The sequence below is a fragment of the Cimex lectularius genome, unplaced genomic scaffold (genome assembly GCF_000648675.2).
Source record: "Cimex lectularius strain Harlan isolate CLEC.00 unplaced genomic scaffold, Clec_2.1 scaffold186, whole genome shotgun sequence".
NCBI lineage: Eukaryota > Metazoa > Arthropoda > Insecta > Hemiptera > Cimicidae > Cimex > Cimex lectularius.
The window spans coordinates 1139969-1204274 of NW_019392979.1; the positions used below are offsets into that span (position 1 = coordinate 1139969).

At 33.1% G+C, this 64306-nt stretch overlaps 2 protein-coding genes across 6 annotated transcripts; one reads left to right on the forward strand and one right to left on the reverse strand.

Moving 5' to 3' along the window:
• The first annotated feature begins 2383 nt into the window (after window positions 1-2383).
• Window positions 2384-26015, forward strand: LOC106665241 (calmodulin). 2 transcript variants are annotated; one of them, XM_014391527.1, is made up of 4 exons: window positions 2384-2662; window positions 16034-16208; window positions 17320-17562; window positions 24636-24924. In XM_014391527.1, the coding sequence occupies exons 1-4, from the start codon at window positions 2660-2662 to the stop codon at window positions 24662-24664; spliced, it is 450 nt and encodes a 149-aa protein (XP_014247013.1). In that variant the 5' UTR covers window positions 2384-2659; the 3' UTR covers window positions 24665-24924. The 2 variants fall into 2 exon arrangements, with proteins under 2 accessions (XP_014247013.1, XP_014247012.1); XM_014391526.2 differs by lacking the exon at window positions 2384-2662 and adding an exon at window positions 15419-15568 and having other exon boundaries at window positions 24636-26015.
• A 4886-nt stretch (window positions 26016-30901) lies between these two features.
• Window positions 30902-46993, reverse strand: LOC106665163 (monocarboxylate transporter 9). Of its 4 annotated transcripts, none has more exons than XM_014391396.2 (9): window positions 46899-46993; window positions 34352-34630; window positions 34150-34293; window positions 33895-34080; window positions 32787-33469; window positions 32497-32719; window positions 31865-32104; window positions 31681-31806; window positions 30902-31617 (listed from the first exon to the last, which is right to left on the reverse strand). In XM_014391396.2, exons 2-9 carry the CDS (start codon window positions 34614-34616, stop codon window positions 31454-31456), a joined length of 2031 nt encoding a protein of 676 aa, XP_014246882.1. In that variant the 5' UTR covers window positions 34617-34630; window positions 46899-46993; the 3' UTR covers window positions 30902-31453. The 4 variants fall into 4 exon arrangements, with proteins under 4 accessions (XP_014246882.1, XP_014246883.1, XP_014246880.1 ...); XM_014391397.2 differs by lacking the exon at window positions 46899-46993 and adding an exon at window positions 42199-42356; XM_014391394.2 differs by lacking the exon at window positions 46899-46993 and adding an exon at window positions 34679-34818 and having other exon boundaries at window positions 34352-34623.
• Window positions 46994-64306: the final 17313 nt, after the last annotated feature.

Sequence of the window (64306 nt, forward strand, 5' to 3'; positions counted from 1 at the left end):
TATTTCTTTGTTTCTGGAAGAATAATGCAACAGTACTTTAAATAGGGACAGAAATTGGTGTGAATTAGAGTAGGCCGTTCGTCGGAATATTTCAGTACCTCGACGTCCTGTTTCTAGGATTAGTCTTATGTTATGAATGAAAAGAATTGTCATCGGCAGAATATCGAGTACCGCGGTTGCCCTCGAATTATTACTTCATCGTATATAATATGTCATGTGAGTAGACGAAAGAGTGTATTTATTAGCGCGTTGTTAGTAGTCATTGGGGAGTGAATGAATATCGATTGTGCTATCGGTTGTATACGAAAGGTGCAGATGTGTCCCCCATGTCATTGCAAACATAAGTGCCAAATGTACAAGAGAAAAATACAAAAATACTAAAAAAACTGTTGTGGCCCTAGCTGTTTTCAACATAAAAAATAATAAAGGGAAAAAAGAAAGAGAAGATACAATGCAGTGGGGCAGTTAGACTGTCAAACACTCAAACACACTCGAAAAAAGAAAAAATGATATAGCAAAAAAGTTGTTTGGTTGGAGAAAGAGAGAGTGAAAATAAAGGAGTNGAGAGGAGTGAAAGAGAGAAGTTGAAAAAAGACAAAAATATATCCAGAAATAGGGAGAAAAAGAGAAGAGGGAGAGAGAGAGAAGGAGAGATAAAGTGAAAGATTGATTAACTTTTTTATTATTAAATCGAGAGGGAGTGCGAAAGCGAAAATGTCAACAGGAAGAGGTTAGAAAGCGAGGTATCGACGCATTGATAGAGAGAGAGAGAGAGAGAGAGAGAGAGAGAGAGAGTGTGTGAGTGAGAGAGAGAGAGTGTGAGAAAGAGAGAGAGAGAGAGAGTGTGAGAAAGAGAGAGAGCGAGAGGAGTGAAAGAGAGAAGTTGAAAAAAGACAAAAATATATCCAGAAATAGGGAGAAAAAGAGAAAGAGAGAGACGGACAGAGAGAAAAAGAGGGAGAGAGAGAGAAGGAGAGATAAAGTGAAAGATTGATTAACTTTTTTATTATTAAATCGAGAGGGGGTGCGAAAGCGAAAATGTCAACGGGAAGAGGTTAGAAAGCGAGGTATCGACGCATTGAGAGAGAAAGAGAGAGAGGGAAAGAAAGAGAGAGAGAGAGAGAGAGAGAGAGAGAGAGTGAGAGAGAGAGAGAGAGAGAGATAATGATAACAATAATTCAAAATGGAATGACTGAAGTAGAACAATGTGATAATATATAATATACACAACATACACCATATATACCCAGAAACAGAGAAAAAAGAGAAAGAGACGGACAAAGGGAGAGAGAGGTTGGGAGAGAAATGTTTCTATCTGTTTCTGTAAAAAGTATTTAATATATTAATGTAGGTTTTGATTTAGGTTGATTTAGGCATAATTTTGTTGACAATAAAAACTTATTTTTGACGATTAAAAATGGAAAAAGCTTGTGGTAAAAAAATTCAGGATCACACCAATGAGTCATCTGATTACTTGACAGTTGACATTTTCTATATTTATCCAGTGTGCGATTCGGTTTGTATTTTTAGACCGGGCGAAACGTTGCAGCGTGGGCAATTTTTCTTATTTTCCCTTAAAAAAAAGAAAGAAAAAAAAATGTTAGATTAATTTAGGCCGTGGGTCCGCCCGCCTTCGCCTAGTCCCGTGTCTGTTGGGCCGGCGCGGCTCCTCACGAGGGAAAGGGTCGTCACGGACCGGCCACGAACTGCATTCAAGGGGATCGGCTGGACCGGCCCGGCCGATATCGATTTCATACTTTTTCTTTCTCCCAGTTTCAAAACCGTTCCAAAATTTTTTTTTTCCACCGGGTTTCTTATACCAAAACTCACACCCTTGCTGGAAATGTTTTTACAACGGAAAATGAATTTTTAAATCGATGGATTTTTTTGAGGATTTCACTGTTTGATGGTACTCGGGGACAAGACGGTTTTGTCGTTTGCCCGCCATGAGAGCGCGCATGCGTAGTAGAGATTGAGCGGTTTTCCCGCTCTTTTTTAAATCATCGGAACTTATGATTTTTGTATTTTTAAATTTTTTTTATTGTTTTTTTTTTATTATATGTAATAGATAATTTTTTATTGGTTTAAAATATTTCGGCTTTATAAAGCTTTTTTTTTTTTTTTTTTTTTTTTTTGGAATCGGATTTTTTTTTATTTTCAGGATTTCCGAGCTTTGTCGGGCTTTAGAGCTTCGTACGGCCGATCGGAAGCCCCGTTGTAAAATAAAAGGCCGGAGTTGATTCAGGAGCGGGTAGACGCCAAGGGTTGACGCATTGCAGGTTCGCGTCCGCCAATGGGAATCGAGTTCGGCACGGGTGTCGGGAAGCCGACTCTTGTAAACAAGACCGCACCCAGCGGCTATAAAGCTCTTTCCATCCGGCTTGGAAAGCTAATCCTCCACCCGAGCCCAGATCGTGAGCATCTTTCTCTCTCCTCGTCCAAAATCGTACAGTGCGGATAAACGCGGCGTCTTTTTTACGACACGACGTCGTCGAAACGGTTTTGAAAATAATCCCAGGTCGGGGACACGCGGAGGAATACACAGAGCCTCTGACGTCACGGTCGAGATCGACAAGTATTCCACTAGAGTCCGGTGCAGTGTGGCTTTTGTAGTTAAACCGGCAGTGTTTACTAGTCTTTAGTTGGATCAACCTTAAAAATGGTGAGTCTCATTTTTTGTCTATTTTTGGCCGGTGAGGGCGGGTTTTGAGGTTTGCCGTCGCCGCGGACGGGCTCCCGGGGCCCGCTTGACGAATCGAGAACGAAAAAATCCAACGAAACAAGTTTACAAGTTTGCGCCATCATGTCCGTTTCATCGAGGTTCATTTTCCTTCGACCCCGACCCGAAACCTTTTCCAAATCTCAAACAAATCATCTACAATTAACAAAACAAAATCAAACTACAAAAAAATATTTAAAACGAACCTATAAAAAAAAATCCCCAACCTAAAAAAAATTAACCCGATAGCCTCGAGGTCAATTCAAAAATGAAAAACCCCATTAAACCAATTCAACAAAACCCACAATTCAAACCAACTCCATAAAAAAACCCAACAAGTCACAATAAAAATTTGCATCCCCGGCCCTAGAATATTTTTAGTACGGCACCGGCCAGGACGGCGGGTTAACCTTAAAAAACGCTTTCAATCCCTTGTTCTTACAAATATTTGTAAATGAATTTTCATTTTTGTATTGGTGATGTGAAAGGGCTCGGTTCTGTGAGGTCGTTAGGTTAGGGCCGCCCTTGCGGCGAATGTGCCCGTTAACGGTCCCTGCCCAGGAAATGTTCGCATCTAGCCTACTTGGACCGGTTCACCGGTTTTCTTTAATGAAATCCGCATGAACCGTCTTGGATTTTCCACGCTGGCCTGTTACACAAACTTAATTTAAAAAAAAAAAAATCAACCCTTTTTATTACATTGTATAATTAAACTAAAGTATATAGGCTGTCGAACGGTTTAGAACATATTTTACAAGGAACATGAACAGAATTCGGACACCATTACATATTTTAAATTTCTTTTTCCAGTTCGTACAGAACGTTCTTATTCTATTATGCTATGCTGAATATTTTTTTAACATAAAGAATTATAATTTCATTCTCAGAATGGTTACTCCACCTTGCTACTTGGCATCGTTTTTTAAGTCGAATTTCTCTGTGACAATTTTTTCCTATTAACCTTTTCTCTTTTTCTTTCGCTCTCTCTCCTATTCCTCACTCCACACTCTCTTTCCCTTTCTTCTCGTTCTCATTATCTCTTTCTCTCTCGGGTCTTCCTTTTTTTCTTTCATCTCTCTTCTATCTCGTCTCTCTCCCATATTTCTTTTTTCTCTAATATTTCTCTTTTATCTGTTCTTTTACTCTCTCCCTCTCTTATCTTCCTTTTCTTTCTTACTATCACCTCTCTTCTATCTCGTCTCTTTCTCTTTTTTTTCTCACTAATATCTCTCTTTTACCTCTTCCTTTTCTTTCTTTCCCTCTCTTTTCTTCCTTTTCTTTCTTACTATCACCTCTTCTATCTCGTCTCTCTTCCTCTAACTCGCGTCTTTCTTTTCTCTCACTTCTTTCTTTCTCTCTCTCTCTCTCTTATTTTCCTTTTCTTTCTTCTATCACCTCTCTTCTGTCTCTCTCTTTATCTTTCTTTTCTCTCACTAATACCTCTCTTACCTCTTCCTTTTTCTCACTCTCCCTCCCTCTTCTCTCTCTCTCTCTCACTCTCTCTCTCACTCTCACTCTCTCTCTCTCTCTCTCTCTCTTATTTTCTTCTCTTTCTCACTATCATCTCCCTTCTACCTCTTCTCTCCTTTTCTCAGTACACCCTCTCATACCATAAAATTCTCTCGACATATTCATATTCTTTTTTAATTAATTAATTAATTTTTTGTTTTTAATTACAATTCTCCTTTTTTCCCCATCATGGGCATTATGTACGGTTTTTAGGTTTCAAGGCGTATTGATAATATGAAATCGTCACATAAATGTAATTTGCATTAATACACTTCGTAATATTTCGTTCCAATATTTTTTTTTTACCATCCATATTGTATTGATTCAAAAAATTTTATTATAATTTTTTTTAATACAAATAATTTAATACAAAATGGATTGGGATATTACATTATTAAAAAATTTAACATTAAACACTTAAGTCATAATACATTACTATTTCTTGCGCACTTGCACACATACACATGTAAAAAGATCAATAGTAACCAATGTATATATCAGCATGTATGAGTCAAATTTATTCACATTTAACACTTGTGAATCAATTTGAGTATAACGACATAAAAAATTTAAATCTATAAATTTATTGTTATGTTATGAGATATTAATCACACTACTTAAATCTTAAACATGGCCTATTTTAATTGTTAATTTACGATCTAAGGTCAAGCAGTGGGATTTATTATATATCAGTATGACTTATTAAATAATAATAATTATTATTATGTGTTATTTGAAATAAAGTAGTCTTTATTAGATAATAAAATCTGTTAGTTTATAATTAATTACCCCTCTCCATTAAAAAAAAGTTACCTCAATTTTATTCTGAGGCTATGGACACCTAGGCTATTTTAAATTAATATAATGAATAACATAATCATATTATCAGATTATATTAATCTCATTACTTAAAACCACTCCAATATTAATTAAAAAATTTTAGGACCAGTTTTAATAATCGTATTTTCAAAATTCATTACTAATACAAAATCAGACTTATTATAGAGATACGTATTTTGAAAAAATATGGATCATTGCTGCTGTTATACCAATAGAAACTATTTGTTTGATGCGCATTCTATTTGAAAATGCAAAAATTTTGTAGTAGACGACATAAGAAAAAATTTATTTGGGAATTAATCATTAATTGATATTTTTACATGATAATGCTCACTAATATAAAACATTTATATTCTGTTTCTTTCTTCTGGGTCAGTAGTGATCAAACTCTTCCTTTTTATTCTCCACGACCTAAAAGACCACTGTTGAATTTGACCCTTCTTTTTTTTCTAATCCTAGAAAAGTGCACTTTCCTGGGTTTCCTCTTTGCTTATTTCTTTAGTTTCTATTACATTAGTACCCCACAGTCCATCACTCTTCCATAAATAATCGAAATTTATATTTTATATAATTTTATGTATTATTTATTATATTGATTTGCTTCTTTATTATCTACCCCCTCGTACTTTTTTTTAAACCGTATATGCCGAGTTGAAACGAGGCTGGTGACGAAACAGCACGAGAACCGGCGGACCGGATGATTGATGTGCCAATGATGAACTAGCTAAAATTTTAAAACCAAAATAACAATAGATAAACGACATCAAGGCTGTACACTTTTTTTTTTTTTTTTTTTTTTTTTTAACGTCTATATATTTGCTGCGTTTCTTAAGTATATTTTCATTTGATCGAATTTCTGTTGCCCAAGGCAGAAAACAAATACATAAACGATATAATGAGAAACATTTTTGTAGTTTGGTTAATTTGGCAAAAAGACTTCGAATTGTATAAATGGTCGGCAGAAATAATTCTAACTTAACAAATCATAAAATTGGGTATAGACAAATAATTGTAGAATTGATTAAAGAAATGAATTTTCCCATTCAAAAACATTTTTCTCTCTACATATTGTTTCTGGGTACGCATAATGTCGTTTATTGGGTCCGGCGGGTCTCGCCTTTACCAGTGGCGCCGTTTTTTGTAAGGATCAACGTATTGAGATTTAGCTATTATTATTAAGGAAACTGATAATTATTATTCGAGGCCTAGAAAGAAAAACAGGCTAGGGTTGATGACCTATTTGATCACAAAATAAAACACATATTGGGTGTGTTGAAAAATATTTCATTAAAACATTAAGTCGGTCCGCTACAATAAAAAATTTACTGACGCCTTCCATCAAGTATTGTGATAGAATGATTGGTTAATAAAAGTACTAAAACGTCAGACTTTATAAAAAAAAAAAAATAATAAAGTAGTGCAACAAAATTGATACCTAATATAAAAGCTGTTGTAATTGTTAATTTTTTATATATTATATTTTTATGAAACAATTGTATTTATTTGGAATAATGCGCAAGCTCATGATAAAAGTAGTAGTTGGAAGCATTATGCGGCATAGCCTTAAGGTCGAGAAAACATTCAGATTTGCAATTTGGGACTCACAGATATAATTATTTTTATACTTCCTGCTTTCAACTAGAAAAAGAGTTAGTAATAAATTTAGTATACTGAGATTTTCTTAGAAGAGGACGTCTCGAATTGTGCGATTAGTCGACTCGGGGAGGTGCAAACAACACTCGGAAGCAGCCGATTACTGCAAAAACGTATGATAGGAAGCAGAAATAAATCGAAAACAGATTGGAAGTGCCAGGGATATTTTTAGAGAAAAAACACATCAAAATAGAACCTCGCTTCTCGATTTATACGGTGCTGTAATTGCTCACAAAAGCCGGGGTTAAAGGAAACCGGCAGACAAATTAAATAAAAAAATGTACAAGAAAGGAAAAGAAAATGGGCAAGTTACAATCTACCGAGAAGTATTTTTATAAACTAGCAAGCTGGCATTGAATTGTACTACATTTTTTATCCAATTATTCACACATAATATAGTTGCAATATATTTTATTTGTCCTATAGATAAATATTTTTTTAATTACAATGGTGAGTGCCACTAGATACCTCGCCCTTTGCTTTTATTGGTAATTGACAAGAAACACCGATTTGCATGTATTTGCATTACAATAGGTGTGAACCCAATTTGCTTATGCAAAAATCAAACTAGCACGGATTAAAATGGTTTCAACGCTATGGTTGATGTGGCATCTAAACTACAGACTTGCTGTATAATTATTTATTACTAGGGATAGGGATAAAAGAGATGGCCACAAGGCCTTCTGTACCTTAGCGGTAGTGGTCCTATTGTGCTCCTCTAATTACATAAATCACTATCTACCTTCAGGTTGTAACTCAACCTCTATAGCCTTGCTAGGTCCGTTAGTGTAAGATCTTGCTTGCGGCTTTAACTCTCGAGAGTTGTAAGAACCTATAACTACGCAGATCCTCACTAAAACATAAAACGAGTTCTGCGGTCTCTTTTTCTTGGCAGTATCTGCACAATGTTTCTTCTGTCAATACTTCTATACTTTGCATTCTCCTTAGGCGGCAGTTCCCCGGAACCCAACCAGAATCCTGGTTTTGTTGGCGTTACCCTCCAGCAGTTCCTTTGTCCGTCTTGCGGAATCTCTTCTCATGCCTCATTCCTGGGGTATAGTTCCATCAGGTTTTGGTCTCGTTAAGGATCCTTTTTTGTGGTAAGATGCTAGAGCCCACAATAGGATTCGGCTCCTTTTATGGCCAACATCAGTCTGATTGCCTCTATGTATCAAATCATATCGCCCAAGGGACACAAGATCATTGTTGTCACTGACGTTTGCTAGGGATTCTATACATTCCATACGCTTTGTAGCCTTTTTGTCCCTCTGGCGCAATGTTAAAGGAAAACTGTAGCATATTTGGCAAAGTTCAAAGTCAGTTCAGTCTTCGGAATCATCCCGATGACTAGTAATCGTGCATATGTCTGTTTTTGACATGTTTTATTACCATTCGGAATTGGCCGTCAGAGGTATTCCATTCGCCCACTCTTCCCTTTCTGGTATGAGGACTTGTACTCGTTGGGGGAAATTATACACTGACAAAATTATAAACAAGGTTGTGTATAATCATGGAATGACTTAGTGTCTCAATCGCCTTCTGAATGTGTTTCTTAACCCTTTAACAATGTATGTATGCTATATCTTAAATTTTTAGTTAATGTGATGACACGGTCTGTCAAAATTTTATCAAGGGGCAAAACTTGGTGCACTATTATACAAATGAGAGGTTTTAAGTACACAGGCCTATTACATCAGTAATGACGATAAACGCATATTTTTCTTAATTACTGTACATGCTAAATGGTGGAATGTTTGCACCATGTGTACATTGAATTTGTTTTAGCAAAACTTAATCTTAGAAGGATTTTTTATTTTTATTTGAATTTTTTAATAAATAATGCTCACCGATATTATTTATAAATACTAGCCGAACGAATATAAGGAAGTGTACACTCCTCGCTATGTTCATATTGAAACGGCTTGGAGTAGAAGACCAAAGCCAGCTAAGCTTGCCAAAATTGCAAAGAATGTAAACGCATATAAAAAAGAAAAACGCACAGCTCGCTACGTTTTTCAAGGCACGTTTTCGTTTTAGTTCGGTTTATAAAGAGGTTTCGATTTTTGTTCAACTCTTGTTACAAACGGCCCGATTATAGGCCGTGTCTATTTTTGATTATGTTGTACAACTTATTTATAGAAAACAACTAATCTGAACCGAACAAGAGTTCAGCGAGGTAGAAGGCGATGTGTCTTAATTTAAAATCGGTTTGTGCGACTTGCAATTTTTTAACTGTCGTCGGTACCAATCGAGTATACGAAATCCGAATTGGTGAATCTGTGCTATTTCCGGGGAACGGTTTTTTTTTCTCGATTTTCATCCATGTAGTGTCTTCACCATAACTGGTGGTGGACAAATATAAATTACTTGCCAAATTCTTTCTAAACAAATTGTAAGGTTTTTTTTGTGTTATTTCTTCCATGAACTCTTACACAGTTGACCTGCAGTAGTCCAGGTTGCAATTGAATAGAACACTTGTACAATCTGTACCAGTTTTTAAAAATATTCAAACATTACTAGATAAGACGTTTAAAAAGGCTGAGATTTGTGAAAAATGATATCAAATTTGTTATCCTTTCTAAAATAACAAGCCCTATAATTATTTTAACTACAAAACACAAACGCCAAAGACCATTGAAATAACCTTTTTGTATGTCACATCTTTACCAAAGAATTATGCTGCAGGACCTTTTGTATAAAAAAAGTAAAAAACTTTGTATTCCAGTTTTAGAAGGTAATGTTATATCCTCTAATATCCAACAATTTAATTTTTTTTAATTAACGATAAAGAACCCCTTCTGTATGTTATTAACGCAGAAATATTCTGTAAACGATAATAACTTCCCTGTGACCATGGTCAAGCACGGATATCCTTTAGGCAAGTGTAATCGTCATACTCAATGACAATTTTTGTCGCGCACATCAACATTTTGTGTATACGACAAAAATCACTTTCACTGTATTTCATAGAAGAAACGGAGAAAGTGAGAATGTTCTGCTTATACACAGAAAGAAAGTTATACGAGCCAAATTAAGTCGGAAAATACTTTCCTCGGCAAACAAACGAATAGTAAATATGTATCCAAACATACATATTTAAAGAAAAGAAAAAAAAATAAACATATGGCAGGAGTTCACATCTAAGAAAATCATTGCAGACGGAAACTGGCCTGGACCAAGGACAAAGAGCTAAATAGGCGAACTGACAGTTGATCGAATCAAAGTGCTGACAACAGATTTAATAGTGTCGTTAAACGGCATATTCATTTTGGTCAATCATCGATCAGAGGGCAACTAGCAGAGTCTGGTTCAGGTCGTAGGCCAAACATTGATTTTTCCTGATTTCTGAATTATTTACTGTTTTCAAATAGCCTGACATTTTACGCTAAATTAATTCACATGTTGATTGTTTTTCATCGTTGTAAATTTTAAATTTAGATTCACAAAGATATTAAGCACAATCATAATTTGCTACAACGTAACATGCATTTATAACAAATAATTCATATTTTTAACTATTTCATTACCTTTTTTATTACCTGAAAATTGTTTAAGCACTATTATAACGTATACCTTCAGGAGGAATAATTTTTCTAGTCTTTTACTCTTTTCTCTCATCTTCTTCATTCTGCTTTCATTTTCGGATAGATCGACCATCTTAGTTCTTTTAAACTGGTCAAAGTGACAAAATCATGATGAAACAATCATGCTACTTCAACAATTTTCATCCTGGAGTAATAAGCATTACAAGTACAATAATAGGATATCCTGAATAACTGTTTCTTATTTTCTTTCTCTCTATTGTCTTTTCTCCCTTCTCATTTTTCCCTTGTCGCTTTGATTTTCATAAATCGATCTTCATTTCTAACAGGCCAAAATTGTATAAATACGAGATAAAATAGTCCTGTAACTTAATACTGAAGAGTAAAATAGAATCAATCAATGCGTGTATTTGTGATAGTTTTGTTGGTTCACTTAAGAGCTATTGAGTTCTATTTGGGCTATTTGTGATCATTCTTGGACTAGTTGGTCAAGTAAAAAAGTCTTATTTTATAAGAAAGCATAATTGATAATGTAAAGACAGCCAAAGGGTCCTTAAATGTCCTTTATTATATTTATTTCTCCACAATTTTTTTTCCTTTCTTTCCTCCATTTTTACTATATATACTATACTTACATTTTTGTATTCCCCTTTTCATTTGGCCCTCGGCTTTTACTTCCTTCCTTTTTTGCCTGTGCTTTCTGTACTTTATTCCCTTTTTAAAAACTTTTTTTTGTCATTTCCCTTCTTGACCTTAAACCTTTTTGCCGTTAAACACGACGACCTTTTTTATTTTATTTCTTGTACTCACACCCTCCTTCCGTCCTTCCTTCTGGTCTTGCATATTTTCCTCTTTCTTCTTCCCTCCTTTGTTGAATTATTCGTTTTTCTTCAAAAATTCAAACACTAAGGCTTGATTTCTTTCACCCAATTTTACTGTTTCCACTTGCCCCCTCCTTCCGGTCTTGCATTTTTCTATTCTCCTTTGTTTTTCGATTTTCCTTAAAACTTGTTTGTTTCCTTTATTTTCTTATTGTTACTATTTCTACTTTCTTCAATTTTTGTTTTTCCCTTCCCATTGTTGCGTTTGTCTTTTGGCTCTCGGCTTTTACTTCTTTCTTCATTCTTCTTTTTCGTCCATGCTTTCTCTTCTTTACTCCCATCTTTTTGTTTGTTTTTACTTTTTTCCCTTCTTGTCTTCAACTTTTTGGTAGTTAATTCTTACATTCACCAATTTCGTGGTCCGCTCGACCAATTAATATATTACAATTAATTAAGGTTTTTAGATGAGATAAAAAAAGTCAATGGCACGAGCGGGATCCGAACCCACGATCTTCGGCTAGATACGCCGCTGCTCTACCACTTGAGCTGTCGTGACCTCAATCCGCTCGGACACCAACTTAATATCTCAATCCCCAAAAAGGAGGGAAAACTCAAAAAGGTGGGGTTGAGATAGGAAGTTGGTGTCCGAGTGGATCGAGGTCACGATAGCTCCAAGTGGTAGAGCAGCGGCGTATATAGCCGAAGATCTTGGGTTCGGATCCCGCTCTTGCCATTGACTTTTTTATCTCAACTAAAAACCTTATTAAGTAAATTCTTACAATTTCTTTCCATTCTTTTACCCTCCCTCCTTCTTTCCTTCCGGTTTTAATTTTTTCTTTCTTCTTCTCTTTTGTTTTTTCGTTTTGTATCTTTATTCGTTCTCAGTGTTTTACCTTCCATACTTCCTTCATTTTTTCTTCTTTCCTTCCGGTCTTGCATTTTTCCCTTTCTTCTTCCATTCTTTTGTTCATTCCTTTATTCTTTTTTTCTTTATCGTTCCGCTTTTATTCCTTCGAACGTTACTTCTTGCTTTATCTTATTTCGTTGCTGTACTCTCTTCTCATCGCTAACTTACCTTCATGATAAATTATAAGGCAAATTATAGTGAGTTCCAATCGTCTAAATAAACAAATCAACAATTGGGTTGGGCATTATTCCGATAATCCATTCAAAATGTGTTTAGACACAGGAAAACATCTGTATGGAAGTGTCATTGTGAACTATTTGAGATTTGTAAACTTGAAAACTATAATTTTATATTTTAAAAAATTGAAATCCTCAAGCCCTGCTTACTCGATTGTAGAATTACGCCGGATTTTGTCTGCCAGTCCGAAGAACGGTTGAAAGCAATTTGGTCAACGTTTACGCATCCTCCAGTTAGTTGAATTAAAATTGAACATTGAATGAATTGAATTAAATAATGTTTTCTAAATATGCTTCTAAACTTTTCGTACCGTCGATGGATTTTATCAATCTAACGTTTTGTTTGAATTAAATTCTGTTTTCTAATGGGCTAAATATTCTTCTAAACTCTTCGTACCGTCGATAATATGTTGGATTTTATCAATCTGACGTTTTGTGCCATCAAGCCGTAAGAAACTTGATTTTTGACCCGGTACTTGCCAAGAGATGCAAACCAGGAAGCATATAATTAAAAACGTGTTTTTTGGCATTAACGATCGAAGGCCAAGAGGAAGGAAATACAGGCAGTTTCGGGAAACGTTCACCACGTCTTGATGATGGGCGTCATTAACATTTTTTTTGCTTTTTTCGGATTTGAACATCAAGTTTAAAAAAAAGACCGTTTTAGTAGTCGGTGAGCGTGATTCTAATTGTATATCAAAATAAAATATTAATGCAAGAATAACGTCGAACTTGGAAAATTTTCATTAACCTTTTTATTTTTTACTTTTTTTCGGATTTGAACATCAAGTTAAAAAAAAAATACCGTTTTGCCGTCGATGAGCGTGAAGAACTAATTGTATATTGAAAAAAATATTAATGCAAGAATAACGTCGAAATTGAAAATTTTTTAAAGTTTTATACGAGAAATCGATTTTAAGAAACCATTAAATAAATTTCGATCTTGACTTTTGTTGTTATGATGATAATTGCAAAAACGTTTTTATGTATATGAACAAAAGCTATAGGTATATATGATTAAATAATTTATAATTAAATGCAAATTAAATCATTTATAATTAATTAAATTCCATCCCTAACAGTAATAAATAAATGCATTTTGTATATTAAATTTTAAAAACACCATTTGCTTAAAAAATGCGTTATTTTTCTCTTTTCATACATTTGTTTTGGCTTTAATTTTACACATTTTCTTTATTTAAAACTATATGTATTTTTAACATTATATTAATTACAACATTCTTATTTTAATATTAACCAAATTAAAGAAGATCAGAAATTCTTGAGTTTTAATAAAACTTATTTAATTATAATAGTTTGAAAGAAAATGCACCAAAACACCGGCGAATTCTGTGAAACTCCTTCTAATTGATCCGAGTCAATGAGGAAGATTTTACACAAAATAATAATAAAATTTGTGAATATAAAAATGTAGAGCCATTTTTAAAATATAATTTTAAAAAAATGTCAATTTTCCACATTTTATGTACCTTAAGTCCAGTCACATTCACTCCCCTAGAGTTGGAATATTCCTCAGGAACCCACTCCATTCCCACTAATAACCTACTTTTATTCTCCAGAAATCACATATTAAACATTCCGGGTAGGGCAATCACGCTAAAAAATTACATTTAAACCAATCAATTAACATAAACCCAACAAATGATACAGAAAGAAGGCTGGTTACATTACTTCTCTAGAGTACTCAATATAATAGTCTAAGAATCAAAATTAATAAATATGAAAATAGTCAAATGATTTTTGCTGTTACATTATGTAAATTTACAAAAATATATATTTGTATATTTATTTTGTATGAAATTCTCTACCAGGCTAAGTTGTCCGCATTATCATTTGTATGACTCAGTGTCCACCTCTTTATCTTTGCTATATTGGTGTTTAATCAAATCCCTTTCCTGGACTTCATATCGTGTGAACTATGATTAGTTATACGAATTAATTTTTTCTAGGCTTAATATTGAATTTCAGATAACTTGCCACATTTCTACATGAGGCAAACAAAAAATAAGACAATTTGTATTTTTTTCATTAGGAAAATATCTATGATGTGGTTTTGTTTGATAAAAATCGGCAATGACCCCCCCCCAGATTAAACTTGTGGACTCAAAAGAATCCTTAAACAAGTGAACATTTTAATAATAACCTTGCCCCATTATTTGTGGCGTTGTTCAAAGGCCCCGGAGTGTTTATTGGGGGAAGAAACCTTTTAAGCAAACCATTTCTGAAATTGTAAATAAACATTTTATTTAACGAGGATTTTGTTTTGTAGAACCCGCTGGGAATGGGAAAATAAACTTCTTTTTTTTTGTGATACAGCCTTTCTTCGAAAGTAGTTATTTAAATGTGTATTAAAACTAGAATATCGTAAGTTTACATTATAGTAAAAACGTATTTGAACATTTTTTTTTTTTTTTTAATCCTTTGAATTGTAAGATGATGTAGAACCATTGGTTTATAACATTTCATTATTATTTATAATCACAGTAACAAAATATGAAACGTGTCTATATAACATATATACTTATTCGGAGATCGTACGATGTGGTCTGGTGTGCCGTTTTAGAAAAACATTTTCTTTATTGCGCCAACATTTCAATGTTTATTGAGATCATCTTCAGGGCCTGGGATTTACAAACATTGTTTAAATTTAACAAATAATGCAGGATGTGTGAAAAAATGAATTTATACAATGATGAAAAAAAATTTATATTCAATCGAAGTGTTTGTTTTCTGCGTAATTGTGTCATTCATGTGTGTCGTGTTGAGTGTGCTAGTGAGATATTGCTGTTTATGTTTATATACGTTGGATTTTGAAGGGGTGGGGAAGGGAGTCGGTATAGAAAGACGTTTTTATATGAGGAGTCGGCTTCTTTGACGAGAAAGGAGCCGACAAGGGGAAAAAAACGTGGGTAATGATTCAGCCTGATTATCCTTTCAAGATTATATAGATGGGGATAATTAGGGAAAGGAAAGCCAAATTGTTGAAGAATTAGACTATGTAGAAATGTTTGATGTGTGGAATGTGATGCTTGTTTTATATGTTCTATGTTTTGTGTGATCATCATCACATCACACAAAACATAGAATAGTGACATTTTTTTAGCAAAATTAAAAAACACATGTAACTTGACAATACGTATCCTAGACTACAAAAGGACATACTAAATTCACAACTCAAACAAACTAAATTGGTTAAATAACACAAAACAATGGTAAAAGCAACAAAAAGTGCATCAGAAAAGGACACTGTGAAGAAGGGTCTATCGGCTCAGACGAGTATAGTTACTTCCTACCCTTCTGGAAAACTTGTTGATAAAGAAGTATGTAATAAATTTACTTAGTAGTGAGAAGAAACCAAATTCACCTTTTATAAAAGGTTAATAGGATGATAAAGGAGTCTTGTAACAAATTACACATCTATGAACAAACTAATTAGTTATTCAGTTTAATCACAGTTCAGGCCGTGGGTGCTTTACCCTTCATGTGGAAAGTATTTGATCATCCTGGGAATCATTATTGATTGCGAGTGGAAATTGGGTCACCCTCAGTAACCTGCCCACTCAAGCACATTCACACAACTTAAAACATATATTATTTGTCAATTTGGGTTTTTTTAAAAGTTATTTAAGGCTTAAATGTTGATTAATCATTACTTAACTCAATCCTAAATTAAAAATTGATGCTTTTGGCAAACTTGTAAAACTCATGACTTAATTTTTTACTATAAGGCTATTATTACAACAGTATTCATGTTTCAGTTTAATAATAATTTTTTCTTTCAACAGGCCGACCAACTAACTGAAGAACAAATTGCCGAATTCAAAGAGGCTTTCTCCCTCTTTGACAAAGACGGTGATGGGACAATTACAACTAAAGAGCTGGGCACTGTTATGAGGTCCCTTGGTCAGAATCCCACAGAAGCAGAACTGCAGGATATGATCAATGAAGTCGATGCTGATGGTATGGATTTTTTCTGTTGTTTCAAAAGAAATACCCTTACTAAATCAATTTTTAGTAATTTGTCAAATCCTTCTTAGTACAAGTAGAGTGTACATATAGATATTCAATCATTTTTATTCTTAAAGTAAGCCTTCTACCGTAATTGATTGTAAGATGTGTCTTAATAACTTTTTTCTTGATAGAACTTTATTAAATCTCTAAAATCAGATTACTCAAGATTGTGCAACTTGAGAAGTGAAAAATTGCAGGTGGGGTTATGTTTATCAGGGCACAAGTTCTGGCATTTTTTTCATAAAAGAAAAAAAACAGCCACAGATAGTCTTCATTTATGTTTTATAGTTATTGACCTTTTCATTTCAACTGAGGTCAGTCACATATAATTGATTAGTTACTGTTGGATCAATAGCCAAGATTAATAAAGAATTACATTTTTAAAAAGACCATTCACTAATAAACCAAGAGTTCGATATTAAATAAAGTAAACAAAATTAATTATTGTTCAGTTGGATAAGGATTAATTGAACTACCTGATTACTGCTTTGGAAATAATAAATTATTGTAGTTATAATGCAATATTCATGTAAGGTGTGTTGATTTGGGTCTAATAACAATTCTTAAAGGCCTGTAATGTTCTACTCTATATTTTTGTTTGTTAGCACAAATTTTAGATCTATTGACTTTTGGAGTATTTCATCAACACAAATTTAGTCGGCAAAAAATTTACCTTACCCAATAATTTCCATTTTTGCTTTATGTATATTTTTAATTAATTTCCTTATGTGCTGTAAAAATTTTCAGTATAAATATGCTCTGGTGTGTTTAGCAAAAGAAAATCAATTAAACTTTATCGTGTCTATATGTACTGATGTTTTGATGATAATAGAATAATCAACTTATATTTAAATCAACAATAACTAGATCCAATTAATATAAATATTTTGTGGATCAATTGTCTTTGACTGTGAGGTCAATAAAACTAGAAAATTTTGTTCAATGTAATACAGTTATTATCAAGAGGCTATTGACCTACAGTTGTGATTATTACTAAACATTCCATAGAAAAAAAGACGTTATATTAGCCGTTGAGTGAATCGTCAAAATGTCCCAACAGGCAATGGAACAATCGATTTCCCCGAATTTCTGACCATGATGGCCAGAAAAATGAAAGATACAGACAGTGAGGAGGAGATTCGAGAAGCATTTAGAGTATTCGATAAAGACGGCAACGGATTCATCTCGGCAGCTGAGCTCCGGCATGTTATGACAAATCTCGGGGAGAAACTCACAGATGAAGAAGTCGATGAAATGATCCGTGAAGCGGATATTGATGGTGATGGCCAGGTGAACTACGAAGGTGAGTTTTAGTTTTTTTTATAAGTATATTTTAATATTAATATTTTTTAAACATTGCAATTTTTTTCTTTTATAAAATTCATGTTTTAAAAAAAGACATCTTTTTTTGTTAATATTTATGTTTTTACTAATTGGACTGTTTGGAATGAGCACTGGTTATCCAATTATTAACCAAATTATTCATCGCCTACTTGTACATACTACTAAAACGATGAAGTCCTTTAACTTTTAAAAATGAAAGCAATGACGAGGAATTTTCCTTGTTAATATTTATATTCATTTCTCCCACTCATTTTTTCTCTTTAGTGTCATGTCTATATGCATTTATCATGATTGATCATTTTTAGATGTGTTAACTGGGAAATCAAAACTAAGAAGAATTATATATCTAGTTAAAATATAAAACAAATGTTCTTAAAGTCACAGGTGTTCGGTAATATTTTGGTCAAATTATTACCATTCTGTTGCGCCCTATAACAATTTCTATTTCTTTTAAACTTCAATGTTCGATACTTTTTGTGATTTTAGGATGGAGAATTGTGGATATTAATTAACATTTAGTTAAACAAAATTTGAAGGAGAGAAAAAATTACTCTCATTTTGAAGACTTGTTTAAAACTTTTTCCTAATATATTTTTATTAATCAGGAGGCTTGGAAATAAACAGCACTAACATGATTCCAATTAATTTTCAATTGAATTAGTGTAGCATCACTATATTCTAATTTGTTTTTCCTATTTTAAAATGATCAAAACAACCTTCTAGCTAAGGAATCAAGAAATAGATTAGATGTATTAGATGACTATGTTGCACGTAGACAAATAGTGCACTAAGAACCTTTAAGGTTACATCCCATCCTTAAGTGTCACTGAAAATAATACAAAAAATTAGAATAGTAGTCACTGATAAAGATATTTAAAGCATGGTTAATATTTTCCTTTAAAAAAAGCGACCTTTTACCGCATAATTTAAACTTTTAGAATGGTTGGTGGAATATTAACTGTATTATTGCCTGATTAAAACATAAATATCTTTATTGGTTCAGTTTTGGGATGGTTGGAATATGAGTTACAAGTAATAATTATCAAGAAAATATCAGCGTATCTGCATTGAAGTTTTACATCTCTTAATTTCCTTGGGAATAATTTGCTAAGTGGGCACCTCTGATTTTTTGATAAGACGGTGATTCTTAAGATTCTTTCTTCTGTTCTATTTTAAATGGTTAAAAAGAGAAGAGAAATTATAACAATTAAGGAAAATAAAATTCTTTAATTTTCTTTGGTTTTTATTTTTCTTTTCGTCAGTTCTGTATTTTATCATGACACAATGCTGTCTCTCCTTGCAGATTTCCATACTATTGCTCGAATAGTTTTCAGCCGATGCTCGGTCAGTGAGACACGTATGCTTTAAAAGGAATGTCATGTTAGTTGTGTTTGTTGAAACCAACACCGATAGATCACCAGCTCGTAGGGCATGTTGTTTCTTTCGTACCCAGTTTTGAATACCCTCCACCCCCTTATATTCCGCTCCATAACCTCCCACAAACCCGTTTCTTTAGCGTGAACCAAAGCCTAGTAGAAATAATGCAATGAAGTCTAATACGTCATTTATTTTCATCTGATGGAATACACTTTATTTATTTAAATTGAGTTTGTTTGCTCTGACCCTGGTTTTTATTGAGGTGAAATAAGATTAAAATGAAATAAAAGACAGAAGTCGCATGTCTTACAATAGCATCATGAAACATAGCATGAAAATAGCTACCTGAAACCTTATTAAAAAAGAAAACTGATTATCACTTATTATAATCCCTGTTTAAATGACAATTTCAGCATTTGTTCACAATATGAATTGTAATATTAAAACACTCCAAGCAATCGATAAGAAAAAGATTGAGAAAAAGTTAAAAAAAGAAAAGAAACTCCGAGAAAAAAGACAGGCAGAACTGCTTGCACAGGAGGATGATTTTGATTATTTGTTTGCAGCCAAGTTGGATCAGGATTTATTGGATGAGAAAGACACAGAAGTTGAAAACTAATAAACACTGATGCATTTTTTTATTTTTTTTATTATTTTTGGATGTTACGTACATATTGTTTGTTTTATATTTACACAAATAACATTTTATATAAATCCAAGTTAAATAGATCCAACTTACATGCAAGAGAAATAATTTGGTAAACAAAAGGAAAGTTTTATAATAGTCTTGGGGCTATAAGAACATTTGTTCTACACAAATAAATAAGTAATTGTTTTAATTTACATAACTTATTTGTAATTAACCAAACATCTTAATGCATTCGTCTATTTTTAATTGAATATTAAATATACGGTCTATCTAGTAATAAATACTAATTCCATCATCTTAATAATTATTTTAGTACCTACATCATACATTAAGACAGTACGATATTCATAGTTTTTAACTTTCTTATAAATCATTCATTCCAAACTTTTACAAATATAACCAAGCCATACATTATCATTGTCTGATTGAAACAAATTGATAAAGTTGACTTCTCAAGATCATTGGTAATTTTTATTTATTTATTTTTTTTAACTGGCATTTAATTTTTGACTTATTGACTCAAACATAACAATAATCGTTAGCATATATAATGCATAATTGATTAGAATTATTTTTTCGAATGTTGTAATTTTATTATAGTTATAGGACAACAAAAACAATCCAGGCACATATTGTTAACAAATTGTTAACCACAAAAATGCATGTTCCCCACCCCAAATGAAAAAAATTAAAGATTATTTCATCTCATTGAGGATTTTTTCTCGACATGTTACTAAACCCCCTGACATTGTGACCAAGCATCATTGACCTTGTTATCCGTATTTTTCTTAAAATGTATGTTTCTATTCAATACAAATTTACAGAGATGAGACAGTTTATGATATTATCCAATTGTGATTAAATTAGTTCAAAGTCCTCATTTTTTGAAGAAAATTGACACAAAATACTTTCTTGTATATTTCTTTAAAAGCTGGTGATTTAAACAATCCCTTTACTACATTCATTAAATTTATTTTTTAAGAACTATTCTGTGTTTTTGTTTGGTTTTCTTTTGAAACGTATATATATGAATATATTTTAAACCTTATTTTTTCTTTGAAATGGTTTTTGATTGTCTTTACATTATTTTCTCAATACTTTTTTTTTCTGTTACTCCTTAAAATTTTGTAAGAGATGATACACCGAATGTATTAATGTCACCCAAGGCACAACTTTTTTTATATACATAATTTCATTTTATGTGTGTACATATTTATAATACAAATTAGTTAGTGAATATACATGATTGTAATTTGTATATACATAATCTGTGATTGTTGTAGTTCTAATTTATTTATTTTCATTTTTTATAACGAAATGGACACTATTTTCAATGCTCATACACAAATTAGCACATTTAGGTTAAAAAGTTTGGTAGTTAAACTAACATTTATTAAATTGACACTTTGAAATTGATCCTAAAGAATAATATCCTTGAATTAAATCGTCTAATGGCATTTGTTTCTTAAAATAAAATAAAAAGTTGCATGTGATGTTTTTCGCATTTTATTTTTTGCATGGACAGTTCTCTGAGTAGGTAAAAATAAAACGTTAGGTTTAAAATAATACTGATTGTTAGGATCTTGGCCTGTTTTTGATTTTAACATCTACTAACAACGATCATGATAACAATTATTTGTTTAAAAAAATTTGGGAAAGCTTTATAACACTTCTTTACGCTGATTACTTAATTTACCGATATTTCATCATTGGTTCATCTACAAAATATATAAAGTAATTTTTCCCCAATAATTTGATTGATAATTACTTTAGTTTAAAACTTTTTTTTTTTTCCAATAAATCAGTTACATTTAAAACCGGTTGTTATTTTGGAGGTAAAATATATAATTAATTATATTTTAACAAGCACAGTAACACTGGTTTTTTGGTGATTTGTACAAAAGTTTGATTTGATGAGTCTGATGCACACACTCTATTAAGAATTTTATCGCGCAGGTAACTTTTGTACTATTAAACCAATTTTCATGCAGGATTTTAAGTAAAAGTAGTTCCACAATTTTGTTAAGGCTGATTGACTGAATCATAATTATGAAATCATTAAGGAATAAAAGAATAAATCAAGTATTGTAATTTTGATACTTTTGGTTGGCCTTCATGATACCAAAATCATACATTTTGTTACTTAAACATTGGCACATAAAGTGTTTTACATGCTCATGAGATTTTAATGAAACATGGTGTGTTTTATTATAAACATTAGAAAAAGGAGAGAGAAAAAAGAAGTTAAATCTTATTGTATTTCCCTGCTATTTTTCTTAATTTAAAATTAACTGTGACATTTTAAATAGAAATTATAAAGGAAGCTTAATTATCTTTGATTGCACATGTATTGTGTATGTACACTTTCTATGATCATGCAATCTTTTCCAATTTGCTAATCACGACATGTACTAAAAACGAAGTAGAAATCCAACTGACAAACTATACAGATTTTTAATTGTCGTAATAACAATAAACCAAGAACATGACTAAGCGATGCCCACTGAAGGTCATACACGCAAGGAAGATGGGATCGTGGCCGTACCAAATAAACACAGACAACTACTTTTGGGCAAATTGGGCACAGGTGTCCTGCTTGTAGAGACTTGGTCATGCAGATTGTTCTTGGATTCATTGTTCCGATTGTGGCTGAATATCTCCAAACTATAAACATGACATACTAATCAATAATACTACATTGTGTTTTTTATTGCATTAAATAGATTTTTAAAAAAGGGTCTTTTATCATCATATAATCATAATTATCTAAAATTTTATCACTTGATTTCCCAGTCTAAGTCTGTATAATAATTACTGACTGTAAGTCATTATTCTATTTAGAAAAATAATGAAATTTAAAGTAAGGTGTCAGAAAATTCCAAAACAAAGCTTGTATCAAAATACCATGGATCGATGTGGTAAATGTAAATTAAAATGTCCAAAACCTTAACCACTTTTATCCATTTGAATAACCACTAGTATTGTTCCTAAAGATTATTTGTTGAAACAATGTCTTGTTTCTGTTTGGCTTTAATTCCAATCAATTTTCGCCTACATGCTCCATATAACAAATTTCAATCTAATGAAAACATGGATCAGTTCAACACAGGAACTGAAAGTGAAAACAAAATTTTCTCCTGATATCTGGAAAATTTATAATTGAGCCAACTTTTCCTTGGCGTATGCCTATGGCATAAAGGATTTGTTTGAAATAACCACTTATACCATTCCTTGTAATTTTTCTTCAAAGTGCAATCCTCTTTTGATCTTTTTGATCCTGGAGTAAACTTAGAGACATCAACATACTGTGGGGGATGGCATACAAATGAGCCCCCTCCCCTCCAAAAAACCTGCACCTCGAAGGTTCATAAAAAAAATATGTTTCGCTTCAACATAAGATCTATCTAATGATCTAATCTTCATCGGGATATTGTGGACAACAGTTTGTCTAAGACAGCGGTTTACAATGTCATTTGAAAATTCCACCGATACCGAGAGAGGTAGAATACTTTTCCTCTCACTAGTAATCATCATCGATCGTTGTAGGGTGGCTTGACCATTGAATCTACGTTTTCTAACAACTTGCTACCATTTAAAGAGTTTAACAATAATTACAATAATTATACTAGTATTCAACCTTGAAGTAGTTTTTCTTTTACAAAAGCAAGGGCATAAGTACTTACCTTATTTAAAATTGGAAACACTAATTTTTTAATTGAAACTTTTTTTTAAAACGACTAACAGAATTTTAATTTCTTCTTCTTTTCTTTCAATCTGAGCAGGGTAAATTAATTTTAAATACAGCGTAAAGTTATATCTAAATACCGGGGTTTTGTACAGTTAAAACCATTAAAGAATGCAATAGAAGACCCTCAGAACAGCTAAATTGCAAGATAGGTAAAAAGTACCAATTGAACATAAATGATTTAATATTATTAAATTTAAAAATATGGTAGATAACTGCAATTAACACAAGTCACAAATTTCAACAGATGCACATTTAAAAAATAATACCAAATGCAGATTTGTGCGGTAAAAACATCATGCAATTTTATACAATAATGCAAAAACGCAATATTGTGCAAAAAAAATAGTCAAAAGAATGTCTTTTCCATGATTTGTCTTTTTGTCTTGGTTTGATAGCAGAGTATGCAATAAAAAGATGCAATTGCAATCCGGTCTTAAGTACATTTAACACTAATAATACACAGCAGTAAAAATGATAATTGTCTTCTGTGCCCTTTAAGAGCCACTCCCGCATATTTGGACATGAGATTTGGCTTAACCTGGCATAAAAGAAAGAAAAATTAATAATTTTTTTATTCATATAACAATATTTTAGCATTTACCTCACTGCATTGAATTAACCACCATGAAATATATTTATTTATACAAAATTATAAACATTTTCAGTTTCACAACTAGATTTTTTTTTTTTTTTTTAAATCTAGATGTGAAACTGAACATGTTTATAATTTTGTATAAATAAATATATTTCACTAACAACTAGATTTAGTGAAAGGATATTTGTTTTAGTATTGATGTAGTGATCAAGGTAGGGGATTTTTCTTGTTCGAAAAACAGTTATGCCTCTTATTAGCAGAACAGTTTTTTGGATTAAGAAACACCCTCAACCTTGATCGCTACATCATTTCAATTACAACTGTTGATTTTATCAATAATTTAATATTTGTTTTAGTTTTTGATAAGGGTTAAAGAGGAAAATTTAGTTGACTACTTGTTTTTTACTTACCCTTTGCAAGAAATAATAGTCAAGAGTTAATTCAATACACCACAAAACTTTTGCATTCTTTTCTTTTGAAACAAAACTTAACTGTGCTAATAACGGAACTAATAATTTAAAATCCTGTAATAATAGGTTTTAAATAGAAAGACTTACCTTTAAACTTTACTCGCTGAATTTTCAGGAGACAAATTTTAAAATGCTAGTTACCATAGTTTTTACTTCTTGTACTAATTGTTTCTTATTTTATCATCTGTTCCAGAATTTGTAACCATGATGACATCGAAGTGAATTGTTTCTGCAATGTTCAAGTTATGCGAAATGCAATTCTGCTTTCCAAGTGAGAAAAAACCACTCAACCTGGCAAGAGCCTAACCACAATTGACATTCAGTGGGCTTTGATGTTTTCAGTGGTATCTATAAGTGAATGCAACGTTCTAACATAAAAATATCTGTGTAAATTTTTGTAAAAAAAAGTAATTTAGACAACCATTATTATATATGTGGTATTTATCTTAATTTATATAATACAAGCATTTTTTTTGTCTTTAGTTTTTCTGTTTTTATTTTGTTTTACTCTTCTTTTTTCTGTATTTTTTTTGTTTTTTGTAGTCACAAATGAAAATAATTACCGTTTTAGATAGTTAAAAAAAAGAAAACTTCACAGTTTTCCCCAATCTTTACACTTAGTGAATATAGATAACCTTTTCACACATTCCTGACCATCACGTAATTTTTTTTTTTTTTTTGGCAAAATTGTATTCTTAAAAGACATTAAAGCGTTTTCTTGTTTTTAATTATTTTTTTAAATTATTATTTTTTTCTTTTTTAACCATTTTTGTTAGATTATAACCTATTCTCCTTAGGCGTAGAGAACAAATGCCCAATTCGTTGCGCTGTACAAATATATACAACAAATGTGATTTTTATGTCCTTTTGTTTTATTATTTAATTATTTGTGAATTATAGAGCATACAATATTCACTTTAAAAATTCTATAACATTGTATTCATATAGATATATCAAATTATAATACACAAATAATTACAAGTAATTCACTTGAGTAGGACTCCATTACAAGGAAAAAAATTATAAAAAATATATGTCTTCTCAAATATAAACTACTAATTAGTAAGTTAAAACTATCTCGGTGTTGTATTTTATAAAATGTTTACTGTGGCGAATATAACAATTTAACTATATAAATAAACTTTAACTATTATTTAAATTATGTGCCTCCAAGTGTAAAACTGTGTGCTCATAGTATTTAGTGTGAATACGAATGACTTCAAAATATTGTACTGATATAAACTACTTTCTTTAAGGACAAAATTACCTTGGATTAAATAAAATTAAGCAATGGACAATTTTATTTAGTATGTCGGTGAAACTCACCAATAATTATTAGGTAAATATATTAGTTAACCTAAGGTAGAGTAGAGGTATTACTAAAGCACGTTCTTTTTAAATTTATCAGAATATGTCTCTACTATAAAAAAAAGGATTATTATTTCTCCTGTAAGCGTTGTGGAAAAACTGTACTCATATAACAGCAAAAAATCTTAATTTTAAAACAACTAATATTCCAAATACTGTAATTACGATGTTAAATATCAATTAAACTTTCTTCGTTAATTTTTAATCATAAGTTTTATTTAAATAACAAAATTAATCCTTTTCTTTCTTCTCTTAGAATATTTTTATAAAACTTAAGGGTTATTGAAAAGGCTGCTAATTTAAAAGAAAATGTGTATGTGAGGGAATGGGCTGGGTTTAAAAGTTGCTTAAGTAACGGGTAAATCCATTGCTTTAAGCATTTAAAAAAAATAACATTCATGCCTTAATATTAACAACACAGTAGACATTTTATCCAATAAAACGCAAACAACAAAAGGTATAACTACAAAAGAGAATATTAAATTTTAAAAAATATGGCCTACTTATTGTTTAAATAAGTAAGTATTTTAGTGTGTTAATAATATATACAAGTCTTGGTCATGATTAAATCTGAAGTTGCCGGAAAAAAAGGAAACATTTCTCCAATATTCAAAATGGATGACCCATAATGTAAACAGGAAAAAAAATTGAAATTTGGTGTATTGACAAGTTTAAAACTGAAAGTGCTACTTCCATTAATTTTTTCTTATTTCAGTGTTAATAGTTTAACTATCTCCAGTGGAATATCGTTAAGAATATTACAAAACAACCAACCAAGAGAAGCTAGTCAAATATGGCGTGAAATTGGCAAAATATTAATGGTACTCAATTGCACCGTTAATGTACTTAAATATTGTTTTTATATATTTCATATGTATTAAATGTTAATATTTTATGCATATAATTTATTGAATTGTTGCTTTTTAAATAAGAGTAAATTATAAAGGATTTTAAGAAATCTATTAAAGTGAAGAAAAAAGTACGTTATTATCTATTTTTTATTTTGTAAACATGTTATGCATTATTAGCCAATGTTAGACATATATATATATAAAATCACTATGTTACAAAAGTTAATTTACATTACATTAATTTAAAACAAAAGAGAAATATTATTTTAAACAATTGTCCTTTCAAGCCTTAAATTGGCTCTCAACCCACAGTATAAATAACATTTGTAGGGTCTTCTGAAAACCAAAATTCTCTTAAGAATAAGAATATTAAAATTGTTTTGCAGCGAACTTTTAGGTGTTGACACAAACCATATAGATTTTTAACTGCCTTAATAATAATAAACTGAAAAGCACATGAGATGAATGTCCTGGTGCCCAAAAAGAAAAGAGGTATCTGGAGTCGTCAAATAAATATGTCATTTGAAACATGGTTCACATAATGCATCTTTAAAATTGACAAGGCTAAAGCTAATGCTGTCATGGTAAGGTCCATTGTGCGTGCAAAACTGGATTACTTTGATTTTTTCTACATCAGCTGTTATGTCCTTATGGGTAAATATATTCAAATATACATACATCATGTACTAATGGCCATTTTGGGCCAGATATTTAAAATCTTGTCAGTTTTGAAAGTTGGTCAGCAGGTGGGAGCAAGGTGGCCCCCGCACCTTGTGAGGGCCAGAGCAACACTCCTAATCTCTCAGTTCGCGCTTTCCCCACTTCACGCCTGTCTACCCCCAATCCTGGGCTCAGTCCTCTTGTCATGAGGGTGCTTCGTGACAATTTTCTTTGATTAAGTATTAGAAGTACCTCTTAGAAAGTTTTAGGTATCTTTATTGCACACCAACCATTTTGGGTGGTCCAAGGAAATGCTACACCAGAACATCAATGACCCACTATCGAATGTAACCTGAGGAACTATACAACATGAGGCGTATATTTTTTCTGAGTGTCTCCATATGAAATAACTACCATCTGAAGATTTCACCCCATATGTAAAGGATGTCCCAACCACTTGTCCCCAATATGCCAATGTCCAAGTCACATGTTCCATGCAAACTGAACACTGGCCATTTTCTGTGGTAAAAGATCCACATGCTCGGTGACAGGCACTTGAGGTTATTTTCATTGAGCCTTGTTCTTACAGTCCTGGGGAAATTGTAACATTTCGAACTTGTCTTACAGATTTCTTATCACATTTCTCATTATGCTGCAGTTTCCTGATGACAGATTCATCTGTCATCTCTCTCGACTAGACCTAGGTCGATCCTGTCCTAGAATTCTAGTGTAAAGCCCTGTATTTCCCCTGAAGAACCATTCCTGTTTTAGAGTGATTTACACTCAAGTCTCCTGGTAACTTCATGCTGGCAGTACATATCTTTCCTCTAATAATGTTCTGACCCTGACAGGTCATACTCAAATGGAGCTATTGAAAAGGGTTTAAGAATAAGAATAAAATTAAATGAAATCAAAGAAGAAAAAAGATTAACCGAGAGTGATCTTTAGGCGTATCAGAATGGAAAGGCATAATTATTAAATAATATGAAAGAAAATGAAGCAAACAAAGCATTATTTACTGTTTATTTTGAATAAGATACTCATTACCTGTACCTAATTTGGACAGATAATGGATTTAATTTTAAACTAAATAAAAACCTTAAAAATTAATAATAATAACTAAATAAATTGAGTGGTGTGTTAAACTTGCTCATCAGTGTATAAATGAAATATAAAAATATACCAATACCCCTGATGACCCAATTTTTTTATAGTAGTATTGAAACAAAAGAAGCTGATACATTTTTTTAATCTTGCCTGAGTCAATCAGAAACAATTGTCTATTCTATTGTTACTTCATTGCTCTATTCCAGAGTACCCGAGTGAAATATTTGTGCTTTTTATTACGATAATTTATCAAGCAGTTGAATTTTAACAATATTGAGAATTTCAATTAATTATTCTTTTTATGTAAGGTCTTGGTTGAGATTACTTTACTAAAAAGTTAGTGTCACAAGCGGGATTCGAACCCATGACCTTTGGCTAAATACGTTGCTGCTCTAACTACTTGAGCTATTGTGTCTTCCATCTAAATGACACCAATTCCCCATCTCAGCGTACTACTTTTTTGAATTTTCCTTCTTTTTGACATTTTTCAAAATCGGGATTCGATTCTCAACGACTTATGAAGTGGGAGCTGTTAGTGAAGTGATTTACTTATTTACTTTACTTATTACTTTACTTATTACTTTACTTATTAAATATTATCCATTTATGTTTAGTGGTTACCTACCTACAGCCTGACATGTCTTAGAATATTCTCTGGTTTGTTATGTTTGTGGTCAGTGTTTTGTCAATGTGGCCTCAACACTGGTCATTTTGGAAAATCATTTAAACAAAAGACACCAGGCCACATTGAAACAAAAACAACTTCACAATTTTTTTTTTAATAATGTGTACCAACATTCAATTTTGCAGTTGATCTATTTCTGCTTTTCATTATTTTTACTGTTTTTGTCTGTACAGTTTATATAATAACTATTTGAAAATCGTGAGATGCGGTCTCATGTGACAGAGGTTAGAAAAAAACATTCTCTATAGCGCCCCGTTTTTTTTTCACATTATGGCATGTATTTATAAAATTTAAACAATGTTTATCAATCCCAGGCTCTGAAGATGATTTCAATAAAGATCGAAACGTTGGCACGATAAATAAAATGTTTTTCTAAAACGTACGTTACACAAGATCGCATTTCAAGATTTTCAAATAATCATTAACTTATGGTCACCACACACTTATGTAATAACTTGGAAAAATGCATGTCAACTCTTAACAAGTTTTTTTTTTACCACTTGATAATTTGAATTATTTTTTTGGTCTCTTCGGTTTTGAATTATCAAGAGTTGACTGTATTCGCATTTTTCAATTAATTAAGGTTTTTAGTTGAGATAAAAAAGTCAATGTCACGAGCGGGATTCGAACCCATGATCTTCGGCTTGATACGCCGCTGCTCTACCACTTGAGCTATCGTGACCTCGATTCGCTCGGACACCAACTTCCCATCTCAACCCCACCTTTTGAATTGAAGTTAGTGTCTATGTACGTTTCTTATCTTTCTCATCTTTATTTATCAACCACACTTTTGAATTGTTGTCTATTTACATACATAATGGAACAGATGACAACAGCATACAAATTTACCACATTATTCATTTCTATCTATATTTATTTATCGATCAGTCCTTATCTTTCAAAGACTCAATTATCACCAATTAGCATCAAACTACTTAATTATCGATTTAAGTTTCTACCATTCTAAGCATTCCTACCTTTGAACGTATCACACTACTAATATATTTTTATATGTACATATTTACCATATCTATTTTTATCAATCTATTACGATATATGTAACTATTATGATCGTTAAGCGATTTACATCTGTCATTATACCTACAAGACATCTATGTATTACTCTTTCAATTAATTAAGGTTGTTAGTTGAGATAAAAAAAGTCAGTGTCACGAGCGGGATTCGAACCCACGACCTTCGGCTAGATACGCCGCTACTCTACCACTTGCACTATAGTAGCGGCGTTTCTAGCTGAAGGTCGTGGTTTCGAATCCTGCTCATAACACTGACTTTTTTAACTCAACTAAAAATCTTAATTAACTGAAAGATATTAATTGGTCAAGCGGACCACGAAAACTAGTGAATTTATTCGCATTATTGCATTATTTATTATTGTCATATATTTGAATCCCTCTTGACAGACAATTTTTTTGTTTTTTTCTGTGAAGGGTTCGCAACAGCAGAGGTCATATAAACCCTCAGGGTGCTGGTGTTAAATATGTCAGGTTGAATGCAGGGCTGCTGGATTCGAACCGGGACCTTAACCTTACAGTGATGAGCACCATGTCAACGATTAAACCACTGCGGCCACCGACGCCCCCTTACAGACAATTAAACAACAACAAACTCAAATAATCGAGTGATCTTATAATTGGACACATTGTATTTGTGTGTTCCTGACTCACAAAATACTAATTTGATTATTTTTTCTACGTAATTTTTCATTTTTCAATAAACAAAAACTGATTTTTAATAGTGAAAGAAAGAGACAAGGAGTTTAATAAAACAAAAACTCAAAAATTATATTTCAATCCTTAACAGTAACATCACAGAAGACATTTTCACATAAGAAGTCTATAAAAACAAATACATTTAAAAATATCGTAAAATATGTACAAAAATATTGCCTACCACTAAAATTCATATTTTAGTGATGTGATATTTACAAAGCATTGGTGTCTTGGTAACATATGTAAATTTTTTTGCAAATATTAAGCCACATTTGTTCCAACACTTCTACAAAATGCTCTCAAGAGCAAAATGTCAAATTATTCTCAATTGCAAGAAAGCAACGAGTATTTCTTTTTCAGTATTTCTATAGTCGTGCCTGAGTGAATACACGGTCAAAAATCAATTATAAAATTAAATAGTTACTAACACATTACTCATTAAGTTTCAAAGTTGTTAATTCTGGGTTAATTAATTATTCATAATCAGTTTTAATGAGTTATAACTGATTTAGTAAACTAGAAACAATAATTTTCCTTTTTATATATTAATTCAGTTTAAATAAATATCATTTATTCCATCCACAGATTTCGTTAATGTTTCCTTAAAATTTTACACAACTTCCTTTTTTGATTGTTTGTCATTTTCTTTTTTCCTAGATTCCTCCCATCTCTTCAAGTGGTTAAGTGGATAGCACATGACTCCAGAAAGTAGTATTAAAGCACCAGAGAGATAAAACGAAATGTCATATGATCCAGTCAAATCATAAAACATTCCTGAAAAATCATAGTTATATAGTGTTAAAAGGAATGGTAAAAAACACATTTTAATTGCCTTACCTGCAATTGGTGATCCAATGGTAGCAGCTACGCCTTGAAAAAGTAAGAGCAGCCCGAATGCATTGGTCAGATTTTCTAGCCCAATAAGGTCGACGATCATAATTGATCGAAGGGAGGCAAAGCAGGCTGTTTGACACAATTTAAATATATTGTTAAATTTCTAACTATATCAAATCTAACTTACAAATTGACAAGCCAAATATTGCCGCAAAGCCAAATTGAAAGTAGCCTTCATGTGATATCCCGCTGAACATAGTAGCAATGCCACCCACTGTGAGAGCAATGTTATTTATCCACAGAGAGCTAACGCCTGGAATGCTTGTGATAGCACCACATAATATCCGACCAATTGTGTTTGTGATTCCAATTGATGACACAAGAAACACAGCTAGTTCTTTGTCATAACCATTATTGATTGCTCTAGCTGAAAGTAACATCCTAATTAGTTGTAAAATATTTTATATTTTTATGTGGATAAATTTTTGTTAACATTTTACAATTAATTAAGGTTTTCAGTTGAGATAAAAAGTCAATGGCACGAGAAGGATTTGAACCCACGATCTTCGGCTTGATACGCCGCTGCTCTACCACTTGAGCTATCGTGACCTCATCTTGTGCCATTGACTTTTTTATCTCAACTGAAAACCTTAATTAAATGTAAGATATTAATTGGTCAAGCGGACCACGAAACTAGTGAATTTAATTTGTTAACATTGTTATATAACCCAAATAATTTGTATTATTGTAAATTTTTAACACTGTTGTTTATGCATGCAAGAAAATTATTGACACCCATTGTGGAAAAATGATCCTTACCTCCTAAGAACATGAACGGTACAAACATCCCCATCATCGTAATGAACCCAGCACTCGAAAACAACAAGAATGTGGGAGATTTCAAAAGAGTTAAATCTAACATTGTAGCGAGCGTCCTTCGCACGGCTTCTGGGCATAGAACGCATTTGGCCTCTTCCTCTTCTTGCACATCTTTCCAAGTAGGCAGTCTTGTAACTGACAATGAGTAGTCCAGACCACTAGCCTGAAAGTGTAAAAAAATGTAAAGCCTGCCAAACTTGTTGGTGACGAGATACAACATAATTACATACATGGGAAGCATACTGGGGAAGCCTGTTGAGACTTGCTTGAAAGAATATGTCATCTCGGTACAGCGGCCTGACGCCAGCATCTATTTTTGAAAGCGTGTTCCTTCTCGACCTTGAGCTCTTGTAGCTGCTATCTGATGTCGTTCTTGATCTATATTTAATTGTTATACTATCTCTTCTAACCTCTGAAGCTTTCTTTTCCTTTTTATGACCTTGGAAAACTTCATCATGGTTGTGTTCAGACATCAACTCATCATCTGCAGTATATTCTTTAAGGGGATCATGACTGTCTGAGCTTGTTTTGTCTTTAGCCAGTATGTCAGAGTACAGACTTCTCCTCTTCTCCTTGTTTTTGGTATTTTCCTTGGTGCACAGAGATTCACAAGATTGTTCTACATTTTCAGTGCTCACAGTCAGTGCCTCTGCTGCGGTTGGATAAGAAACATTGTTGTTGGCTTTTAAGAATTTATTAACGCCTGTTGGCTGTTGTGCCGTGATGCCAATTTCATTATCGATGCTTATTGTTGAGTCAGTTTTCTTAAGCTGATCTCTCGCAATTTTTATCCTGTCCAAAAGTGGCAGCTTTGTCTTGTCTTCAGCATTTGCCTCATCAAAATTTACATTTACTTTTATAGGTTTGAGAGGTCTGTACAATGCACTAAACATTGAACAAGTAATGATTATACCTAAAATTTTTACACAAATGTGTTAGGTACTTTAACAGTGAGCATTAGAGTTTATGTGTGGTGGTTAGTGACTGTTAATCGATAATTATTCAGAAATCATGAGATGCGGTCTGGTGTGATATAAGTTTCAGAAAAGCATTTTCTTTATCGTGCCAATGTTTCAATCTTTATTGAGATCATCTTCAGGGCTCGAAGTGTTTGTCTTCTGTGTAATTGTGCCATTCTTGCGTGTCGTGTTTCTCACAGAGAGGGCACTCTCAACACGACACGCAAGAATGGCACAATTACACAGAAGACAAACACTCACATCTCACCATTTCTGAATAATTATTAGAGTTTATGTTTTTAGTTTCTTAACATGTATAACATTGCATTGCACGTCTATATTTTCACATTTACAATCCTACAAGTTCATGTATTTTTACCTGCTTGACAAAGGATTGCTCCTCTCCAGCCAAACATTTTTATTAAAGCGATTGTTACAGGGCCCATTACGATTGTACCAACACCAGATCCTGTGACTGAGATTCCTGTAGCTAGTGCCCTCCATTTTTCAAAGTAAAAACCAGTTGTTATCACAGCCGGGACGTAAATCATGCTAAACCCAATCCCTAGACAAATTAAAATTATAACCAATTTATTATACAACGATATTTTATAATTTATAAGAAAATATTCACCTCCTAGTATGCCATAAAATACCCATAAAAATTCAATATTTGGAGCTAAGCTTGATAATGCAAAAATAACTCCTGAAAATAAACCTCCAATGACACCAGTGAAACGGAATCCATATCTGTTTGCCAAAGCACTAACAAAAGGTCCTAAAAATTCAATGAAAATCAATATTGCACTTATGCACACTTTTGTATAAATACATACCCGCAATAAGATAGAAACCGGAAAGCAACGATCCGGCTATTGTAGCTTTAGAATCAGACACTTCAAATTCATCTGCTATTTCTTTAAGCAGTGCACCAAAGGAGAATACAATGCCGTCAACCACTAGATTGCATATAAATGATGCTGCGACAATTACCCAACCCCATCCACCATCAGGAGGCACAGTGACATAGGTAGTTAGAGTCTGAGGATCGTCATCGGCTTCTTCTTCATTTTCGATCTCCTTTGGTTTTGTCTCATCCATTCCCACACTGAAACCTACAAATGTAATAATTTGCCATAAGAATTTTCTTTTTCATTACACACCAGTAGTTTTTTTCTGTTTCTTTAAATTTCTAAATTTGCGATGTTTAATCGAAAATTACACTTTGCACATATAGGGGCACTACTTTTACATGTGGTTATGCTTGGACCATTTGGCATTCACTACTGGCCAACTAATGGTGTAAAACTGAATCTAATTTCTAATTATATAATAATCTACGCAATTCTTCCAATCCAATATCAAAGCAGATTCTGACAAGATGACCTTTACTCTTCGCCACTTTTTATCTTGTCCTATGATTGCATGGAAGAAGAAAAAGGAGGATGTCTTTTTTTTATAACATTGTTAATGAGGCAATGAGAAGAAAGAAGGGATTGATGGGGGGTCTATTTTGTTATAAATAACACTGGATTACAGTTAGAATAGATTTTTATAAGATTATAATTTGACGTGGTCAGATTATAAATTAATTTGGTCAATTTTAAATTTAACATTTAATAGGTGGAATTTTTATCTAAATTTAAATTAATTTTAAAAAGTTTAAAAAATTATTTAAAGTTTCAAGTTGGATTATTTGTTTAATTTTGCCGTTCATTTTCATGTTGCATGTAACATCTGTCACAGCTAGAGATTTTAATACTTAAACTGTCAAAGAACAGATACCTGCAACTGTACTCATTTTATATAAATCTGATTGTTCTGAATTTCTCTGACTCTATCTAATTTCTCTGACTAATTTTAGTGTATTAGTTTCTTGTAAATAAGTCTAAAGCACATGCAAGAAACTGGGTTTCATTTTGGAAAAGCATATTTAAATCGCCTAAGAAAAAGATGCAAATATTAAAAGCAATGGCATTCACACGATTTTCCATTATGTCAAAACTATTCACCTCTTGACTAAAAACTAAAATTGAAATTGAAACACTGAGAAATATTTGGGTCATTTTCAAGGCAAAGATGTATTGTAATCATTGCTGGGTTTAGTAACTAATAAAAAAGATATTAAAAGAAATGAACATAATAATCAAATGACTCCAGCACTTAACAACTATAAGGGCGAAAATTACATTAATTCATATAATAATAATAAAAATAATCAGACAAACTTTTATAAGAAGATATGGTGTAAAATCATACATTAACTTAAGTAACCTAAGGATCTTCTTGCAGAATTTTGGAAGACATCAGAAAGAAGGAAGAAACTGGGAGTTTAACATGACACTGCAGACTCAATGGACATCTAGAAATAGTGGATGTGTAGATTCTACAAGAAGCAGAGGAAATGTCATACATTTTCTAAAAGACTGAAGAACTCTTACTCAACAATAGAAAACTTTTGGAATCTACACAACCATAATATCACAATGTAGCTCAATTAGGACTCTTAAGCACCAAACAGGGGCACAAAGGTTACAAAACAAAGAATACCTGGATGATATTCATACTAAATATTCTTAGGTTGGGATTATGGGATATGTGGTCAATTATATACCAAATCAATAATCCCAAACCAGAGTAATGCAAATGAACCTATTGAATTATACCTGCAATTTTTTTTCTATAAATTTTTGTCTTAAACAATTCATAACCATAAAAACTTATTGAGGTAAAAAAATCCATAAAGGGAGAAAAAAATTAACTAAGATGAAAAAACGGCATAGAAAAAGGAAGAAAACAAAGAATGAGATGTTTGCACTTTTTGTTAAAATCTAACCGGAGAGAATAGGAAAGCCAGGATGTTTGGGGATGATCAAACGAAAAATGATTGGGAATGAACGACTCATAAGAGGAAGAGTTAAAGCAGCGACACATCTTCGCAATGTCTTTTTTTCTTTTATTGACTCCAAAATATTTTACAGCCATCACTTTTACATCTTATATGTAATTATTATTATTTCCTAAAAACTAAATATTATAATTGTAATATACATTTTATACATCATTATTTACACAATTACATTAATATTCCTAATAAAACTGTACAATTCACGGTACACAGCTAATTTGGAGGACGATATTAGAGCTTTGTATCCATAACATGATTGAAGATTTATTTCTTCGGCATTTGAGAGTCTGTCAAAAATAATTTCTGCAATTAATAAGGTTTTTAGTTGAGATAAAAAAGTCAATGGCCCTAGCGGGATTCGAACCCACGATCTTTGGCTTGATACGCTGCTGCTCTACCACTTGAGCTATCGTGACCTCGATCCACTTGGACACTAACTTCCCATCTCAACCCCACCTTTTGAGTTTTCCCTCCTTAATTAATTGTAATATATTAATTGGTCAAGCGAACCACAAAATTAGTGAATTTAATAATTTCTGCGTTCATTTGCATGTTTCTTGCAGTGCATGACGATGTGTTTGAGATCCTCATATGTTCCGCAGTCCTCACAGTTCGGTGATGGGATTATATTAAATCTGTTGAGATATCCTTTGCACAGTGATTGGATCTTAACCTTATATTGTTTTGCAAAATTCCTTGGTTATATTAATTTCTTTGGTGAGCCAAGGTTCACGTGCTACCAACGGAAACATATTTTTGTATGTGATCCCTTTGTTATTTGACAGGTATTCAATTTGGCTTTCAATTATCTGCAGCTGTAATCTTAATAAAGCATGAAGATTGTTTCTGAGTACTGGCGCTTTTAGAAAATTGCCTGTTGTGGTGGCATCTTTGGCAAGCCTATCTACGACAACATTATGTTTGAATCCTGTTCGTGCACAATATACAGGGTGTTAACATGCACATCTAGAACTTTTCTCCACAAGAAAAATAAAAAAATACGTATTTTTTAAATTCTAATATGCAATTGAAAAACGTTAGATGTTATGAGAAAATTACAGGAAATTTTGGCCCAGAAGAAAATATAGATATGTAGATGTTTACGTTTCGTACAACTTTGTAGCTTATACATCCAACGAAGGTAAACTTTTTCATTCAGTGATCAAAAATTTATCGAAATCTCCGCATACGAACCTTCGTTCCAACTCCAAAAATTGTCTGAAGTTTATAAGGTATTATTGGCAGCGGGATTTTGTCAGGTTGCCGAGTAAACTTTCTTCAGAATCTGTCATCATCGAGGCGTCATAATTTTCACTGGCCTCGGATTGCACTGTGGCAGAGGGAGAGTCGTCTGCATGGGCTTTAGGGCCTGGTTGCAATGCCAAGAAGTGGTCCGCAATGCTCGTCGGATCTTGACCGGAAAAGATCTTTTAAGTTCTGGTACTGCTCATCGCTTGTTCTGTTGCTGTATAAAAACTAGTGGCGTTTTCTTGGATGACGACCGCGTTCAAGGGCGTTCGACTGTTGGCGATTGGATCTATTCATGTTTCTCTAGAAAGTTTGTCTTTGGCTAACAGATCCAAAGCCAAAACGTTCAATATTTGTAGATAATTTTATTTAAAAAAAAAACAGTTTCACTTAGCGATTTCTCAACAAAAACTTAAACATGAAGCGTGTTGAACTGCCCGACACTTAATGGCTTTAAAATCGGCAATCATTGCTTTTGACAGTGATCATGACAAAAAAGTTTGCAAATCAATTGACCACGAAAGAAGATTAAAAACATTTTAAAACATGTAAACAATAATAATTTTCATGATCAATAACGCCATTAAAAATGACTACACTTTACCCTATCAGTTTGTTTTCATTTTGAAAAACTAAATGTTTCAGAGAGAAAATGATAAAAAAGAGGCTCAGGATCAAATGTTGTTTTTCAATTGCACATTAAAATCACCAGAAAATTTTGGTTGCGTTCAGTTCACTTTGTATGTAGATGTTTAACAGTTGTTTTTGTATGTAGATAATGAGTTTTTTTAATTGGGTGTTGGCTTGGCGAAAATATTAGGAAATTTATGATAGTTCTAAATGATACTGCCATCTTTTTAGTAATTTTTTTTATTGTGACAATATAGTTTATTACTCGGTTTCATCCTTAAATCTTCCCAAGGTAGTAAACATATTTTTAGGTAGATTAAAAAATATGACTAAACACGACTTCAGCCGCTTAAAGAATAGGCGTTTTCCTAGCGGGGTGCCGGCTTGTGTATGTTTTCTGAAATATCTTCGAAAAACGCGAGGGGGTGTAGTCGTCGGCAAGGAGGGGGCGATAAACAAGATCCCAAGGACCGCAACTCCCAGATAGGAATCGGCTCGTATGCAAATAATCCGCATTTTTGAAATATCCGATAACCCTCTTTATATTGTGGCATGGGGTTTTATTTTGGAAAAGGACAATTCGCCAAAACGGCTACCGAGACAATCATTTGAATATCTGTAAGAACAGCCTTGTCTGGGAAAAAGGAAGATACTTTGACATCATCGTGTAACATTTCTTCAGATCATACAGAATTTGAATATTTTTCCGAGAAATCACTTACAAAAAAAATGATACGTAAACAAAATTAAGAAACTATAATACTGGGTACATGCTGATAATTTTTTTTGCACGTATACATTATCTATAAAAACTCATCAAAAATTAACATAACAGTTCATTGTTAGACTAAACTTTTGTAATTTATTACGATTTTTAAAAGAATAGTTTGCCATTTCATAGGGACTCTTATCGAAGTGGTTACTTTTTGTGATGTTAACTTCTTGTTTTTCCCTCGATGCTTTGTGCAGAAAGTCTCGGCAGCAAAAATTGCGATTAATATTACACAATTTGGGTNAATGATTTAATTGGTCAAGCGACCACGAAACTAGTGAATTGTTTATTATAGTTCATTATCACATAGGGATGTCATTTCGACCTTACGATCAGTTTAAAATATCATTAAAGTACATCAAGCAGTTGTTTGCCTTGCCTTCTTGTACTTCAAATAACATGCTATATATAGAAACCCGTGTTGATCCCTTATTTCAGCATACGTTAAAGCCCAATTTTAAATATGTAAAGAAAATCTTAAAATTCTCTGGTCACCTGTACACGAAAATTACATCTCAGGTAATAATAAATAAAAATATTTTTTGCTACTGGAGTTCCATGTCAGAACAGAAACGTCAACTTGATGTAGCTCGCTAAAACTGAAATCAATATCAGATAAATCGGTATCTTGAAAACTGACTTTAGAAGGATACGAATGATTAACCATATAGCTCTCATGACTATTATCTATTTTAGACAATTCATATAGGTAATTCACCATCATTCCAGCGGTAAAAACCAGAAGTTTTATAAAGACATGAGGTGCACATAGTGCGAAAAATATTACGCCAAATACAAGTTTTCTTGTCGTTTTGACCAGCAACGGATGGAAAATTAAGTACGTCTCTTCTTTCTAGTCTGCAAAAACAAGGAATAAAATTCTTACTCAGCACTAAAGTTGAGGAGATAAAACGAAATAGTAATTCTCTCAGTGTAAAAGTTTGCTCTGCTCAAGATAACCAAATCTACGCTTGCAAAACTGGTATGACGTTTGCTGTTTGCATCAAATGGTGGTATTCTAACCAGTCTGTGAATACCACTTTCGCTTTTTGCCCATCCATAAGCTTTTTCTCCAACGATTTTTATTGTTGCAAAAAATGATCAAATTACTAAGATTGATATTAATAGTGGCCATTGTAAGCCAACAGGAAAATTTATATAATGTAGTTAAGGTTCGGCTATCTCGCTGCGCGCTCCAATGAAGCAATTATCCTCTATAATAACTGGAGAAGCTTGAATAGGTTCTAAAACTCCTCCGATTCCCATGATAGGCTGCCAGAAGGATACAGAAATGTTCTCTCTGTGCAATTCAATAAAAAAGGAAACTATCGTGCACTTGGCTAAATGTACCATTCTGTTTTACAGAATTTCGTATTTGGGTAGTGCTGTGCTCTCGGAAAAAAGCATAGTCAAACTTTTAAATGAGCCATGCCTGGTTTTACTGCTAGGAACTGGTACAACAATTTAATTTTTGATTTAATAGAACGATCTTTCACTTAATTAATTGTATATAAATTTATCTTGCTCTATATTCACCAGATTATGTTATTTGTTTTCTTTTTTCTAATTATACGGTGAAACACATTGAATATTTATTGGTAATTTTATTGGCTATTTCATTATTTAAAAAAAATTAATATTTCAATAATGTTGACTCCAAGCAGACTATTACATTGCTGTAAATTACAATTAATTAAGGTTTTTAGTTGAGATGAAAAAAAGCTAATGGCACGAGCGGGATTCGAACCCACGATCTTCGGCTAGATACGCCGCTGCTCTACCACTTGAGCTATCGTGACCTCGATCCACTCGGACATCAACTTCCTATCTCAACCCCACCTTATGAGTTTTCCCTCCTTTTTGCCATTTTTCAAATGTCGTGTAATCGGTAATGGCCACGGAGAGCTTTAGTGAAGTGTACTTCATATTAATTCTTTAAATTCACTAACTTCGTGGTCCGCTTGACCAATTAAATCATTACAATTAATTAAGGTTTTTAGTTGAGCTCAAGTGGTAGAGCAGCGGCGTATCTAGCCGAAGATCGTGGGTTCGAATCCCGCTCGTGCCATTAGCTTTTTTTCATCTCAACTAAAAACCTTAATTGTAAAGATTTAATTGGTCAAGCGGACTACGAAATTAGTGAATTGCTGTAAATGTTTGTTTTTTAAAAGGGTATGTATTGTTATTTATGATTATTCAGAAATCGTGAGATGTGGTCTGGTGTGATGCAGGTTTCAGAAAAACATTTTCTTTATCGTGCCGATGTTTCGATCTTTATTGAGATCATCTTCAGGGCCACGGATTTACATTGTTAAATTGATTAAATTTATAAACATTGTTTAAATTTAACAAAAACATGTAGGATGTGGGAAAAAGTGAGTTTATACAATGGAATTTTTTTTTCAATATTCAATCAAACTATTTCTACTCTATGCAGAAAACAAACACTTTGAGTGAGTAGAAATACTTTGATTGAATATAAAAAAAATTGATTTGCATTGTATAAATTCACTTTTTTCCACATCCTACCTATTTTTGTTCAATTTAAACAATGTTTGTAAATCCAGGCCCTGAAGATGATCTCAATAAAGATCGAAACGTTGGCACGATAAAGAAAATGTTTTTCTGAAACCTACGTCACACCAGACCGCATCTCACGATTTCTGAATAATCATCGACCAACGGACACTAATCACCACACATTTGTTATTTACATTATTTATCAAATAAAGTATTATTATTATTGGAGTTTGCTGGATAGCAGTAATGCATAATTGTTTTTACATACTTATATTTACTTGTAATATTGACTATTAGCTATAATTGGACTTTATAGTCTGGAAATGTTGAAACAATTTTTAAGATAGGCTAAAAATACTGACTAGACTGTTTAATTCATCCGTTAGTTCAATCAAACAAGAAAAACCAACATGTTTACTGTTAAACATTTCAAGATTAATGACAATAGATGTGATTTGTTATAATTAAATAAGGTGATATTTTTCACTCGATCAAAAATTGGCTTTCTTACAAATATTCGAAATTTTCTTTAAAACAGATTATTGATTTAATGATGGACTGTCAAGATGTTTTCAATAAAGAATTGCCTTTTTGTAAAAACGTACCTTTCGTATATCATCAAATGACTATAAATCAACGACCACTCCGAAACAAACCACAGGTACTGAAAGTATCACCGTCGGATAAGTAAGTATTAGTAGTATTAGCCGATGAATTTCTCGTGCAACTGAACTAACATTTTTTTGTTGGTTTAACACGTTCTTTCAATGGTTGTTTGTAAACGATTAGAGCCGTTTGCGAATCATAGTTCGACTGCACAGCTTAGGGTCATGGAAGAAGGAACATCAGAGAAAGATTGTTTTGATTGATGACACGCATCAGTTTACATACAAGTGTCGAGGGTTTAAATCTTAATTTTAGACAAAAATTATTCAAAAAAAAAAAAAAAAAGATCACTAGTAAAATCCGTTACATAACGAATTCATTTAGCCGTGCTGACTTGTAATGTAAATTTATTTAAATTCAAGACGATATTTGTGATAAAAATCGTCTAATGCCTTAATTGCATCATCGCAATAATAAAATATTGGCAAGAATCCATTGCTTTTGAACGTGGTTATTTAATAACATCCTTCATAAGGAAAATTATATCATGTATATATTGCACGCCTTTCAATTTAAATTCAAACCTGCCAGTGCCAAGACATTCCAAGGTAAAGGTCATAATTTATCAATGAATAGTAGAATAAAGATCTCAAAATATTTATTGAGTTTGATCATCTTGGTCCACCTGTTCTTGCTTCTTGCTATATGCTGATTTTGTCGAACTGCCATTGAAGGACAATTTGTTCTTCCCTGTTCTCGTTGTTATAGATTGGATGAGGTATTTCATCATCCACGTAATATGGCAACTGGCAAGTCTCAAAACAGACCCCAATAAAATCGTCACAGGTAGGATAAAACTGCCATGTTGACAAACGTATTTTGAATTTGGTTATTTAAATTTTTGTAATTTTTTCACTCATTAAAAAATTGGAACTTTTCTAGCACAGAAGTTTAATAAGAAGCTTTGTTGGCCTACGAGTTGTTGGTTATTGTTTGCATCCTAATCCACACTAACCACACTGGTCGCCAGGTATGAGAATAGGGTAACCCTCATATGGATACCTGCTCATAAGGGGCACTATGGCAATGAGGAGGCGGACAGCCTGGCCAAGGAAGGATCAAATACTGAGTTCGTCGGACCACAACCGGTATTACCCCACTCTTTAAGCACAGCAAAAGAGAGTATAGGTAGCTGGGGCATGAAACAATTCCTTAAGGAATGGAATATGTCCCCAGGATGCAGGCAATCGAAGGAGTTTCTGAAGGAAATCAAACCTAAAGAAACGAAATGGCTACTCTCTAACTCTAGGAGGGGAATAAGGAGGCTGATAGGTATCCTAACGGGCCATTGCCCCTTGAGAAGACACCTCTTCATAATGGGTACTCTACCAGACCCCTTCTGCCGCTTCTGCGAAACAAAAGAAGAAACGGCTCGACACTACCTCGCAGAATGCGATAGGTATGCTAGGGAAAGATTTAATACTTTCGAAGGAGAGGACATAACCAAAACACTCCCCAGGATAAAATGGTCCACAATCCTGGGGTTTGTGAATAGGTCCAATAGGTTTATGCAGGACTCGTGAGCCGACCAGGTCCCGGACCTTTTAGGGATGGGGTACGGGCCTACTCAGGCTTTTAACCCCTCGGGTCCTGGTCGCCCGCCCTGTGTAATATATAACCACACTGGTCCGCATGTCCTCACTGTTATACATTTTGGGTAAGACGTCCATCCACGTAATAAGGACAACTGAAGTCACAAAATACACACCACTCAATAAAGTCATCACAGGTTGGTAAAACTGCCATTTTTGTCGAACACATTTTAACCAATTTAACTGATTGATTAACTCATTAAAAAATGGCACTGTACTAGCACAGAAGAAGGTTTGAAACTAAGCCTTGGTATCTACGTATTGTAGAATATTTGTTTGCATTTTAATCCATACTGGTCCGCCTGTTCTCCCTGTATGTTTTGTACAACTGCCGTTAAAGAGTAGTTCTTCGTGCCTGATCTGGTTGGTCCGCCTATTCTTGCTGTATATATTGGCTAAGACATTTCGCCGTTTACTGGCTCCTACTGGTGGTAAATTGTGGTAAATCACAACTGGTGATTGCCCAATAAAATCCTTATTTATAAGGACAACCAAACTTCCATGCTTGTCAAACATACTGTAACTTCGAATATTTGGAAAGTTTTGTAATTTACAATTAATTAGGTTTTTAGTTGAGATGAAAAAAAGTCAATGGCACGAGCGGGATTCGAACCCACGACCTTCGGCTAGATACGCCGCTACTCTACCACTTGAGCTATCGTGACCTCGATCCACTCGGACATCAACGTCCTATCTCAACCCCACCTTATGAGTTTTTCCTCCTTTGAGTTTTGTAATTTTTTAACCGTTAAAAAAATCAAACATTGCCAAACTAGAGAGAGATAGAAATAACTAAAACCCTTACTTAACAACCTCTGCAGTAAGTTGTTGACTATTTATTAGCAGTTTGATCTTTTTTATATTATTACTGATCCGCCTGATCTCGCTGTTGCACTGACACCTACTAAATTGGCATGGTAAAAGTGATCTTTTGGTTGATAATCTTTACGGTGAACTTCTTAAGCTGACGTGGAATCCTAACAAAAACTCATGCGATAAGAACTAAACAGACGTTTTGACACCTATAAAGAAGACTTACGGAACCGAAATCGGACATGACGTTAAAGAATAAATTAACTATATAACAAAACATTACTTCGACCTATTTGGACATACGGGGCGGAACGGTGAGATACCACCAAGCCATCTAATGCCCAAAGAATCCAAACATTCTAATCAAAAGTCCTCAGAAGAATTCTCAAAACTTGCTATGTCTCCAACCTTGCTATCCACATTGCAATTCTATCTCTTCAATCTACTTCTGCTCAAGCCTTCTCCAAGATTTCCAATCCCAAGATCCTCCACGTCGCCTCAAACGAGCCCAGGGACGTCCTCGCCTGAACTCGATAACCAACAACCTCACTATCCACATTGCAATTCCTTTCGCTAAAGTGAAGATCCATTCCTGCTTCCTGGAGTTTAACTCCAATCTTTCAATCCATCTTAATCCTACTGCTCAAGCCCTCTCCACGATCCCAAGAACCTTCCACGTCGCCTGAAACGAGCCCCGGGACGTCCTCGCCTGAACTCGATAACCTACTAAAGTGGCACGGATGCTCCGCTTGCAGTATTGTTATTCTCTTGCCCGGGATTTTACAGCATTTAAAAACAATTGGAAATGTGTATAATTCATGTGCAGGATACAAATAGATATTAAAAAAAAAGAATACTAACGAAGGCAAAACAATTAGACGCATTCGACCTTCTACAGTGTCAAAAGAAAGCATTGACTCCTCGAGAAAGGATCGTAAAATCCTGTTACGGCATGGATGCAAATGTGATTAAGGCCCCAATATAAATGTGCATATAGAAGAGATTCGGCCTGCCTATTTCAAAAAATTCCTACGCCGTTCCATACCGAAAATATTCAAATTTATTTGGTTGTTTTTGTCGATCATTTTTTTAATTTGTCCACATTTACATCTCAAAAGGCCTATGTCCCAAAAACACTTAGTTTGAGTGGATAATTTCTTTGAACCTATTCCGTTGAGACGGTTAAAGAAATCAAATTTACAAAAATTGTATTTAATTAATAATCTGAAAGTATATCTTTAGATATATTTTTTTAATTTTTTTTAGCACTTAAAGATAAGTCGTTTTGTTTGATTTAAAAAGAGGTGAAGTGTAATTCTGTCGTTTAGATTAAAATGATTAAATCAAGTTAGTAGAAAATTAAATTATCACGATCTTAACAATTATAGTTAAATTCGACCTATGATACCACAGAGCCATCTAACGCCCAAAGAATCCAAACATTCCAATCAAAAGTCCTCAGAAGAATTCTCAAAACCCCTTGCTATGTCGTATTAAAACAAAGTTAATTAAATTTACAATTTCGGCAATTTACATGTGCTGTGAACAGAAATTTAAAAGTTACCAAATCTTCAGCATACTTGAACCCAATATGTATGTTTCTTAAGTCTCTTAAAGTTAGGTTCCAAAAGGATAAAAAGAAAGTAATTAATTTTTTAAATCAAATAATATTGAAGTTCTTAAACGTAGAAAGGGGAGCAAATTCGCGAAGAAAACATTGTAATTAATTATTAGGGCTCAAACTAATTATCAAATAATTGACATATGTTCACTTTCTGATTGGTTCAGAGGGTTTTACATCATTTCACGGTTCTATTTATTGAAAAAAGGTGGTTATCGATGCCAAGGCGGAGTTTTCAGGAAAAAAACTGTATAAAATGACTTCAACAGTCTTCAGGTTGCGTTTTCTGAAAAAAAAAATCGAGATAGTCGGCTTCCCGAATCGTCAAGAATATGTGCAACGAGACCAAGTTAAGAATAAGAAGGCCATGCACGTTCAGAGACAACGGTTTAATTGGGATTTAAAATGTAATCGATTATAGGAAGTCTATTTGTTCATTAGGAAACAGCATTGCTAATTTGATCTTAATTCTCGAGGAATGTAAACTATTCGGCGCGGAAACAGGTTTTGAAAGGAATCAGAAAGAAAACAGGGTGAATACTTTTACACAAGAATGTCGTCCGTGGAGTCTCGCCTTTTTGACGAAAGAGTTGCATGCAAAAAGTCAACTTACATATGAATCGGCGAGTGTTACATGACGGATTTTGTCGCCGGTTTGGCACGTGCACTTAGCCAGGAGCGTGGAAAGGAAAATGACAAAACTGGCCAACTGCCGACCTCCGAAGGCCTTACCGAAGCTCTACAGTGGGGGTGCATTTCCAGGCCCTTCCCCTTCCAGTACATGGAACTATAGTCCTTTTTTACCCTTGCGACATAAAATTTATATTCTAATATTGTTTAAATTATTTAAAACACAGTTCTTACATTTTCCTCGATAAATTAAAAGGAAAAATAATCAGTTTATTTATGGGAGACAGAAATAAAAAAGTTCAACGTGCAAAACATTTGGAAAATACACATCGAGTTAATTTATTGTTCAGCTTATTCAAAATTTCGGGTAAGACCTTTGCAATATTTGGCTAGATATGCCCTCAAGGATATTTATAAGGGGGCTACTTGCAAATCAACAATTTAAATCAATTGCAACTAGTGTTATATAAATATGAATAAACGTTTAGGCAAAAATTCACACTCTTGAGTTCACTAATATAAAAACTCTCAATGAAAAACAGTCTCGATTACTAGAAAAAATGCACGAAAGTACAACTGCCCATTGACGTGGAGAAATGTACGATTTAGCAATTACCGAACGAATGAACATTTTTATACTGAATATACGTGCATTTTGACCCATCTATAAAAAACTTTGGCTTGTGAACTGTCAATTTTTCTCATTAAAACATCATAAGGTGCTTCAATAAATACAGAATCTCATTAAGGTTAAAGCACTTTGAAAATCAGTATTTATCATGTCATCACACAGCGTCACTAGGATTTGTCTTCCACACTGCAAATTTTTTATCCACATCAACATGACGAAATATAATAATTTAAAAAAAGACAAAAACACATTTTATCGCGTATTTTCTACAAGGAAAAAGTGACTTTCCGCAACATGAGTATTGTTTATCATATAATTTTGGTCGTGATCATTTTGATCGTTATCTTTGTTGGGTTTTTCTGTCAGATGTTTGTTCATCACTTCGCAGACCAAACGAAGAAATTTAATCTTGTTTTGACGAAGCTACCAGGCTTGTTTGTATACTGCAAATTTATAATATAAAACAATTATATTTGACTAAGAATAGTTTGTGATTTTACGTAGAAAACACCACATCAAGAGTCCGAGAGTCTGATTTTACACCTGAAACAGTGACTTATTGTAACACGAGTGTTGTTTATCATGTTTTGATGAGACGATACTCGGATTACTATTTAACTGAAGATATTAAATGAAAAACAACTTGAGGGACATTAAATAAACACACGAGAAGAAAAAAACATTGTCTTTATTTGGGATTGCTCATTGGGATTTTACTTATAAAAAATTTTGTTTGTTATATTTTGACGTAAGGATATCCGTATTTGGTTTGCAACATGAGAATTTTTGATTTAAAACAACTTGACAATCAATAATTAGTGATGTTACAAAAATAAAGGCTCACACAATTAGAAATAGTACACAGTTTTACGTTCATATAGCATTTTTCATACGAATGAAACTTTTTTTCAACCAAATGAAACTTTTTTTCAATCAAATGAAACCTTTTTCAAAGCAAATGAAACCTTTTTCCAAGCAAATGAAACTTTTTTCTATCAAATGAAACCTTTTTTCAAGCAAATGAAACCATTTTTCAAGCAAATGAAACTTTTTTCAAGCAAATGAAACCTTTTTTCAAGCAAATGAAACCTTTTTCAAGCAAATGAAACCTAAAACCTAATGATAATAATTATGTAGAGGAATAGATAAATGACATTATAGTACTAAAAGTAATTTTTATGATGATTGAATATTAATATTACAATAATTGAATCGTAAGGCTTAGGTACAAGAACGCTTCTTGTGAAGATCCGTATTCATCAAACTTTTTTACATCCACCCCGTCGAAGTTTAATTAAGTAGGATAGAAAAGTGTTTTTGAGCGAGCAACAACTTTCTATGATAGAAATTATGAATGATGGAGTCGGTGTGGAGTTCAATCCTTTTTAAAAAGATGGTTCCTATTCTCAATAAGTTGTTTCGCAACAATCCAGATTTCGAGCCCTTTAGCACATCATCAGGTTGAAGGGTTTCTACAAACACGTCTCTCGACATGAATTGCAAAAGTGAACCCGCTGACGCGAAAACGGATCTTCACAAGGAGCGTTCTTGTACCTAAGCCTTACAATTCAATTATTGTAATATTAATATTCAATCATCATAAAAATTACTGTTAGTACTACAATATCATTTATTTATTCCTCTACATAATTATTATCATTAGGTTTTAGGTTACATTTGCTTGAAAAAAGGTTTCATTTGCTTGGAAAAAGGTTTCATTTGGTTGAAAAAAGGTTTCATTTGCTTGAAAAATAGTTTCATTTGATTGAAAAAAGTGTGTGGTGATTAGTGACCGTTAATCGATAATTATTCAGAAATCGTGAGATGCGGTCTGGTGTGATGTAGGTTTCAGAATAACATTTTCTTTATAGTGCCAACGTTTCCATCTTTATTGACATCATCTTCAGGGCCTGGGATTTACAAACATTGTTTACATTTAACAGGCCCTGAAGATGATCTCAATAAAGATCGAAACGTTGGCACGATAAAGAAAATGTTTTTCTGAAACCTTCATCACACCAGACCGCATCTCACGATTTCTGAATAATTATTGAAAAAAGGTTTCATTTGCTTGGAAAAAGGTTTCATTTGATTGAAAAAAAGTTTCATTTGACTGAAAAATGCTCTGTATGTTACTTTTTGGAACAAAATCCGTATTTATCCTATTTCGTGCCTAAAGTCGGAACATTTTTGATAAACAAATTCATGGAGGGTGTTGTTTTCCTATTTACCAACAGCTCCACGACCATAACATCCCATTATCCTTCTAATAACCCGTATACATTTTGCTTAAAATAAAAATTTTTACGACATCTAAAATATTAATCTTACCTTCAAGAAACATGACATTTTTGGAACGAATTCAGTGTTTATTGCTGATTTAAGCAGAGATAAACTACGTTGGCTTCTGAACCGAAACGTTTTTTATTCAAAACAAATTTACTATGGAAAAATCACGAGTTAATAAACACAATAAAGGAAACACAAATAATGTTTTTGTAATTGAACACGTTTTCAGAAAATCCATTCTTAAACGAGTAACTTGTCAATAGAAAATTATCAAGGATCATTTAGTAATTGCAAAACAACAATAAACCAACAAATAGATACATTTTCTTCCTTGATTAACCCTTCTTTCTGGAACACGAACGGTATTTGTAATGATTAGACGCAACGTTGATCTGGTTTTATTGGTTATTGGAGATTTTTTGTCTAACAACGTTTTTCGTCTATAACTAACATAGGTTTTGGGAATTTGCTAAGATTTATTTTCGAAAAACGAGAACGTTTGATGCTGCGTACAGTGCATGGGGTGACATGACTATTATCTTACAGTATCTTCTTAATAAAAAAAATTGAACCAATTGTCCACCTTTGGGGTTTGACAAACCCTGTCTCCTTAAAATGTGCAGTACAAATCAGAGGAGGTAAATAAAAATAAATAAATAAATGAATGACAGAAAGGAGAAAAGGACAGAAGAGGAAATATTCAGTATCACCAAGAAATTCTTCTAGACTTAATAAGTATTTATTTAGTCCCTTTTCTATTAATGCAGGTAACCAGATACGGAATAAATAATTATTTTTTTATGAATGTGTATTCCGCGAGGTTTATTTTGTCAATGCAGATCGAAAAACGACAATCCAAGCTTACGTACTTATAACACAAAATATACCTTTGCAAAACCCAGGAAAACCGGTTCCCGGCTTAAGATGGACTGGCAGAATATGGTCTACATAAATTTTTAAAGCAGCCAAGAATGTAGAAAAGTAAGGTCGCGAGGCGTCAGAGCGAAAAAGTACATTTTCAGTTCGTTTCCTCATTCCAAATTTTGTAAATTTATCATTAAACCCACGTTTAACCCCTCCCTGAGGACAACCGATTCAAGTTGCAGGGATTTTCTTTATAAGTCGAATTTTTCTAATTATCTTTGGGAACGAAGATCATTTCCAAAATAGAACAAGCATAGAACGATCCAAATATAAATGATTTCTTAAAAAATGCTGCCTATCTTTTAAGACAATCTCGTTTTTCAATTCGTCCAATTAAACCCAGCATACGCCAATATAATTCCACCTACTAGTGCATTCGTATTGTAAAATTCAGCCACTTTTAAATGCGTATGATTGCGTATGATCATTACTAGGGCTGTGAAATATATGCATTTGCATATTTTTTCTGGTTAACTAAAACATACAGTTTTAACAAACTGTATATGTTTTGAAGCATTTGGAATCAATTTAAGCTATATTTATTTTCCATATTTGTGCATATATTGCCATCAATGCATATTTTTGCATAAACGGGTTGTAATTGCATATTTTTTTACATATCCGGCACATCGGTATTTGGCACGTCAAATTTTACTGCTTCTGAATAGGCAAAAAATATCCGAAAAAGTGCTACGGGTTCCCAGTCTTCCGTTTCCACATAATGAACGAGTTTGTGCTTGTTCAGTTGCTGCTCCTCCGCGAACTTTCGGTCGCCTTTGCTTCTCTTGGAATAGATGTAGAAAGGAATAGTGTTGTACCACTGTAAATGTTCTCTTGCAATAGTTCAATTGGATTCATGGAAATATTACGACCTCAGTTCTCTTCTTTACCTACCAACATACGAACATAGCTGTACCCAGTCTCTCATGCGTTCACGTTACATCGTGAAGCAGTATTCGTGTGTTGTAAACTGACTAGTCCTAAAATGCCGAAAGCCACCGCAAAGACGAATGATTTTTTTTCAAAAGTATGTGCGTGAATTTTCCAGTGAGACTTTTAAGGGCGATGCAGACGTTTTACACTGGTTTATTGGGATAAACCTGTATCATCAGCTACACGTTTTTTGGTAACAGAGCACATGAAAACAGTAAAACACAAGGGAAATAAAAGTTGGAAGTCTAAGTTTCCACAAACTTTTGTGACACAACTGGTCTGGAAAGTCTGGTCTCGATACCGATTTATGTCGTGCTTTAGTTAGAGCTGACCATCTATAAACTAAGCCACCCAGAATTCAAGGGTTTTTTGGAAAAATGCAAAGGGAAAACCATTCCCCACGAAAGTACCCTCAGGAAAACTCACCTGGATCTTAAATACAATGAAACACTCCATAAAATCAGAGACGTCATCGAAAATAGACCGATCTGGGTCTCGATGTTTTAAGGAGGATTTAAAAAAAAATTTTTTTTTTTAAATACGCTTTTCTTTTTTAATAATAGCCATTCCTCTTGCCACTGTTTCGCTATTCAATACTTCAAAACTTTGAGGTTTCCTTATTTTTTCTCATGGTAGTTTCGCATATTTTCATTTTTAAATTGCAATTTTTACCAAATATGTTTACATATATATGTGCATATTAGACTGTTTTTATCGCATATAAATCACAGCCCTAATCATTACAAATACTTTGTTCCAGAAAGACGCGTTAATCAAGGAAGAAAATGTATCTATTTGTTGGTTTATTGTTGTTTTGCAATTACTAAATGTATTAGAATTAACTTTATACTACTTTAATCGATAATAATTATCGATTAACGGTCACTAATCACCACACATTTATACTACTACTTTATATACAGATACATATTTAACAAATAAAATATTTTCAATAATAGAAGTATGGATCAGTTTTTCACTTACGAACACTCTAGATCAAGTTATGGCCTTGAAGAAGAAAGCAAATTTAGTTGCTACTACCAAGCTTAAAAATGGGGAAAAAGTTTTAGAAAACCACTTACAATAAAATTAAATAAAAATAAAATTTTTGTACAACAGACTTAAGGACACAAAGAAATTGTTTGCCGCAAAGAGTGCGGTATCTATGCGGCCACCGACGCTCCCAAAACGCAATTATTTGATTGGACTATTATTACACTTTCTAAAACTAATAGCTGCATATTACTTTAATAAATAGATAAATACATAAACAATTTAATAAATAAATAATTTGAATAAATTAATGAATAAATATTTTAACAATTTAATAAATAACTATAAAAGCATTATAACAAAATATATTTGATCTGTCTATGTTTCCAATTTTTGGAGAGCTTATGCTTCCTGTTCTTGTTGTTCTTTACTGTTGTGTTTGTACTCTTAACAAAAAGGAGCTGGTTAACCTTTTAATATCATCCTTAAAAAGTGATGTTTAAGATGACATGCATGTAATTTATACGAGTGATCATTGTAGATGATGTTATTAATCTTAAAAAAATTGTTTTGAATTATATGCATGAATTGCATTTTGGTGATACTTGTATTGTTCCTTACCTGGGAGGCGTATAACAGCATGGGTCTATTATTTTATAAATAATTACTTTATTTTTGAGGCTCATTCTCTACAAAATAGTCTTGATAGCACACGTTCTTTTTTCAACCGTTCTGAAAGTGTACCGAAATTGTTTGTTGTCAAGGTGTACATCAAGATATTAAAAGCTATTACTCCAAATAGAATTTGATACTTATATTATCACGAAGTAGAGGATATCATTTTTTTTAAATTTATTCCCTCGGTATTTAGCCTGAGTTTCCGTCTGTGACTAAATTTAACGATATTGTGGAGGTTTCGACTCAGTTTATAAGTAATAGCAATCACTTTCTACGATGTACAATAGTGGTATATCGTCATTTTATAATTAAGACTATCCCGTGCATTTATTAATATGTTCAACAATGTTGGCCCTAGAGCTGAACCTTGTGGGATCCCAGCAACAATATTATACGGTGACGAGACAAATTCATTTTGAGATAACATCAAATGTTCTATTTTTACCTGTATATTACCCTAACAATGTAAATTAGAAATTCACTAGTTTTCGTGGTTCGCTTGATCAATTAATATGTTTCAATTAATTAAGGTTTTTAGTTGAGATAAAAAAGTCAGTGTCACGAGTTTTACCTCAAAATGTGGGGTTGAGATGGGAAGTTAGTGTCCGAGTGGATCGAGGTCACGACATCCAAGTGGTTGAGCAGCGGCGTATCTAGCCAAAGATCGTGGGTTCGAATCCCGCTCGTGACACTGACTTTTTTATCTCAACTAAAAACCTTAATTAATTGTAAATTAGAAAGTTGAACTTTGTAAGCCAGGTTTTGCTTGTGTCTGCCTTCTGTTTGTGTGTGCGTTTATTATTTGTTTGTCTGTGTGTGTTTTGTTATTTTAGTTGGTTTATATGTTGCAGTTGTTTTGCATCAGAAATATCTGGTATTAATTTTTTTTTTATAAAAAACACAAATAAGCTATATATTTTACAGCTTGCTCCCGCTCCCTCTCGCTCTCCGTTACCCTCGCTTTTCTCTCTCTCACCCCCCTTTCTCTCTCTCCGTTGATTATTATTTTTCANTTCTCATTTTTATTGTCTCACTCACTCATTTTTATTGTAAATGGTGTGGTTGATATTTTATATAATTATATAAATATAAAATATACACCGACTATTTCATATTAAAAGAAGGATTTTATTTTACACATTTTTCTGTTTAACGAAGTTTGAACAACATCATTACAAAATGTCTCACACATGCAGAACCTATGCAAATTCGCCTTAATTTCTCGTCTCGAGTTAATAACAGTTATTTTCTTGTTCAGTATATGAAATAAAATAAAATAATACAAACTAATGATCTGTGTGTTAAAATTAAAATATGAATTATTTAATAAAATAAAAGTATGGTGGTGTGAGATATAACCATTGTTACAACAGTACGGAAATTACTTGCTTACTAATTAATTCAATGAAACAGTTCTACTGTTGTGTGTATTGAATAACCAATTGCACCAATATTTGATATAATACCATAAATTAAAAGAAAACAATAATTAAGAAATGAAACATATTAGTTATAAAAAAGATAATAATTACTTATTAATTAACACTGACCTTCGCCTGTTAGAAAGTTTTATAAAAACAAAATTAAGTCCGGCGTGTATCGTTACTTTTCATGGCAAAGAATTATTTAATTAGCTGCTTGTGGTAAGTTTCATTTTAAAATTAAACTGACAAACCTGGTAAAAGGTATAACGATAATAAGCGGACCAGATTGAGTAAAATTATGTCTCAACGTTAAAAATGACCTGATTAATTTAATAGGTTATTGCAATATTATTACTGCACGTTATTTTGAATTGTTTATTTGGTTAAATAGGTTAATTGTAGCATTTTTTTAAAACAAAATAATTAACTACGATAAAATTTGTTTATTTTACAAAACGAATATTCTTATTTTTAATATTTTACAGGAATTAATCTTTATTTGTGATTTTAATGTTGTTCATCAAACTATTAATGTTACCGAAATAGAAGTTCAAACAATCAAAAGGAAAATCCTTGATTCTTCTGTCTCCTGCCGAACACGACCACGTTTACATAACGGGTAGGATCATACGTTTTGTCAGGGTCATCAAAATGTAATCCTTTTATTTTATCGCGATATTTTTTTTCTATTGGATTGCACGTTTTATCTCATTCCACAGAAACTATCTTGTCGCAAATTAAACGTCATCGGTGTTAAACGGCAGTTTTTTGTTTTTTTTGTCGCAGGATTAATTTTTTATCTGTGTCGAAATCCATTTTACAACGGTTTATTTTTCGTTTTCGTTTATTTATGTGCTAAGTTTTAATGTCAACTACGATTACACAGGGAACATCGAAAAGAAATAGAAAATCCTTTGATAACCCGTGTACGTTCAGACATCAAAAAAAGCTCTCAAATAAGTAAGTTAAGCAGAAAATTTTCCTTGCCGAATTCACACTTTTATTATCATTTTATATTTTTTTAATTAAATTCTTTAACGGAACAATTATATTAAAACCATATTTTTGCTTATATCCCTCTAAGTGGTCACTTTGGCAAATTGATTTTAAGTTAAGTCAAATTCCGTACCAATTATTCAGAAATCGTGAGATGCAGTCTGGTGTGATATAGGTTTCAGAAAAACATTTTCTTTATCGTGCCAACGTTTCGATCTTTAATTATTCAGAAATCGTGAGATGCGGTCTGGTGTGATGTAGGTTTCAGAAAAACATTTTCTTTACCGTGCCAACGTTTCGATCTTTAATTATTCAGAAATCGTGAGATGCGGTCTGGTGTGATGTAGGTTTCAGAAAAACATTTTCTTTATCGTGCCAACGTTTCGATCTTTATTGAGATCATCTTCAGGGCTCAAAGTGTTTTCTTCTGTGTAATTGTGCCATTCTTGCGTGTCGTGTTGAGAGTGCCCATAAAGCCACAATACATTTCAAAAGAAACATTTTAAACATAGAAATCACCACGAGCAACAAAAACATTAACACAAAAATTACACCAATTAAAACTCAGTGCCGCCAACATAATACCTACCGATATTTTAAAAAAGTTTTACACACATCAAAAAGATGCATACATTTTCCATTTTGACCAAATTAAAAACAAACACATCAAAAAATTAAACAACTTAATCAACGAACAAACACCTGTTAACACAAATAAATTGTTCCTAAACCTAACCAAAACTAACATTCCTCCAGAAATCCAGAACTTCCTATCACTTGGTCCAAACATTCCATTCCTTACAACAAAACAGATTTTTCAACAGCTAAATTAATTACGGATGTAGACTATGCAATCCAAAAATTCACAAAAACAGAGGAAGAAAAAGACACAACACGATCAAAATGCATTAACATAATAACAAATTACATACAACACCTCACTACAAATCAACACAACATATCTCAACAAACAAACACCAAAACCAAAAATTAAAAAAAAAAAAAAAAAAAAAAAATAGGCACTCTCAACACGACACGCAAGAATGGCACAATTACACATAAGACAAACACTTTGCGCCCTGAAGATGATCTCAATAAAGATTGAAACGTTGGCACGATAAAGAAAATGTTTTTCTGAAACCTCCATCACACCAGACCGCATCTCACGATTTCTGAATAATTATCGATTAACGGTCACTAACCAACACACATTCCATACCGTAATTTTTGATTTTAAAATTAATTAAAAATTTATCAGTCAGAGTTATTTTATTTTTGTATCCGTTTTCATTATCGAATATTCAATTTAACAGCAAAACGTAGTTATTTCATTACATTTGTCCTAGTTATATTTTCCTTGAATGAATTCCTTTTTCAGAAGGTCAAAGTCTATGAGAATGTTTATCAATCGCAGAGCGTTAAAAATTACGTCTATTTGGTTGGTTCATATTTTTATGTTAGGTATGTCAGATCAATTGTTAGTTAAATTTGAATCTATCGATAAATGATTTTACAGTGTTTTAATGAATTTTTTTACTCAACCCAGATAAGTAAATAATGTTTAGTTAAACCCGTGAATTTCTGTACTCGTTTAATTGGCGTGCATTAAAATAAATACGTCGTAATTAATTTAACGATAAAAGAACATATAGTTTGAAATAAATAACTAAATACATTTCTTTGAGTGTATAAAATTCATACTAAAAAGTTTTTAGAGTGAATTAATCAAACCTTCAATATTTAATTGTTCACAACTGATTAACGTTTATTACATTTTAAATTTGCAGTGAAAATAATTTTAAAATCTTATCAAAAATTCATAATTTGTTTTTTTGCTATACTTAACAAAAAATTAATTATATAATTCATTGAGTACCCTAATAGTGTAATTGTAACAAATTTTAATTTATCGATTCATGATCAGATTCGTCTATTTATAATGAAACCCTGTAATCAGTTAGTTTTGTTTGTCAATAAATTACCGCAGGAGCCAACTAACTTTTAATCTAATCTGATCCATTATGAACAGCATCCTTTTACAATAACCTTACATAGTCCGCTTTTTATAAAAAAAAAATCATGAATACTGCTTAAATTTGAGTTTAATGGTACTTTAGTTTTGAATTTGAACTGCGTTATACTGAAATGAAATATTTGTGTGTATTTCATGGTCTAATGACAACTATGTGATCTATTGAAATATTTGTTACGTAGAACATTTTTAATTTTATTTAGCTTCCGCTTAGTTTACAATCACAATTAATTAACGTTTTTAGTTGAGATAAAAAAGTCAATGGCACAAGCGGGATTCGAACCCACGATCTTCGGCTAGATACGCCGCTGCTCTACCACTTGAGCTATCGTGACCTCGATCCACTCGGACACCAACTTCCCATCTCAACCGCACCTTTTCCCTCCTTTTTGCCATTTTTCAAATGTCGTGTAATCGGATTGGATTCTCGACGACAAATGAAATGGCCACGGAGAGCTTTAGTGAAGAATACTTCATTTTAAATCTTTAAATTCATTAATTTCGTGGTCCGCTTGACCAATTAATATATCACAATTAATTAAGGTTTTTAGTTGAGATAAAAAAGTCAGTGTCACCAGCGGGATTCGAACCTACGATCTTTGGCTAGATACGCCGCTGCTAAACCACTTGAGCTGTCGTGACCTCGATCCACTCGGACTTCCCATCTCAACCCCACCTTTTGAGGTAAAATTCAAATTAGTGTTCAAATCTAGCCGAAGATCGTGGGTTCGAATCCCGCTCGTGACACTGACTTTTTTATCTCAACTAAAAACCTTAATTAATTGTGATATATTAATTGGTCAAGCGGACTACGAAATTAGTGATTTTAATGAATTAGTTTACAATTTTAGCCGTGGTTACCGAATGAAGAACCACGATAATCCTTATATTTGTGTTGTATATCTTTTATATAAATTATACGTTTTTGTTACTTTTTTTTATATGCTTGGTTTTTGTGGTAGTTGGCTTCTACCTACGGCAGGTTCGATAAGAATACATATGTTGAGTAAGTTATATTGAATAAAGGAGAGGATGGTTTTATTTTTCGTAAACAGTTCTGAACAGTTTTTTTATCTCGCAAAACCGGATTGGAACCGTAAAAACAACCAGTCGGCCCGTGACCTATTCCACCTTTTTAGAATATCTGCAATACACGACAGTAGCCCAAGGGAAAAGCGTATTATTTACAAATGAAATTGGTGCAAAAAAAATATTGGACTTCGTAGATAACTACGAGGTGGTCGGGAACAAACTGTAACAAGCCTAATTAAGTAGGTTTTTCTAAGAATCAGTTGAAAAGAAAGTTAGAAATGTAAGATGCTATTTGTAATACGTAGAATTTAAGATATGTAATAACTGAACACAATTGAACTAAATTCATCATGAGTAAAATATTTGCAATCTTTAAGTGGTGGTTATGTAATTTTGAGCACTTCTTCAAAGTAGTACATTTTTTATTAAATAAAGCCAATTGTGTTTTTATCCGAGATCATTTCTTCATCAATAAAAAGAAATTCTAAATCTATATTATAATAAATGCCGCGATATGTACCAATCATAAGCATTTTCTTCCATCTGTAATCAGACACTTTCTGTATAGAGTTTGTTAATGTTATGTATGATCTTATGTACACTTTTTTTTTGTAATAAGAATTCATTTGCGCTTAGTTGTTTTTCTGTGATTCACTACGCTCCTCTAGAACTCAACTAGGGGTGCGAATGAGCGCGGATAAATACTAGACAATAATAATCAGGTCGGGCCATGGCATATGTTGGGTGTATCTGCGTAAAATAAAACAGGGTAGGAGTAATTTATGTTGAACATGCAACACCATTGAGGATTTGGACATGTGATGGCTTACTTTAGATATGGGGAGGAGAGAAAAAGTTTCCTGTAGAGATTATATGCATTTAAGGGTACACCGGTAAGCTACACTGATGGAAGAAATTAACGCACCACCCTTAAATTTTAATGTATGCACGTTTATTCATATTTTGTATAACAAAAATAGGTTTTGGTGTAAAAATAAGGCATTTAAAAAGGAAATGTCCCACTTTAGGAATTGATTCGCAATAGTCCCAATCAAACTGTATTTTATCATATAAATACACTGATGGACAAAATTAACGCACCACCATTAAATTTTATGGTATTTACGTTTATCCATATTTTTCATAACAAAAATAGGTTTTGTTGTAAAAATAAGGCATTTAAAAAGGAAATGTTTATTACCTAATTCTATAAATTAATGAGTCAAGGTCAACAAAAAAAAGAGAAAAAAATGAAAATTTAAAACAAACAAAGATGTAAAAAAAAACTTTTTGTCTCCTTAAATACGGAGCATTTCCACTTCTGTCTCATGTCAGTTAAACGCCTTTGTATTCCTTGGAAAAGATTTCTGGTAAAATCCTGATGGATTCTTTCTCATTAATAACAGCAGTTTCCAACTGTTCTAGAGGTTTAGGACTTGCGGTTCGCAGACGTACTCGTTGCTTAAGCGGTCCTAAATGTGTTCGATTGTGTTCAAACCTGGACTTCAAGCTGGCCACACCAAGCTCTCAATTCCAGTCTTATTTAGGTAGTCATCCACAATACGCACTTTATGGCTTATGCATTGTATGTATCTCTGTGAACTTATAGATCTTCATCGCAAAAGACGACCAATTCTGTGCGGACATCCAAATAAATGCCACTCCAGAACATCAAAGACCCACCATGGAATGTCATCAGGGGAGCCATTCAGCACGATCTTGTTGAATTGAAGCGTTGGGCATTTTCCGACATGTGGTAAGAAGAGGTACAAGGCCGTGAAGCTATTTTCATTGAACCTTCTTCTTACAGTCCTTCCTTCTTAAAATCCTGAGGGATACTTTCCCATTCAACAATAACTGCGGTTTCCAACTCTTCTAGAGTTTTACGACTTGGGGTTCGCAGTCGCACTCGTTGCTTAAGTGGTCCCAGATGTGTTCGATTGTGTTCAAACCTGGACTTCAAGCTGGCCACACCAAGCACTCAATTCCAGCCTTATTTAGGTAGTCATCCATAATACGCACATTATGGGTTATGTATTGTATGTACCTCTGAGAACTCATAGATCTTCATCGCAAACGACGACCAATTCTGTGCGGGCGTTCAAGTAAATGCCACTACACAACATCAATGACCACCATGGAATGTCATCTGGGGAGCCATACAGCATGTTCTCGATTGAATTGATTGGGATTTTCTGAGCTGTGGTAAGAAGAGGCCCACGAGCCGGGTACAAGGCCGTGAGACTATTTTCATTGAGCCTTCTTACAGTCCCGGAGAAAATCGAAACTTTTCGGACTTGTCTGAGCAGATTTCTTATTTCATTTCCCGTAATGCTACGATTTCGCCGAGTCTGATGGATGAATCTATCGTCTCGTCTGTAGGTCTAGGTTGCTCTGTTATTCTAGTATGCAGCCCTGCATCTTCAACCCCAGAACATTAATGACCCACCGTGGTGTTCGGCCAACACTTGGTACACTTTATCCCAGTTTGCATTTTTAGTATAAAATCTATTTTTATTGATTTTTGCCATTGTTGTACCACAATTTCTGTCTCTTATGGTTAACGAAAGGTATATAGGTACCTTTCCTCTGTGGTAGTGTTTCCTCTGTGAGAGTTTTCCAATCCTACACACAATAGACCATGGCCATATTTTCTAGGACTTAAACGTGGAAAGCCCCTCATCCTCATTGACACATATTAGGTCGTTGAGAAGTAAAAACTTCTAAATCTTTCCCTCTCGCAGTCTTGATTCTGTCACACCATAGCTTAAGCGAGAATTACTGTCCATAGCTACAATAATTTTTTGTGTCCCCTATTGCAATCTACAATCCTCTGTATTTTACATTAGTATTTAAGTTCTCATTGCAGTCAGATAAGCAGAAAGTGCCGACATTTTATAATTTCCGTGAATTATTTGTGCGAAAACGAAATTTTCTCTTGAGAGTTGGGATATAAGTGTAACGACAATGTTCCCATTTGTTACCACTATTGCAGCCCTTGAGCGATCAGCGCCATATGTCAATATTCTGAATTCGTTCAAACCTTCAACTCTACTTTTAACAGTGTAAGGCTCCTATATGTAGACCAAATCTATTGATTTTTTTTCCAATGTATTGCATTGAACAATTAGTCGCTTTGAGGGATTACTTCAAATTTATTTGTAAACAGCGAAATATACTATTTTTGCATCTATTGTCGGCCAAAATCGATGTTTTGTTTTAGTTTTTCTAGGTTCCGATGCGCGCAAGGACAATGCTTATCTTAAGCAATGTGTTTTGTGTCCACCTTCTTATCTAACTTAAAATAGCTGTGGTACTGGATGCAATTTCTGCACTTTTTTATTTGATTTGCCCTCTCTTAGTCATGTTTTTCTGCACAAATTGGGCAGTAGGGTGCTTTCGATTTACAATATTTCATGGAATGTCCAATCTTTGAACGAGCATCTTATTATTCTTAAATAGCTACAGCACTTGCACATAGAAAACATCAATTTGACTTTTTGTCCTTCGAGTCGATTAAACAAGGTAGGTGAAACTTGAATTATCATTACCCCTGTTTTTGTTCTTTCCACTTTCAAAGACATATCTTGGGATAATATCAGGTTTTCCAGTTAAAATTCAGTGTTTTGTTTATAAATGACATCGACAATATTGTCTTTATTAAAAATCCATTATATTTCGTGGTCCGATTGACCAAACAACTTCTTTCAATTAATTAATCTTTATGTAAGGTATTGGTTGAAATGAAAAAGTCAGTGTCACGAGCGGGATTCGAACGGGGAGTTGGTGTCCAAGTGGATCGAAGTTACGAAAGTCACGATAGCTCCGAGCCGAAGGCCGTGGGTTCGAATCCCGCTCGTGATACTGTCTTTTTTCTTTTCAACCAATACCTTACATAAAGATTAATTAATTGAAATTGTCTTTATTTATTTTAATTTTATTTAATTTATTTAATTTATTTATTATTCGGTATTATTAACCCAGGCCACATTTTTTTTTAGCCTACCAGTGTTTCTTTACATTTTGTTTTTTCTTCCTGTGTTTTTTCTGTCTTTCTTGTTGCTGGATTTGACTATTAGAACACCTCTTGTAGCATGTCGAAATTTATTAATTTCTACTCCTAATTCACATGGATTTAACGATTTTTTAATTATCTCCTTGTGTTTTAATGTTCTGTTTTAATTAGTTCCTTGTGATTGTATTTGTTTCCTTTTTAGACTTAATTATTAAGTTGTAATCTTTGTTTGAGAGGGTGGAGGACGTGCGTACCTATATCAGTAACAGCACTAAAATAGGAGCGAGGGGGCGTCGGTAGCTGCAACGGTTTAGGCGTTGACACTGAAAGGCAAAGGTCCCGGGTTCAAATCCAGCGGCCCTGCATTCAAACCCGACATACTTATAAATGGGCTTTTTTTTTCAAAAAAAAACACCGGTACCCTGAGGGTTTAAAAAAGTAGGAGCGAGCCTGGGCCGGAACCCGTGAATACAGGTTAGCGAATTCGAATAGTATTTTTTTAAGCTATCTTCGATTTCATTCGCTAATTTCACTAGATCAGAGTAAGCGAATTTGGCTTTGTGTATCAATTCCGAAATTAGTGTTTGTTTATAATCTATACACGACAAAACTTGAACCACATTTTTCACGAGATCGTCACTCGGCGCCATGACACTGTTCTCTTATGTCATTTCTCGTAATGCTGCGGTTTCGTAGACCCCGATGACGGATGAATCTATCGTCTCACTTGTCTAGAAATTGCCCTGTCCTGGTATTGTATTGTGAAGCCCTGTATCTGTGAAGAGCCGAAGAGCCCTTCTTATTGTAGAGTGATGAATACTGTCTCCTGACGACTTCGCGCAGTCTCCTTCCTAAAATAACGTTTGATACTGACACTCTCAACTCACTGAAATGCCTGATTGGCGCCGTATAGTAAGCTTTAAGAAAAATAATACTGTGAAATGAAATTAACAACGAAAAGATTAACTGACAGCGATAATTAGGCGTAGCAGAATGGAAGGTATATGCTACATTTTGTTCAATGGGATTCATCAGTACAAAAGTATATAAAAGAAGTAAACAAAGTACTATTTACTTTTTTAATTAATTAATATTTATGGAAAGTAATGGTTAAGATAAAAAACGTCAGTTTCACAAGCGGGATTCGAACCCACGACCTTCGGCTAAATACGCCGCTACTCTACCACTTGAGCTATCATGACTTCGCTCCGCTCGGACACTGACTTCCCACCTTAACCCCACTTTTTGAATTTTCCCTCCTTTTCGCCATTTTTCAGCTACTACTATTTACTGTGTATTTTTACTACGATAGCTCTTAATTACCTGTAACTGATATAGAAAGATAATGGAGTTAATTTTAAACTATATTTGAGTGGTGCACTAAATTTGCACAACATTGTATAAAATGATTATTCAGAAATCGTGAGATGCGGTCTGGTGTGAT

What these genes read in the sequence shown, in the direction of transcription:
- LOC106665241 (XM_014391526.2), top strand. Translation starts at nt 15,458, where the DNA reads ATGGTAAAAGCAACAAAAAGTGCATCAGAAAAGGACACTGTGAAGAAG. An exon ending in CAATGAAGTCGATGCTGATG is followed by an intron (nt 16,209 to 17,319) that starts GTATGGATTTTT and finishes ATGTCCCAACAG; the next exon opens with GCAATGGAACAATCGATTTC. An exon ending in TGGCCAGGTGAACTACGAAG is followed by an intron (nt 17,563 to 24,635) that starts GTGAGTTTTAGT and finishes CATCTGTTCCAG; the next exon opens with AATTTGTAACCATGATGACA.
- LOC106665163 (XM_014391396.2), bottom strand. Translation starts at nt 34,616, where the DNA reads ATGGATGAGACAAAACCAAAGGAGATCGAAAATGAAGAAGAAGCCGAT. An exon ending in CGGTTTCTATCTTATTGCGG is followed by an intron (nt 34,294 to 34,351) that starts GTATGTATTTAT and finishes TTGAATTTTTAG; the next exon opens with GACCTTTTGTTAGTGCTTTG. An exon ending in ACCGTTCATGTTCTTAGGAG is followed by an intron (nt 32,105 to 32,496) that starts GTAAGGATCATT and finishes TGTTACTTTCAG; the next exon opens with CTAGAGCAATCAATAATGGT.